The 72,089-nt window shown below is 40.7% G+C and overlaps 1 protein-coding gene across 3 annotated transcripts; it reads right to left on the minus strand.

The window, feature by feature from the left end:
* Nucleotides 1-25,452: 25,452 nt before the first annotated feature.
* Fas (Fas cell surface death receptor) lies at nucleotides 25,453-58,408 on the minus strand. Of its 3 annotated transcripts, none has more exons than XM_027406386.2 (9): nucleotides 58,222-58,408; nucleotides 38,955-39,108; nucleotides 34,100-34,237; nucleotides 32,935-33,043; nucleotides 30,025-30,086; nucleotides 29,812-29,868; nucleotides 29,267-29,352; nucleotides 27,897-27,921; nucleotides 25,453-27,222 (listed from the first exon to the last, which is right to left on the minus strand). In XM_027406386.2, exons 1-9 carry the CDS (start codon nucleotides 58,249-58,251, stop codon nucleotides 26,882-26,884), a joined length of 1,002 nt encoding a protein of 333 aa, XP_027262187.1. In that variant the 5' UTR covers nucleotides 58,252-58,408; the 3' UTR covers nucleotides 25,453-26,881. The 3 variants fall into 3 exon arrangements, with proteins under 3 accessions (XP_027262187.1, XP_027262185.1, XP_027262186.1); XM_027406384.2 differs by lacking the exon at nucleotides 58,222-58,408 and adding an exon at nucleotides 58,015-58,185; XM_027406385.2 differs by lacking the exon at nucleotides 58,222-58,408 and adding an exon at nucleotides 58,015-58,184 and having other exon boundaries at nucleotides 29,267-29,331.
* Nucleotides 58,409-72,089: the final 13,681 nt, after the last annotated feature.

A 72,089-nucleotide genomic window follows, 5' to 3' on the forward strand; every position in this document is an offset into this window, starting at 1 on the left:
TAAATGCCATGGACAAAGGTTTGACTGTGTACTTTACAACAGTCCATGTCTGCCCTAAAAAATGAAGTTAATGACTTTGTTCGTACTCGGGCATCTGTACTGGCCTGTCCTTGGGGTTCTGACAGGATACGTCCTCAGCTGCAGGCATGTGGAGCACCACCTGTGCACATTCACTGTTACCTTTTAAAGGGCCTGCCCACCTCCCATCCTTCTCTTTCTCTTTGTTTCTCTCCCTCTCTCTGTCTGTTCCTCTCTCCATCTCTCTTTTTCTCCCTCCCTTTCTCTCCCTCTCTCTTCCCCTCTTTCTCCTCTCCTGCTGCCCCTGTCTCCAGAGGCTGGTCTCCCCCACTTCCCTTTCCCTTTTTATGATCCCTTTTCCTAATTAAAAAGAAATCCCTCTGCTCGAACCCTGTTGCATGGTGTCTTTCTCTTGCATGCCATGTTTCTTAAATTACAACAGACATAATTTTCATTGTTATTTTTCATATATATATATATATATATATATATAATAAATACATACTTCTCTAGGTCTTGAATTTAGACTGAGCTGTGTAGTTCAAAAAATTCCTCTAATATTTTTGTGCAAGTATGTGTGTGTAAAAGCCAATCTTTTAAAAAAACACTTCCTGGCATTTTGACATTTGAGCTTAAACTTTTTCATTGCTGTTTCTTCTCTGTGGTAGACATAGTTTTTTGTTATTGCTCTGGATATTTTATTAAAGCCAGAATAGAAACAAAAATCCTTGCTGTTTATAAAATAAACCTTCTTTAATATTTTTTGTTACTTTTTTTTCTGTCAGTAATTTGGTTTCATCACCCCAGGCTGGAAACTTATTAGGGATGGCTGGTGTGGACCAAGAACTGAGACCTGGGGGTACAGGATAGTTCTCAAGGGTAGATAGTCCAGGCATCTGGGCTCATACTCTGTGTGTGTGTGTGAGGCAAACTGGAGTCAAGGTGGAAGGTGAAAACTTGGCACCACAATTAGATAGCCACCAAGGTGGACCAGTTCAAGAGATCAGGAATCTCAAATACAAGACATGTTCAACATCTGCATCCCATTAAAGTTTTCAGGCTTCATAAGCAGAAGTTTGAGGCCACATACTGTTTTTAAGACAAACTCATTTACCTCACACTGGAAACAGAAATTTATCACATTCTAATTCACCCTCCTACCAGTTAAGTGTATGTGTACACTCTGATGATTAATTTACCTTTTTCTTAACATAAAAATAATTTAATATATAATACACACAAGTATTTGACTTATTAAGTTGTTTTTTAAATAAGTAAACATGTCATATGTCTGACCCCTAGATACATAACTAAAATATTATTGTTGCATTTATTCCCCTTCCAAGAACTATGAAGGGATATAACAATATTTTAGCTTCATAAAATTGATTAATGCAGCATGTAACAGTTTCTTTATTGAACCCATTCAGGAAAATCATCGCTACATGTTGCATGTAGCTCCTTCTTATAGTTTCTGTATGAAAATGTCTAACTTACGTATTGATTACACTCATGATGGATGTTTGAGTTACTTTCAGTTTGAGGCTATTATAATGTTGAAGAAGCATTCAGTTTGTGCTTTATTCGGATAAGGATTCTTTCTTCAGGGTACATGAAAAATGAAATTGACACCAGATTGGGCAACAAAAGCAGATAGGAGAAGGGGTAAGAAGAAGAGAGGGAGAAAGAAGAGGAGGAGGAGGAGGAGGAGGAGAAGGGAGGGAGGAGGAGGAAGAGGAGGAGGAGGAGGAGGAGGAGGAGGTAACTTATATCACCATGTATTTCCACAAAGAGCATGGAGGAGTTCTGGCTAGTCTGTAAGATCACTAAATCTTGCAGCATTTCATGTTGTCTGTTTACTTGCTTGCTTTTATTTTAGCTGTTTGTGGTTGTAAAATACTTGATTTGTTTCTATTGGCATTTGAACTTGTGAAATTGAATGGTGTCAATTGGTCATTTGATTATTTCCTCACTAAACTTGACTTTCAAGGAGTTTGCTGACTTTTAAATATTGTATTTCCTGATTTGTTTACTTTTATTTCAGACTGTCTTTGGAAGTCTATGTGTTCTAGACTTGAGTTTTTTGGTGCTATCTGTGTAGCAAGCATCTTATTGAATTTTGTGGCTTTCCATATCTCTGCCTTAATGATACCATTTCATAATCTGACCTTTATTATAGTTTAGTTTAGCAACACATTTTTCCTTTATGGTTTGTGCTTTTCAGTGTGTTTTGTTTAGAAAATCTTTATCTCTATTGAGGTCATAAAGACATTCTTCAATGTTTTAACCCCAGAAATTCATAATTACAACTATCGACCTAGATATGTGCTTATTTGGAATTAGTTTGGGGCTACAGTGAGAAGGATGTGAGCATCTGTTGGGAAACATTATTTTAAGGTGTGTGACTTTTATTTCCATTGCATGTGTTTAACACTGTGAAACTGTGTTACTGTGCCTGTCTAAAACACCTGGTGGTCCTAATAAAGAGCTGAATGGCCAATAGTGAGGCAGGAACAAGGGTAGGGAGGGCTGGCAGACAGAGAGAATAGAAGGAGAACCAAGGAAGCAACCAGACAACAAGGAAAGGAGGATGTCAGGGGCCAGCCACCCAGCCATCCAGCTACACAACAATCCATGGAGTAAGACTTAGATTTACAGAAGTAAGAGAACAGTTAAAGCCCAGAGGCAGAAGGTAAACAGGTTAATTTAAGAAAAGCTTACTAGAAACAAGCCAAGATAAGGTTGGACATTCATAACTAAGAATAGTGTTGCTTGGGAGACTTACTTGGGAGCTGGGTGGTGGGCCCCTCAAAAAAGTCAAAAGAGGAAAAGATATTTAATGATACAAGCATACAGATGTTTTTCTCACTAATACCACTAAAACCATTTAGCTGCTTTAGAATAATTCTTGACATTTAATAAATTGAGCCACTAGGTTTGTCTTCCACAATGATGGCTTCATGGGTTTCCAACCTTTTATCATCTACAACTGTTTTGGATGGACCTTGTTAGTAATTTTTAGATTATTGCATTTAAAAAATACCCTAATTAAATTTTTATTTTTACATTTACAAACACATATCGGCACAAGTGAGCACTCATGTTAAGGTCATAGGGCAGCTTTTAGAGGTCAGATTCCTCCTCCTAACACATGCCTTGCAGGGATGGAACTCGGGTCTCCAGGCTTGGCAGCAAGCTCCTTTACCCATGAAACCATTAGGTTGGCCTGATATCTGTGCTTCTGACACAAATTATAGAGGTATCTTGTCAACATTTACATATGCACACTTATACACCTGCACATATGCACGGATTTGCTTCGATTTTCGCTGGACTGGATATAAAACTATAGATCAATTTGTAGAGAAGTAATATTTTCTAATATAGAGTATCTTATCTAATAATGTGCTTTCAGTATTTGTTTATTAGGCTTTCAGCCTTCTCCCAAATTCTATTTCTCTAAAGTACTATAGTATCTTCATGAAATTTACGTGTAAGTCCTTAGTATTTATCACCACCTCATTAATATAGTTTTTTCTGACTGTATAAAAACAGTTATTTAAGACACAAAAATTTAATCTGCCAAAAATAAGGAGAAAATCAATAAAAAGTCAACTATGATTTTAAACATATCATCATAATTTTTGGGAAATATCATCTAATTTACTATAAAATATGGGTCATGTGATATGCTTGTATATCTGTCTTTTCCCTTAGTACTACAAAGATTATATTCATCTAAATAAATTTCCATTTAAATATATTTTAAAATGACCAAATGAATTACTTGATAGCATTCTAATATTGGTAATTTAGTTTTTTCATCAGATTTTTTTCTATTCTGAGTAATCCTGTGGCAAATATCCATATAACATGTTTAAAATTATTGGGATAGAGGGTGGGTAGGTTCTTAGATGTCTGATTCATATTTCCAACTCATTCTTGCAAAATATGAAGATAGAATAATGAAAGATGCAGGCAGCATCATAAGATAAATCTGTTTCTCTGTCTTCAGAAACACCACATGTTAGGAGCTCACATTTGGTAGGCTTTCTCAGAGATACAGACGCATGTTTCATTAAGGTTGTGAAAGCACAGGACTGAGTGGCATACACAACAAATCAGTCAGTGATGATACTTTACAGTGGGTGTTACTCCATGTCCTATGTCTCATGACATGGTGGTGGTTTGGACATTTCGATCTTTGCTTTTCAACTTCTAAGCCAAAGAAGAAAAGACAGAGAAGTGAGATTTATAAAGAATAAAAAGATGAATTGTAGTCCATAATGTTTAGGGGTTCTGAATAAAATTCATCGTTGACTCCAACTTTATTTTCCTATCACACTTTAAGGGAACAATTATGCAAGTACCTGTGTGCACCTAAATGTTTAAAGTGCAGACATATTTTTAACAATTTCTTTTTTTTCCTCTGAGGTTATTCAGAAGAGTACATTAGTACTCATGAAGCTATTCAGTGCAATATTGTTGTAACCAGGGATAGAGGGGGAGGAGGAAGGAAGGTTTGGGCCCATAGCACCACAAAGACAATGTGTTTTGTAATTATTTCTTCCCTTAAGCCATAACATTCTCCCAAATCTCAGGAATTATGTGGCCCCTCCCCACAAATAAACAAGGAATGAAGACTTGATAGGGAGAAGAGACTATAATGGATCTGACTGCAAGCTGGGCAAGGAGAGCCAGGGATGCATCTTTCTCAAGTTGTCACTTTAGTTGAGGTTAGTTTTGTGGAGATTCAGCTTTCATTGCATCATCCATGCTCCTATAAGTAACTCTAACTCACTGGCTCATTAAGCTTGATTTGGGTTGAATTATTTCTTTGGTCTGTCACTGATGTCCATCTCTGGTAAACAGAATCATTTTTATTTCACATTTCCTTAGGGAAAGCCATTCAATAAAATGCCATGGTAAGCTCAAGATGGGCAAGTTCTTGACTACTGTTTTGAAGGAGACATTCATGAATGAATGGTCAAGATATTATAGAAAATGCTAAGTGAAGACCAATGGGATGTCAATTAGCATAGATTCTCTGTTATAGAGATATGTGTACAGTGATTTAACTTCTGCCTGACATTATGAGCACATAGAAAATTATATTTCACCTTTATTAAATACTTAAGGAAAAGGCTATTTGTGACTTGAAGCAATTAACCAAGGTCCTCTCTGGCCAGGCTCCCCATACCACCTCTACACTCAACTTAGGGATGAAAGGTCAGTACCTCAACACATCTATCATCCAATGTGACAATGTCTTAACCCGATATTTATATTAGTATATTTTGTTTCCTAAGAAAAGAGGGAGAAATGCAGGGAGCATTTATTGTGGGGTACAGCAGATGTTGTCAGGGCCCTTTACTCTTCTGGGAACTTTCCTGTGGTCCATACAAAGAATCTCTGGCATCAGCATTACCTCATGGGCACAAGTTTCCTGGAATCCACACAGCTCATGAGTGTAATGATAAGTCTTTCTGCCAGCCGCTCAAGTTCTTTTGATCCAGGCAGGAAATGACATAGCAGGCCAACTCAGAATATAAGCAGGGACAAGCAGGAAGTCGTGCTCTTCCTTCTTGTCTCTTTTCTGGAGTCACCATGTGAGCCCAACAAGAGAGGACAAATGCCACTGGCATCCTTGATCAGATAAGTCTTTAAAATATATAGATTATGGCTATGGTTGATACTTAAGACAGAGCAAGCTTATAAGGAATCCTAGTCATTGGCCAGCAGCATTGTACTTAATATAAGTCTTTGTGTATTATTTGGGGCCCTAACATTGAGGCGGAACTCAGGCGGGTGGCGGACTTATTACACATGAGTGATAAATACAAACTTGAGCAGTTTATTTTGTGGGAAAACCAAAGTTCTTAAATGTTCTTATTCAGTGAGCTTTCTGAAACAGAGACAAACTTGCCTAACTGCCCCTGAAGACTATTGTCCTCGGGTAGACAGCCCTCCTGCTTGTTCTTTGTCTGGAAGACTTGATGATAAAGGACTCCTGTAGCCTTTAAAGAGAGTGAGGCCCCAGCGAGAAGTACAAAGTAAGATGCAGTTATCATGTACAAGAGTGATGCTGAGAGTGTTGGTGGAGAATGGAGAACAGGCATTCAAGAGACAGAAGTAGTTGGGACCTAAGGACGTTGGCTTAATCACACTATAAATGGACAAAGGAAGAACTCTCTCTGCTTCAATCTTCTCTATGCCTCTCCTCATTTCATTGATACAGGCCAAGAGGTCAAGGTCGGGGAGCAAGTCAGAGATCAGAGTCTTTGGCTTCCAGGAGCCAGCAAAAACATGGAAGAAGAGAGACTTTCTGTAAAGACAACCTTCCTGGATAGGTCTTGCTTTCAGGTATGCAGTTATTCCTGTGATGTAAGGTGAGATGTAATGTGAGCAATAAATAAAACACAAAGACAAGTACATGTTTATCAAATGCTTACTGTGTACCAAGAACTCTGTCAAGTGAATCTGTACTTTTTATAGAATATGGTGCTGTCTCTATACAAGCTATAGTCTTGATTACAAAAATCATTTGATTACACTTCTTCAAGACCAAGGTGAAGTTTATTTTGTGGTAGACTCATAATCTGTGTGATAAAAAATTATTCTGGAGGGATTTGTTTGAAGTAATATATTGGTTGGTTGCACTGTGGCTTCTTGACTGGTAACTGGTAACTAGAAAATGTGGCTAGTTACAGGTTTTGTTTCATGAGAGGGCAAGTCTAGCTAGCTATAGCACACTAGCAGGAGTTGATATGTGTGTGTACCAGAGATAGCATGTTCCTTATTCTGTACCATAGGTTTTTATTGCTTATGACCAATTAGGAAAGGTATAAGAAACTGATGAGAGTGATAGAAAATAAGTAGGGTAAAATTTGGAAAAGATTAGCAGAAGACTCTTAATCAGACATTGGCTAGTTGTTTCCTGAGACCAACCACTTTTCATCTTCTCAGTAGCCTTTATCCCAACCCTAAGTATGTGCTGTTAAATGGCTCCTGCTATTTCACAAGGTTACCTTCATTTTTAGTCCTAATACTCTTTTCTGCATTTGCTGTCAGCACATGCACTTATAAGGAAGAGCACCCAATCAATTAAGTCAATTATCAATTAAACCAATTCTACATGGCTTATTGGTGCTTGGTTCTATCTCAATCGAATCTTTTTCTGCTTCTGTGCTTTTTTCAGTTTACAAATGTTCACTGACTTATTCAAGATAGAAATATGAGCAAAAGTGATGCAACAATTTTTCTCACTAATACTCACTAAATATATCACTTTGAATTTAGAAACAACCATCTAAGGAAGGTGTTGTAGAGAGGATAATTCTTGGTGGCCGATAATCCTTCCTGAGTTAAGGCCGTGGATCATTTGAGCTATGACTACTAAATGTAATTGGGGGCCACTGCATTAAGCAGATTAAATTCCCTCTAAATGAAGCCAAGGAAATCTGGATTTTTTAAATTTATTTTTATTTAAATTAGAAACAAGCCTGTTTCACATGTCAATTCCAGCTCCCTCTCCCTTCCCCTCCCCTCCTCCTCCACTCATTACCAAACTCCTACCCCACCCCCCTCTGCTACCCAGGGAGGGTGAACCCCCTCCATGGGGGAATCACCAAAGTTTGTCATATTATCCCAGGCAGCACCTAGGCCCTCCCCCATGTGTCCAGGCTGAGAGAGCATCCCTCCTCATGGAATGGGCTACCAAAGTCCATTCATACGCCAGGGATAAATACTGATTTACTACCAAAGGTCCCATCGATTACCAAGACCTCCCCACTGAGGAGGTTCAGGGGGGTCTGGATCAGTCCCATGCTGGCCTCCTAGCCTTTAGTCTGGGGTCCATGAGCTCCCCCTTGTTCAGGTCATCTGTTTCTGTGGGTTTCACCAGCTCAGTCTTGACCCCTTTGCTCATCACTCCCCCCTCTCTGCAACTGGATTCCAGGAGTTAAGTTCAATGTTTAGCTGTGGGTGTCTGCCTCTGCTTCCATCAGCCACCTGATGAAGGCTCTGGGGTGGCATATAAGGTAGTCATTAATCTCATTATCGGGAAATGGTGTTTAAGGAAACCTCTCCACTATTGCTTAGATTGCCAGTTGGTGTCATCCTTGTAGATTTTTGGAATTCTCTCTAGTGCCAGATCTCTCCTCAAATCTACAATGGTTCTCTCTATTATGATATCTCTCATCCTGCTCTTAACATAGTCCTTTCATGGTTTTTATGTACTTGAATGTTGTTGAATATTTAAATATTACGGTTCCCACCTTAAGGAAGAAATCCTTTGGTGTTGAAGGAGTTAATACACATCTGTAAGGAACATCTGTATTTCCCACTCTTTCCATCAGTGGCCTCTAACACCCTTTCAGAGTGAAGGAGAATCTACTCTCTTTATGTCAGTTAGGGATGGGTTGGGAGCAGAAACTGGTTCCTTTTCTCCTGGGTTTGACTCACACAAGTGACCAAGCATAGTAACCTATACTTTCACTGCTGCATCGTGGTAACCATTCTCAGAAGGCCCAAATGGTTAGGCAGGTTCTCTGAAAGATGCACACAGTATGGCTGGATATACAGAAGGACATATTCAATAAAGTGGCAGGCACACCAAGAAATGTGCGTGGGTCACAGTGTGAACAAGGAAGACACACTAGGCTCATTTTATTTCAGAGAGAAACAGAAATGCCTTGAGAATTTCAGCAAAGAAAATGCAGTGAATCTGTAAGAAACCAAAAAGCAAGCAAAATCCCATAGTATGTTCTAAAAATAAATATTTATGAAAGACTATATTATATAAGCATTGGTATAAAATGTTATGCCTTTGATTCTCCTTAATTTTGTAATATTTTTAATCATTCATATTATAGTTTTCATAATTATCCCCACTTAAAAGATTAAGAAACTAAACTGATAGGATTCAAATTATTTATTTACTTTGTAAAAATGTCTTTGTCTCATAGACATCTAGGAAGCACTTAGCAGATCCAGCTTTCCCATGATTCCAGAGCATGCCCCTGACTTCAGGATGTGGATGTTCTGAGATCACTACTGCTAAATTTTATACAATATGGTTTCAAAGCATGCCAGTGTGAAAATGTAACTTGTGTCACATTGCGTAAGACAAGCATGAGCTATTCCACGACACATTTCTGTAGAAAACTCAAGGATTAGACATGTCAATGCCTGTAGCTTGCATGTTTCCGGGGCTTCAAGTAGAAGTATGGACTTGAGTAGAGACTAAGTACTAATTGACTTCAAAGATAGTTTCATAAATACAGTTAAGGCAGAAACTTAAAAATACTATTTACTCATATTAATACTGTGTTTATTGAAAATTTGCAGTATGTAACTATTTAAGTCACCAGATCTTGCTATTCTAAATCAGATTAACACACATGAAGGTCTAAAGAAACCCAGTTGGGGAGAGAAGATATGAAATTGTACAGTGATTAGGGATAAAACCTGGAAGGATTGTGGAGTTGGGTGTTAGGGTATTCAGCTGTGTGAATGGAGGAACGTGACAGCAAATGATAGTGAGAGTTGGTTAGACACTAAGATCAAGGCGTCATAACATTATCAGAAACAAAATAAATTTGAGCTCCTAATGATTTTAGAAGTTCTCGAGGGTAAATAACTCACTGGAGCAATTTTTCACATGTGTATATATGTGTGTATTCTGTGTGTGCTTGTACTTGTATGTGTGCACACACCTGAGCATGTCATGACTGTGTTATTCTAGAAAAGGCTTATGCAAGGTTGTTTGTTCGTCATCCTGTATTCTTTCTTGTTTAAATCATTTCCTAACATCATTACAGGAAACTCATGTGATACCTCCTTTTCCTCTTAAGTGGACAGACTTCCATTAAATCTCTATCGGGGACTGTAATTGTCACTTTGCTTTTCCTGAGACTGTGAATCATAATTTCTTATTTGATTCAAGATAGACTGATAAATTCTTAGGATCGAGTTTTCTGTGTGATTGTTTTTTACAGCTTTTTTCTCATATACGTAAATGCTTTTATTTTAAAAGTTAGATAAATATGCCAAATATGTTCGCTCTACTTGGCTAATGGGCATAAGAATATTTAGTTTTATATACCATGCTATTATATTTTAAGGACCATGTAACTATAAAACATACACACAGTATTCTACTTTAAATTTTCAATGCTGAAGTAAACTTTTTCTGCACTTACCATACTCCCTGAAGCAGGTCAGGACAACATTAGCAGCATGAGCAAATTAGGCAAACCCCAGAGTGACTCAAGTCCACATATCAAAAACGAATGTGAAACAAATTAGCTTGGGCTGAGTGGAACACAAAGGTTTGTTGTTGTTGTTGGTGGTGGTGGTGGTGGTGTGTTGTTTTTTGTCTTTTGGGTTTTCTGGGGGGAGGGTACAAAATAGAAGACAAGGTTGTACATGCAGTTTAGTCAAAACAAGGAAGATAAGTTGCCAGGTTTTGCAACCATATGTGCTGCATGCTGTGGTTAGCGGGCACTTGATAACCACTGCTTTGTTTCACTAACTGACCAGTTTCAACAAATCTATTTAGTTCTGGGTGTATTATCCATATTTCTAAGGGCATTTTGTGGTATCAGTCATTTTCCCCATTTAACTCTATTCATTTCTCCTTTATTTTTTACATTGTAGGAAAATGAAATTTTCTTTCTCACTAGGTTGATTTGTATTTTTCATTGTGATTAAAGTATTTTTCAGCTGAGTGTGCATTACAAACTCCCTTCTTCATCTTCCCCACCCCTGCCCTGTGTATTGTTTTACAAAGCAGCCATTTATCACAATGTCCATTGGGAATTTTTGAAGTTGAATCAGACACCAGAGCACGTGCAAGTGCGCCCCCCCACACACACACACGCTGATGAGCCTCCTTGAGGACATTCTCTCAGGAGACTCATAACACATGACCTAAATCTGACAGTAATTCTGCCTCCTCCAGACAACTTCAGACAAGGCTGTTACTTAGACTGCGGCACATGTCCAGCATGCAGGCTCGAAAAGAGCATGAGCTAATTACTTTAAAATCTCCCCCATACTGCCTTTACACACACACACACACACACACACACACACACACACACTGCTTATTAGCTGTGTTTCTTCTTTGTAGAGAACTCAAATCTAGATGCTAGTTCAGCCTTATTGTAGTCCTTCTGTATTTGGAGTGAGATGCGCTGTAGAAATGGGTCTGAAGGTCATAGAAGGCAACGGGGCTTCTGCATGACTTCCTGGGCAGGGGTTTCATTGTTGAGACCTGTGGCTTTCCTCGCAGTATGAGCATTTACATTATAGTCTTCTGGCCACAGTTCAGTTGAGATTCTGGGTAACAGCAACAGACATATTCGAGCATGAGAGACCTTATTTTGTGGTTCTAGTTCTTAACTATTGCATTGCATTGATACCAACGGGCATCAGAGGGATGCTATCTGCACTCTGCCTGCACCTGAGCACTGCCAGGATTGTACATTTTTAGGCAAACTGAAGAACCATTGCTAGTATAAGCCACTGTTTGGGGGTGGGTTGCAAGCAGTAATAAATCCCTGAGATACGGTGGAAGGGAATGTACAGATGAGCTTAGATCAGGATATAGGGCTGTTATGATAAATCTTTCCGCCAAAAGCCGCCTGAGCCCTACCGCTTCATGTGAGCTTTATGCCAGCTGCCTGCCCGAGTTAGGGCCCAAATGAATACACAGAAACTTGTATTAGGTTCAAATGCTGCTTGGCCAATGACTAGGATTCTCATCTGTTAGCTCAGTCTTAATTATCATAAATCTATATATTTTATAAGACTTATCTTTATAGAGGATGCCTTTCGCTGGCACCCTCTCTTGCCGGTGGCTCACATGGCGCTGCTGGAGGAAGCGAACGGGAAAGGGCGACACTTCTTGTTTCTCCTTGCTAAATATGAACCTCCTCGCTATGTCACTTCCGGCCTGGATCACCACTTATCTACTACATTTCCCAGAATCCTCTTTGGCTCCTAGTCCTGTCTAACTTGGTGTTTCATTGGCCAAACAGAACTTTATTTAACAATCAATAAGATAAACATACACAGAAGTACATTTCCCATCATAGGGCTGCTGTAATAACCAATACTAATATCTCAAAAGACATATAAGAGTAAATGCTAATTTCCCACATGTATTGCTTATCCATCGCAGGTCAGCTAGAGCAGCCAACATATGTGTCTTGATGATCTCAAAGTAAGAAAAGAAGAAAAAAGAGTGAAGGAGGGAGGGGGAGAGGAAGAGCATGAGATATACCATAGAACACAGCTCCTAAGGTTTCTGCTTAGAGCCAGCACACATAATCTAGGCACCTTTGGTGGATAAACCATTCACAGGGCCAAGGTTGACATGAACTTAGTGACACTAAAAACATACAGTCCATCTGCATAGGGTATAGAAAACTACATGACAAGCATATAGGTCATTGTGTGTGCATAACTACCTCAAGGGGGTAAGGAATCCTTGGGATCATGTGAGCAAACAGAGTGAAGTCCTCATATGAGAGAAAGCAGCAAAGGAGTAAATGGCTTGGATATTTGGTAGTTTCAGAGAAAACACGAATCGCCCTAAAATCCGAGTGCCTGCCTGCTTTACATTACTGGGCAGTATTTCTGCTAGAGTGAGGATGACTGCTTCCCAGTTGTCATCACCTTTGCTATGTTCCATTCCACTGTTTGTCATACTATTTATATTTGCTATTCACTGGCATAGGAAAGGCTGGGGGTGGGGGTGGGGTCCCAGAATGAGTTCAGGTTTTCCCTAAAAGGCATGAGGCATTATTAAATAGTTATGAGAACTGAGAAAAATAATCAGCCTTATATTTTAGAAATACAGATCTGGTGATGATTTAGAGAATGGGTTCAAGTGAGACTGGATGCTGTCAAAACAGCAGTTCTGAGGATCTCATCCAAAGGTTGATAATGGGGCAAAGAGCAGGGAAATGCTTAGAAATGTTACATTGACCATCCTGGTGAGAAATGAGGCCCAGAAGATAAGATTTAAAAAATGGAAGTTAAAACACAGAAAGAATAAAGGGCTAATATGCTTCTCGTTGTGTGTTGCTATTTCCAGCCTTTTAGAAAGACCAACCCTGCTAACTAGGCACCCAGGGACATTGGCACATACGCAAACATGAGCTTTTTATTAGTTTGTCATCAATGCTTCTGTCATGAGCCTTGGATTTTCATTTCTTGCCCAACATCTGCGTGAAGCAAAACATCAGACCAAATCGGGAAATGATGTTAAGATTTAGTTAACCTGAAATCTGCCCATGTATCTGAGAATCCTGGCAAACAGCATGATTGATGCTATGATTGGCATGAGATGCCTGCTGTCCCATGAGATGCCAGGAGGACAGAGACAGCTCAGCAGGTGTCTCTTATTGGGTTGCCTACATGTGGGTGACAAGGAAAGACTATGCTTCAAAGAAAGAGCAGAGAGGATGTACCTGCTGAAATTCCTCCTCATAGCTATTTCATACACATTTAGATATTTCAACCTAGCCCCTTCAGTGGCATTTAAAGATACTTGATCACAAACTTTGCTGAGTAGTATTCTACTGACACCAAGAAATGGTGACCCAGAATTTTCAACTCTAACTGCAGGTGGTCAGGTGAAGGCCCAGAACACCAAGGACAAATACCTTGGGCACTTAGGAATGAGAGCAATGTATTTGGGACAGAAAAACTGATGTGGACATGGGTAGAGTTGAAGGAGTCAGAGGGATGCATAAAATTTGTGTGCCATACACAATCCTTCTTTGGCTGCCATTGCTCTAGGTACCACATTAGGGACCTGATTTAAAATGACTCCATATACCATTTTATCTTTGGGGAGGTTAAGTCTCAGAGATGCTATGTACATTGATCAAGGCTACATGGCTAGTAAATGTTGAAGCTAGAATTTAAATTGGGATTTGCTTGACCCCTTCTTAGTCTATTTTTTGTTGTTATCACAGGATGCCTAAGACTAAGCATTTCATAAGAAGCCATGCAAATGCTTTGCATTCAGTAGCTGGAAAGTTTGAAGAGCATGATACCAGTTTCTTATGAGGGCCCATGCTGCCTCACAACATGGAAGACTACCAGGTGGTGCAGAGCAAAAGCAAAGGAAAGAATGCCAGAGAAACCAGATGTGTGTTACAACAACCACTCACAAGTTAATCAGTTCAACCCTCAGAGAACAGTATTACTTCCTGCCAATGACCAAATTATCTCCTTAAGGCACCAAGTGCCAACACCATGGCACTAGGGACCAAACCTCAGTGTGAGAGTTGTTGAGGACCAACCACATTAATTAAACACCAGCTCTAGAACCCAGGAGTTTTCTTTTAGTCTACACTGATCTACTCGAAAACTGTTAATGAAGCTCAACTATTGGTTTTCATTTTTATAGACACACACACACACACACACACACACACACACACACACACACACACACACACAGGAGCTTCCATGCAAGTTTGCAGCCCTGACCAATATCTAGAACATAAGCCATGAAAGATCATCTACTCAAGTAGCTCCGAGCTTCCAGGACCCTCATTGTTTAAGACAACTCATAGTTTAAGGAGAATTTCACTACACAACAATGGGCAACTAACATTCAGGCTAGGTACAGATTATAAAAAGTGATGAACATTATTCCTGTTGTTAAAGGTTTTACACAAAATGAACATGGGAATAAGTACTAACTGAGAGACTGATGGTGCTGGGTGGTTGTTTCCCTTGTGTTAGATATGACTTTTTTCTTGGATCAGAGCAGTTGTGGTCCACATATCCTAAGTTCTCACAAGATTGAGCCTGTTAACATTCCCAAGTAGAGGGTGGGGTGAGGCTGAAGATGTCCCTTCCCTCCTGGAGAACAGTCATTGAGAGGAGGAGGCTTTCAGTGTTACAGCATCCAGGAAGTTGCACAGGGAATTTCTCGGCATTGCAGCTACCTTCAAATGGGCCATACCTCTCATTGTTTTCCCAAGTAGGCTGGATAAATCTTCTCTTTGTTCTGCTACCTTTTCTATCTAGGTTGACTAGACACAGACTTCGTAGGAAGGAAAAAGAATTTGTTCATTGGCTAAATGATGAAAATCTTCAAAGAAAAGATCTCGTTTGAGAAAGAAATTTCATTAATGATGATTTCAATTTACATACCATTGCTCTTGCTACCTGCTTCTCCCAAAATTTTGTCACTTCTGAAGATATTTATCTGCACTTAATCTAGTGTGATGGCTCAGAATGCACTTAATACTGCCCATCTCCTTTTCCACTTCCATGGTCAAGCATTACAAATTATGAATTCAATAGCTTGGTTAAGAACAATTTGTGGTTATAAACAATGCTCTATTTGTTGTGAAGTCACACATTGAATCTCTCTCTCTCTCTCTCTCTCACCCTCCCTTCCTCCCTCTCTGTCTAAGTACATATATATGCATATTTCTCTAAATATGTATATGCAGATAGATAGATAGATAGATAGATAGATAGATAGATAGAGATATTTCCCTTTCTCTCAGTATGTAATTATGCAATTCCTGGCAACTTCTTGGCATTGACAACTTCCTCTCAGACATAAGTCACATTGAGCTGCATGGAGAAGATAAGGAAGAATGTAGGGAGGGAATCTGAAGGAAGGGTAAGAGCTTCTATTTCATGGTTTTCATCTTAACAGAACTGAAATAAAAATCATAGTCACAACAAGCCTGTTCCCTAACTTGAATTAATAAAAATAAATAAATAAATAAATAAATAAACCAAAACCAACTAAACTAAAAAAAAAATCATAGTCACAGAGCTTATGAAAATCAATAGGGGAAAATAGAGTGTTTTCCTGAAACATTTATTTTGATTAAATATTGAGGCTGATATAAAAAGTTAAATAAATAAATCATTTCTTTTATAATGAAATGAACACAGAAGTAATTGTATAAATGAAAGACTGAATTCAACATTTTTTTATGAAAAATACAGACTCACCTACCAGATCTGAGAGATGGACAGCATTTCTGTGCTTTGGATATTCTAGTGGCAATGCTCAATACATAGGTGACCTTTGGCTTCATCATGGCTGGTCAACATGGGCATACAGATGAAGTGTTGCATTTCACTTTCAGAGTTCATTGTTGTTGCTCATGACTTAGAGGTAAGAATGTCATATTAAGGAAAAGTGATACAAAAATGGGTGGGGAAATTGTCACAGCCATTTGAAACCCATTAAAAGTAAAAATGACTCTATCCAGTTTTGATTTCTTTTTTTTTTTTTAGTTTTTTTTTTAAATCTATTTTTTTTATTGAGGATGTGAGGATGATCTGACTGAGACAGCTGTTATCCCATTGCTCCCCAGGGTTGATTCGGCTGATCTGGCTGGCCAGTCAGGCGTCCCCTTTCTCCCTCACCATTCCATGCTCATCCTTCTTGAAGAGGACTACCTTCCCCCAATAAAGGAGACCAGTCTTTGGTCAAGGGTATCCGAGTAGCTGCGGCTCTCTTGCTAGAACCCCCAAACAAGCTCTGAAGGTCCAGTTTTTATTTCTAATTCTTCATTTCAGTTTTGCGGCAAAGAGAAAACCTCATTAAACACTCAATAAACTGCAGGGTTTTTGTCCTAAGTTTGAAGTTGAGGGGGAGACAACAACCAAACAGAGCTTTAGTCAGTGAACATTCTTGGGTGAGAAAAGAAAGGAAAGCAGGAATCTAGGAAATTTCTTCTTTACAGGAGACTAAAGTAGATAGTTCCATGGCTTGTGTGGCCAGCACCATGTCTGTGTAGAGCGCTTTCACGATCTTCTCTGTCTAAGTCTTCACCCTTCACCACATAGACTGCCCTTCCTCTACCCAGCCCCAGCCACTCAATGGAATGGGATCTGCCCATTAACAGAAACAAAGTACTGAAATGCTACAGTTGGGTGAGTCTTGAAAACATTTAAGTGAAACAAAATTGTCACAAAGGACCACAAATAGCATCCATTTCCAGATTGCTGTCTCTGCATTCTCAATACTAAGGGGGCCATGGTGACATATCAGAATGGTTATTTAGTAATGAAAAGATTCTTTTTAAATTTTTGCATGTGTTGCACCATAAATTGAAGAGTAGGACCACGTCCACAGAACACAAGCACAGCAAGCCTCCCGACTCTAGCCTCTGTTGATTTTGACAGGGCCAGAAGTAAGTTACGGGGCTATGAGATGACAGGTTGACGCCATTACCAATGTCATCCATTTTTCTGAATCTTTGTTCAAACATGAATAGAAACCCTAGAAAAATAAGGACTCAGATTACACCCTATTCCCTCCCACACACATCCATGCGCTTGGCATTTGAGAAGCATTGTCAGCATTGTATTTCCATCATGTCATTTTGTAAAGTTGAGGAGAACTGGGAGCTTTGACCTCTGCTGTCACATGATACAACTGATTGCTATTATATTCCTCTTCTGACTGTGGAGCAACCAAAATCTGCATCTTCACTGGACCATTTTTTACTTCTTAGAAAGGCTTTTTTGAAAGATGCCCCACATAAAAGGCTTCTCAGACCACGACTATTCCTAGGAAATGCTCAGCATAGTTGAACCTACAGACACAGAAATCTGAGTACTGACTCCTGATGGGGGGCTGGCGTCAGGGGAGAGCAGGGGAAAGCTGCTTATTGGACACCAGTTTTTCTTCGAAGCAATAAAAGTTTTTGGAACTAGATGGAAGTAAAAGTTGCACAATGTTGTGAAATACCAAATACCACTGAATTGTATACTTTAAGATGGCTAGTTCTTATGTTATGTGATTTTCATCTAGATTCAAAACAAAAGGGATGGGAAGAAGGGACTTTCCGAAATCTAAGTTCTTAAGAAAGTCCTTTCTTAGTGAAAGGGTGAGTAAGGTGTGATGCGTAGGTCAGTGGAGTGCTAGGACTGTGAGAAAGGAATGGAGAAACCCACAGGCAGGATGTGGCATGTACAAAAGAGGAGCAGAGCAGAGAGGAGAAAGTGCTTCAGGGGGACTCTCTCAGCTGCCAACTCAGAGTCCTGCTGATTCAGCCAGTGGTCTCTGCAGACCCCCGCCCCAAGCCACAGTGAGCTCCTGCATCTCAGCCAAAACCACTTCCTACAACCTCTCTTTTCGGAAAAGAACATTCATTTCCTGAGGCCTGTCCTGCAACGCTGTCCTGTCTCTCCCCCTGGATTTAAAAAACAAACAAACAAACAAACAAACATAATAAGGCTTCACAATATAAGTATCTGGTCCCTGAGATTTATTTTTGCATTTGTTGTTGAGAATAGGATGATGCATTGGCAAGGCCTTTGTTCCTCATGGAGATCAGCTCCAGACATCTCGATCCTGTTATCTCTGTTGCCTCATCTTGTGTCCCCCTTCCCCACTTGTACAATGCAGCCACACTGGGATCTTTGCCCTTTCTCACATGTGCCTTGCTTGAGCTGGCTCTGTGAGTTTGCTCAGTCCATCTTGGACCAGCCTCCTGCAGATCTTTGTTCCATCTCAGTGAGGCCTGATCACCCTATCTAGCAACGTACCTTGCTCTTTCTCTCTCACTGCCTTTATAAACCAGAAAGTTTATAATCTTTTAACATAGAGTATTCTATGTAAACATCTCACAGGTTCTTTATCTGTCTCCTGCTGCAAGAATTCTGGCTCCGCATTGACAGTCTTTGGATATTTTATTGGTATTTTAGCCTAGAACAACACATGACTCGAAAAAGTAAGGACTATTCCATAAATGGCTGCAGAAAGTCCAAGAATCCTATAGCTCAAAGTAAATTCCTTTTTTTCTTGATCAGTTTTGAGTACGTTTCCAAATGAAGCCAGTTTCACAGCAACTTCTAAGAGCTTTGCTGCAGATGCTACCTCTGATGGGATTCGAACACCGTATCCAGGTTCTGAGGATAACACATCCAAGTTATTACACACCAACCTCAGTCCTGAAGCTGGACTTGAAATCTTCCCAACTGCATTTTTTTTTCTGGGAAGCAGAGATGGAGGTGGAGGAGGAGGAGGGATTAGGAAAGTTCCATTGACACTAGCCAGCAAACCCTGGCAGTCTGTAGTCATGGTGACACAATTCCAAGTGGGTCACAGAACATCATTGCTCAATCTCACTGTTTGAGCAGGATAGACCACTCCAGCCTTTACTAGAAGACACCAAGTCACTTGTTTATGAATAAATGGGAGTGTATCAGGGTCGCCAGGCAAAGCCAAGGAGGAGTCTACTGATTCTGTCAGGATCCTATATCATGAATATAACTGTGAGTCAGCTGACCTTCATGTGTTCCACAGTTCCGCACCGGGCCCTGTGATCAGATTGTCACCCAGGGAACATTTCTTTCCTAAGTGCTTTCTGTTAACAGAAGAGTGTGGAGACAATATAGATGAATACCTTTGGTTTGTCTAAAAATAGTGGAGAACTTGTTCAACTTTCGGTTGAATAGTGAATTAATCTGTAAGTTGAAAATAAGTTCTTTCTGTGGGTGTGGGCATAGTGAAGCCTCTCAAATTGTGACCCAAGGCCTTGCAGTTGTCATAATTTCAGACTAATATGTAGTGTATGAATATTTCCAGTGTCAAGCCTATGGAAACATGTCTGAACAGAGGAATATGAATGAATTTTAGAGTACTGTGCATCAAACCTGGGGACTCACACATGTGACTTAAATGCTCTACTCCTGAGCTACTTCATCCATGGGAGTACACATCTTCCAAATGACCTCAGTTGATATTTATGAACATTAAGCCTAAGAACCAATATCATAGTACAGTACAATTTATCACATACTCCCATATGTATCTCCTTGTGCCTTAAAGTTGTATGAATGACTGATGGAACATGACTAATTTTAAAGGTAGAGAAACCAAGCTTTTCAAGATGCTAAATCTAAAGTTATATGACTAGGTCATGAAAAGGGGGTAGACTTTGAACCAGAAGTTGCCTTTTTGTAGATACAACTCTTACTTTTACGCTATCCCGTTCTATTCTTTTGTTGGTGGGTTACGTGGGAGAGTCAAGCTGTGAGAAAATTTGGATAAAGGTTCAACCAGGGTCTGTGTCAGCGCTGGAGACGCAGTACCATCTTGTGGCCACATGGAACCACAGCATTGTTTTCTACAACTTGGTCCATTTATTTATTTATTTATTTATTTATTTATTTATTTTTCGAGATAAGGTTTCTCTGTAGGTTTGGAATCTGTCCTGGAACTCACTCTGCCTCCTGATTGCTGGGATTAAAGGAGTGCATCCTTAGGTGATAGATCTGTTTGGAGCCAGCTTCACCCTTCACTGTTGACATTTTATTGTCAGATCCTAGGGCCTTTGCTTTTATAGCTGAGACATTTTTATCCTAGATTACATTAATTTACTCATCCAGAATAAGGACCATATGGTCACTAGAATCATGTGAGACATAAATGTAACTAACGTGTTCCTAACCTAGATCCTCGATTATTAAAATTGCTTCTTGATTAGGGTTCTTCTTATTCTTCACTTTTTTTGTTTGTTGAAGAGTAGGACCATTTTGCCCACTTGTGTGATTCTGGATTTGTGGCTCATGTAGATGCTCCTACCCAGTAATTGGAAGCCCAGTAATTGGAGGTATCTTCCAACAAAACTCCAAGTATCAGAGACCTATGTCCTCTCACTAAAAAGTAATACTCTTTCCCTTCAACGTCATCACAGTAGAAACAAATTTAGAGATTGACCACAATTTTACTGATGGTGAGAGTCTCTGGGACTCTGGGATAGAGATCTCAACTTTCCAACTACACATTAAACCTGTAACAATAACACTGGATATGCTGTTTTTAAATCGGCATGTCTCCTTGGTTACAAAACATCTTCCCTTCTTCTAACTTATGTGTGTGTGTGTGTGTGTGTGTGTGTGTGTGTGTGTGTGTGTGTGTGTGTGTGAAACATTTCACTCTCTGAGCCACCTTTGCCCTATCCCAACTTCTACTTTGAAGTACAGAGTTGTCTGACTCTGATGAAGAAAAAAAAAAAAAAAAACAAATCTTCTGTCCCCAAGCCTATAAGTGAGTGTAGATCTCCACAGTGTTTCAGGTGACTCCACTGTCTCCTTCAGTGTGTTGCTATCTTTGGCTTCTTCTACTGGAGGGTGTCTGGAAGGAATTTGCCACCCACAAAACTACCACACAGGGTCAGTGCTTTGTATAATGCAACAAAACAGCTCTTTAAAATTTCTTTATTGTCTTCTTTCTTCCCAGGACCTAGTTACTAATCCAAGCACTGACCTGCCAAGCACTTTAACTGAACATCTATGCCAACCAAAATTTTAAGCTAACAGATGTGGCACATGGCCAACTACATCTTTCTATGTCTGTGATCTGTCCTCAGGCAGACCACTGGAGACACAAGAACAAACCAGGGGTACTAAGGAGTTAAAGCCTTAGCAGGATCCCTTGGTTACCAAAGGATTAGAGTTTGTGCCAAAAGACAGCATCTGGTGCCCTTTTATGTGAGATCTGGTGCCCTCTTCTGGCCTGAAGGCATACATGCAGGCAGAACACTGTATACACAATAAAGAAAAAAAAAACCTTTGGAAAGTACTTCCAGGAAACCATAGAATCCTTAAAGAAGCAATGGTAGAATAATATCGTGATGATTAATTTTGACTGCAACCTTGGCTGGATTTAAAATCACTTAAGAGACACACCTCTGGATAGGTCTGTGAGGTTTTTCATGACAGGTTTAAGTGAAGGGGGAAGATCCCATGGGCCAGGGTCCTAGAGTAAATGAAATGAAATAGAGAAGGCTAGAGAAAGAACACCAACACTCCTCTGTCTCCACTTCTTGACATCAGTCACAATCTCATCAGCTGTCTCAGTCCCTCAGCCACGCCCTTCTTGCCATAATGGACTGTACACTCAAACCTCAAGCCAAGTTTGCTCACTCTGGTTGCTTCTTACTGGATATTTGTTTACAACAAGAAAAATAACTAACAGAGAAAATCCCCCACATGATGTTAAAATGTCAATGAAAAGTAAGCAGAAACAGATTGTAAGGTAAGCATTTAAATACTCACAAATATTAAGAACATTAAATGAAACAATAAAAATAAATGGTTTATTTTAGTAAAATAATGAAATATCTCCCTAAATGTAATCTGTGTATATATAACCACATTTTCCAAAAAAATTAAGAGGGTAGAGAGAAGCCCAAGAAACTTCACTAGGTAGTAAGTTATGTGCTTTGGAAGGAAAGAATGGAGGGAAGCATACAGGAGCATGTTCAAAGAGAAAACAGTTGAGTTTTCAGAACAGAAACAGAAAAAACCAAAACAAAAGGAAGAAGAAGTTAATTCTGATTGTTTATAAAAGACACAAGAGAGGACCAGAGCATTTTCTGTGAGAAGGTGTCTTCTATGAATGTCAGCACTTACAGCCATGCAACCTCACTGGCATGACTGCCTAAAGATGATCTGAACAAGACTGACATCAGTGGACATGCTATTGTGTTTTAGCGGTAAGCTTACAAAGTCTCAACTCTACACAAAGGACTGCAGACAACTACAGAATGCCAAGAGCAGGAGAAACAGTCTTCCCCAGAGAAGAGCACATAGCTGGTTATCCAATATCAGATGGTCAGCCCTGAAAATTAACATACTAGCAGTGTTAATAGTGACTGAGAAGGAGATATATATATATTAATTTGAGAAAGAGGCCACAGGCTTAAAAGAGGGGGTAAATGGAAGAGTTTGGAGAGAGGGAAGGGAAGGAAGAAAGATATAATTATGTCATAATCTCAAAAAATAAAATAAATAATCTTTTAAAAGATGTACTACTTAGCAAATGAGTTAAAAGTAAGTCCACTGTAATTCCAACAAAGGAGGCAGGAGGATTGCCACAAATTTCAGACTGGCCTAGACCACAGAGAGAGACGTCCAAAAACAAGGAGGATGGGGGGGGAAGCAGGAAAAGAAGCAGGATGACTAGGAGGAGGGAGGAGGAAGAGATAAATATATCCACATTGAAACTTCTAAGTGAAATTGCAGAACACCAAGGAAGTGTAGTAGAGGAAGCTTCAAAATCTACCACAGGAAAAGAAAGTGTTACCTAGAAAAGAATAGTTAGACTAGCAGTGGGCATGTCGTCAGCAACAAACATGAAACAGTATTTATGAACAGGTTTTAAAGTACTGGGAAGACTACAAATACCTGGCATTGTGTAGCTTTTCTCTTTGTTTGTTTGTTTGTTTGTTTTTCTTGAAAATAGGAGTTGATACCAGGGCCTTAGGAATGCTCAAAGTGGTCTACTGAGGAGCTACATCCCAGCCCCTGCTATAAAATTCTGATCTGGATAAATTTACATTCAGAAGAGATCGATGAAAACAACTGTAAATAATGCTGCATTGTGTGCCTCATCCAGATCACTGAACAGAAATTGGCAATTCAGTACTCACAGTGCCTAGCCAAACTAAACACTAGTGAATACTGTGGACTTACTAAAGATGTTTAAGTATGCAACACCCATGGAGGCTCTGAACTTTTTTCGATTATAGCCTTTTTTCTGATGCCCATAAATGACATTTGGGTGGCTCAGGATGTCTACCACAACAAGATGTGGATCACTAAAGAAATGTAACTTTGGACCAAGAAGCCACTTGAAGTCCAGAACACAGCAATGATTATTGATGTGGGAGCATTCATTCATTCCTGGAGTCTCTGGGTGACGCCAGAGGGGAAAGAGTCGCATCCTCAAGAACAAAACCTTTTCAAAGGGACTAAAAGTTCTTGGTTCAAGTTCAACCTCATCAACATAGGCACAGTATGTTCTCACAGCTAATTTCACCTTGAAGAGTGGGAGTTTCACTGCAGACCCAACAACTGTACTGGGCTTGCCCTTCTGCTGTTTCCAACTAGAAAGCTGGGTAGGAGAGCCCAGACCCATCATCTGTCGGTGGAGAAATGGAGGCAGATCCCAATGCCACTCAATATTTCTTCCTAAGGGCTCTTTGAGACCACAGCAATCAGGTTTCCCAAGAAAAGCAGTCATCTGCCAAGCTAAAGAGCAGAGCTGGAGTTCAGGAGGCTGTCACGTTGGCCTGGATAGAATGGATCCTAGAGGGAAGCAGGCTACACAGATGAACAGGTTGTGATTGACTTTCCTCAAGACAGTGAGGCTCCAAGAGTCAGGCAAAGAAAAATTTTAGGTGAAAGAACAGCTACAGATGGATGTAAGCAAAACATTTCCCCAAAGCAACTAACTCATGGATGGGAGATGCTGGACTTCCAACCCACTACAGAAAAGCTGTCTAGGATCACATACCCAGAAAATCCAGACTTAAACTAGTAGAGCTAACTGGTCATAGAGTTACAGTTATTCTAGGACTCTATAACAGAGAGAAAGATGAAAAGTATCTTCTGGGGTAGCCACTGTCCTCATGTGGACACTGGATATATGAACTGTGTGGGTAACCAAAAAGGAGATATGCTTACAGGTGTAATTAAAATACAAGCCATAGTTTAAGACTTTATGGGGGAATGTAAGCTGTCTTATCAACAATGCTTTGTTAGTAGTATTTTTGTTTGTTTGTTTATTTTTTTAGGGAGAGTTGCTTTGTTTAATTGTGTTGCTGGGGACTGAATCCACGGCCTTACTGTGCAAAGCTGCTCTTCCAGTTCTAGTTAATAGTTTTAATACTGACTGCCTGCTAAAATGCATATTCTTGGAAATATTGGGTTAAATAAATGTATTACTGTAATTAAAAAAATTTAAAGACATGAAAGAAAATTTCGTGATAGGAAAAGAGGATTGCTTTGTGCCACTGACTTCAGGGGCAGGGGAGGGTACCTCCCACATGTAGGAGATCCTCAAAGCCTCTTTAGTTGTTTGATAGGGTAATATATGAGCCATAGTCACACTTCCCCTAAATACTACTATGCTTACTTTCTGTGACTGTTAAGTAGCTTCAGCTAAATTTGATTTGAGCATGAAAGCTATTGTTGTATGAATTTCTGTGTTCAGATGATAGTCTCAAAAATAGAAATAAAACCAAGGTAACAAATAGATTTTTAAGGGCTTCTTGGAGAGAAAGAGAGAGAGAAAGAAAGAGGAGAGCCAATGGGCTAGTGGTTACAAGTAGCTAGAGTATTTCCTCCTTGAAGCTCACTTTAAAAACAAAACAAAACAAAACAAAACAAAAACCCCCACCAATTAACATTTGTATTTTCTACCCATATATCGGTGCTCCTGTTTGACAAATGTCTGTGTTCTATTTGGGAATATTCTTGACAGTAACAACCATGGAACAAACCGTTTAACTGTTAAAAGGCTTTACAAAAGGAATTTCCTCCTCAGAAGTCAAAGCAAGTTTTGACGATTCACTGAACAGGTAACACTTAAGTGGTCACTTGGGTGAAGGAAAATAAAACAATGAGCAAGAGAGCTAGAAATGCCAAAATTGTACTTTAATTTAAAAAATCATTTCCTCTATTATACATTTCCATACATAGAGGGAAAGAATCCCCCATCAGTGGAAGATCTTGAGGTAACTGCTAGTATTTGTTTCCCTTTTCACAGTATATGAATATAAACACAAACACTGCAGATTCCAATTCACATTTAATACAACATGGCAGTAGATGGAAGAAACGGTTTCAGAACCAGAAGAGAAGAACAGAAGCAATTCCTGGAATCTTCTGGCCATTTTACCTTTGCTGGGAATCAGCTGTCATTTGCAGGGAAAGAGAACATACCAAGAGTTGCTAAAGGCAACCAAGTGGGCTTTCATTTTGTCCCCACTATTGATGGTAGGCGTGAGTCCATAACATGCCCTACAGCTACCCTCTAGAAAAGCAATGTAGTCCTCCTTCCGAAACAGGTTAGAATTACCAAGGCAGTCCTGGTTTAGGAATGTTTCCAAGTTTAGGAGTGTGTAAGGCTGTATCAGATTGAACAACAAGGAAAAAACAGAGAGGCAGTGTGGCTGGAGTGATTCACTCCTATTCAAAAACACTTTTGACACCTGAGAAACAAGCCAATTATTTTGCAAGAATAAAATGGTATATATAAATAGAGTATATTCAAGCATTCGCATTTATTCTACATTATCCACACAAATTTAAATCTGAAATACTACAACACAAAACACCAATGGTCTGTGCAAAAAAAAAAAAAGTATATTTGAGACAGAACCTTATTTAATTCTCCATTTAAATACATGTGCAAACTTTGCATATGTTCTGAGGAGTGCTAGCCAAGTCTTTTTCTATCTATGTTGCCATTTTGCATCTCTAGGATTATCTTAGAGTTGGGGTTAGGGAAAACAGGCTTTACAGAATGTGCAAGACTTTATAGCCAAAGTCATGCCTTCTGTGACCATGGAATGGTGTGGGCTAGCACACACTAACTATACTCTTGGCTAGAGCATGATATGAAGTTTATACGCGTCTCTGTAAACTTCTATCTGGGTACGTAAATCACTACTGCAGTTACTTTTGCGCCTGTCCGTCCTCCACACACATATTAACATTACTCAAAATAGAATCATGAAATCTTCCGATTTTATAAATATATTGTCTCTGTAAATCTAAGGAAACAGAAAATATACTCAATAAAAAGCCAAATAACATTTATAGACCTCCATTATTTAAAATGTTCTTCCTTGCCTTGTATTTTTTTGTTGTTATTGTTATTTCTGAGACAAGGTCTTACACTATGACCCAGGCTATTCCAGAGCTCACTATGTTGTACTGTCTGGCTTTGAACTCACGGCAATGCTGCTGACTCAGACCTCAGCCACAGTATTGGTTTAAAAGATCTCTCTCTCTCTCTCTCTCTCTCTCTCTCTCTCTCTCTCTCTCTCTCTCTCTCTGTCTAGCTTGAACTGAGGTAGTTTTCACTTTCATTTTCATTTCTGTTGTCTGAAGTTGAGTTTTTAATGTCTTTCATGACTATGTCCTGAATTCTTTCTGCAAGAGCGCAACAGTTGATTTTTTTGAGGCTTTTAATTAAAGTGTGATATGCGTCCTTCTTCCCATGAGATTGATACCACCACTGAAGCATCTGGATTTTCTGCTCAGCTGTGTTTTGGAAATAGTCATTCTTGATCTCATCTATCTTTGTTTCAGAGATCCCATTCTTCCGAACAAATTTTTTAACTTTGTCTAATTCCATGAGTTCAGCAATAGCCAGGATGTATTTACTCAAGTCAACATCTGAAAAACAGAAAATAGTGTCTGAAAATGTCATTCTATCATTCCATTACTGAAGCCATGTTTACTTCTCCCCTTAAAATTTGGAGAATGGGTGGGTCCTATAGATGCAGACAGAATAAGCATCTGTTGTCCTCTCAAGCCTGCTGTGGCTCCTATAGTTTATTCTCTGAGCTGGCCGTGACACTAGATATCTTTATGTCTTCATATCTCATTCGTGACATCAGAAGCTTAAAAAAAGATTGTGCCTAATGCCCCCTAGAGACCTGATGACCAGACCCACAACCTAAAAGGACAGTTCTTCCTGTCTCCAAGTCACAGGTCAAAGGACAGAACCAAACAGAATTGGACATGTTGCAGAGGTGAGAAAATTCTGAGGCTATGGTTCCACTTGACTTGAACATCAGTTTATAAGAAGTTTTGTGATACAACTAACTGGTTGTGAAGAAAATTTTTCTTAAACCTCTCATAATAAATGGTCTTATCACTGCCTGGTTTATTTTTAATTAAGACTATTATAAATTTAAACTATTGATAGAACTGACAGTTTAAGTGACAGCCTAAAATGTCACTGAAATTTGAACATTATTTCACTCAAAAATGTTAGTCTGTTCTGATTTAGGCTTGTTCTGACAAAGAAAGACACTTCTGTGAAATAAGATAATAGAAAGACTTACCTGAGGAAATCATTGGCATGTTTTCCTGGGAAGAATAAAACAGAGGTAGAGTGACAAATACATACTTAAATGTCATTTAATTCTTTCTAAATTCAGAAGCAAATGTTATACAATTGTCTGCTAGATATACATAATTAGAAAATTGGACTTTGTGATTAAGATGATTTCTTTCACTCATTCAATTTTGACTCTAAAGGTTTCATATTCCTGTGTTAAATACTGTCTAGCATTAGTTCCACAGCTAGCTAGAGAGAGCCATACTGTGACTGTTAGGTGGACTTTAAGAGCAAAGTCTTGGCTGGGGTTTGGAATCTGAGTATCGTATTTTGGTTAATGGCATTTCTGCAAGGAAAATAGCAAGGTGAAACATGGCGCTTTACACATCTCTTTTCCAGCTCACACTGGAAGGCTTCCAAGCTCCTTTATTGCTCCTTATAGTATTTGTGTAAAGCCTTGTAAGGATTTATTTTATTCTAGAAAAATACCCCTTGTAAGCCTACCTTCAGAAGTCCAACTTTTTTAGCCCAATTTAGTAATAAGCTTTGAAACTATTTAAAACTATCTATTCAGTCTGTTTCGTTACTGTTTAAATTTGACTCACCCTTGAGAAAATAATACAACCAATCCAAGGCCTTGGACTCCCCCTATAATCAAGTTTTTTATAAGTTAACTTTAATGCATAACTTTAATCTTAAACTATACTCTCTATAGTCATGTCCCTTGACCAGATAAATAATGTATGTGTGCATGAGTGCTGTGACGATTCGGTCTGACATCATTCCCTGGAAACAGCCAGTAGACTGACAGCAACCTTGACCACTATCCACTGTAAATGCTGAAGGCAACATATAAATACAGGTTGACAAAATCTGCTTCTGGTTTTGAGTGCTCTTCTGGGTCAGTAAGGGGTCCAAAATCAACTTCTTCCTTTGGAAAACTCTGGTAAAAGAGTCTTTAACACCAAGTTCCATGCTCCTTTCCAATACCATGCTTCATTGTGCTGCCCAACAGAGAGTATGTAGATCACTACAGGCTCCATCTCCACTCAAATGGCTATAGAGGTAGATGCTTTTAGGTAGCACCCCCCAAAAAAAACTTACTAATAAATTAGCAGCTGCCCTGTTAACTCATTATTAATGTTGCTCTAACCTGTGCATGAACAAACACATTTTTTATTTAATTTTATTTTATGGTTTTAATTGAGTTATACATTTTTTCTAAAGAATGTACTAATTTTGTTTCTTCCTTTCTTCTGTTTTTTTTTTCAAGAAAGCTGATGTGACTTTATGTACCCACATACTTGTTTCAAAGAATGTACTAATTTTCTTTCTTTCTTTCATTTTTTTTCAAGAAAGACTTTGTATACTCACAGAATTTGAGATCCCAGATTCAGGGTCATTGGGACGTCTTTTCCAATACTTTTTATATATAAGCACTGAAAGACCAAAGATAAACACTGAAAGACCAAAGGGATTGCTGTCAGACTCACATTCCGTTCTGATAGGAAATCCTCACACTAAGAAAAGTGAACTAAGGGACAGTTACTTGTTCCAACAAAGAAGGAAAAATGAGAAGATTCTGAGTCACTGGTACTTGGTGGATCTTATCATTGCCAGGCCTCAAGGTGATTTTCCAGAGTAACTATGATGATACACAGCTTTCCCTTAACTACTGGCAAACACATCATAAGTTTTAAGTAAAAACACAAAATAATAGGGTAATTAAAAATAAATAAACATAAAAATTAAATATACATTAAAATAAATGGTTTATTGAGGGAGGGCAGGCCCAGAGAAGTTCATGTTCACCAGGTATCATTGTCACGCTCTGCCTGGCTTTCTGTGACTTCTCATTGGGCATAGTGGCTACTTCTCATGTCATTTGAATGTACACTTCAAAGAAATAGAGGACTTACCAAATACTATTACCCAAACAGGGATGATGAACAACCATAGGAAATGGTGTCTGGAACCTGAAGTGGAGAATATTGAACATTTTATATGCAATTAAGCAGCTTTTAAGATAAAGTAAAGCTCTGCTCTCTCAATCAATAACAAGCCAACAAGCTTTTATTCTGACATGAGGACGGGGATGGGGAAGGGATGTAGTCATAGAAACAAATGATTACTTTCTTGCTTGCATTTGGTATTGCTGGTTCGTGTGCACTCCTCAAGGGTTCCATGTTCACACCTAGAGGGAAAACGCAGAAGAAACTTAGATGACCTGCATAGATTCCTTCGGTCTTTCATTGTACATTACAGATTACGGTTCTTTTTATTTGCCCTTTCATCTCTGGCACTTGTTTCCCCCCTGACATTTCTAGATCACCATCAAAAGCTGTTACAAGCTAAGAACTGTGATTGGGTGTTCGTGTGAACAATGTTACATCTCCTTTAAGATATTGGAGTTAGAGACATGGCTGTGTGGTTAAGAGTCTTGCTGCCTACGAAGGGGATCAGAGTTCAGTTCCCAGAACCCACACGGAGCAGCTCAGGGCCACATCTAACTCCAGCTCTAGCATTTTCTGGCCTCCACACCATTGCAGTCACGTGCTTATCCCTGTGCCATGTATCTAAAAAATAAAACTAAAGATCTGAGTGACATCAAGATTTTTAAAAGGTAATAAAATACTGATATACAAAAGAAAGGGATAGACAAAACTAAACATAAAGTTGGTAATAAATTGAGTTCTTAAGATACAAGAGCTTTTTTTTAAAAAAAGCTATTTTAAAAAATAACTTATCAAGGGCAATTTAAAAAAAACAAGTCTCATAAATCAATAAAACGGCATGAAAGGAGCCACTACCTAGGATGCTGCCCAGGGCCCTAGTGACCAGGACAGTCAAGAGGCACTTGTGGGGTTTTCTTTGGAGAGGGAAACTCTGACAGTCCAAGTTCACAGCCCACCTCTTCCTGCAGCCTATGCAGGTGTGCTGAGAGATCAGGTAACCTCCTGGAGCCTGTGAGTTCACCGGCAGCATGGAGACAATTACACTATAACTCAGAGTGCCAGTGAGAAGAAAACTGAATTGTAATTGTAAAGTATACAGAGCTATTGCCGGGTTATTACTTGGGACCAAGTTAATTAACTTCCCTGCCACCCCCACCTTGTACCTCATCACTCTCAGACACTTGGAGCTAGAGAGAAGAGCAAAGATAACAACACAAATGATTTTTCTAATAAATAAGATAGGAAGCATCGGGTCTCTGACATGCATTTGCAGCTTCAAAAAACTCTGTTGAAACTCTGTTTAAAAAAGTAAACTATCTGAGGCTGGGTCATGGATGCTCAGTCCCAGGGAGATAATTGTTTTCACTAAATGAGGCTGATTATTTAATAGGAAAATGTTGATAGCACAAGGAATTTTAGCAAAATAATCATCTTTTCAGACGTTAATAATAGAATGTTAATATTTCAAAGGAGAAAGCTCTGACATATGTACACTTTATGTTCAATATGAGTTATGGACTGAGATAAATCATCTTTACTGAGAATATGATTCATTCATAAGAAATTCCTAATCACCAGAGCATCAGTTAAGAAACATCTAAGTAATTCATAATTTGAGGAAAAGACAGAGCTAACCCTTGATTTCTCTTAATGTGGTGTCTCTGTCTGAATCATTCATAGACTGTGTTTTTCAGATCACTATGATTATAACAGTTACATATCAAAATTATCAGAAAACCTAAGAATACACTGAATCAAATCAAGACATACATAAAAATTATCTAAAGAAATTTCTGCTTGATCCTAATTGAAATCTGACATTTTAAAAAAGAAACACTTCTTAGCTTGAAAATAAGTGAGCTTATAAAAATTGCCATGTAAAACTAATATCTAAATGTAAAAGTATATGTAAGCTTGATTTCTCTGCACCAAGGTGGTCCCACTTAACTCATACAGTGGGTGGGTTAATGTAATGTATGCATATGTGAATTTTTACATGTGTACATATACACGTATCTATGCGTATGTATATGTGTATGCTTGTGTATATTAATGTGTATATGTAAACATTCAAGGACAATAAAGAAGAGCTGTATTTTCTTTCCTTAACCCTAATGTAATTTGAATACATATATATATATATATATATATATATATATATATATATATATATGCCCATAGGTTCCAAAGGCAAGTTATAGACCTATGGAATGGCACGGAAATAGCAGTTCTAAGCATTTTATAGAAAACCAACATCTTGTAAACCAGTAGCTACTTTTCATTCAGTGCTGGAAATTGAACCCAAGACCTTGCACTTGCTGGGCAAGTGCTCTACCACTAAAGTGTATCCTGAGATGCAAAAGCTGTGCCTGCAACTCGTAGTAGCTAGTGTAATCACCAGAGAAATGTGGCAGGTGGGTAGAGCTAATTAAATATACTGAAGTTCAGATGGGTTAAGTGATCTGCTCAAACTAGCCAAATTCATCAGCAGCCAGGTGAGCAGTGCATCCAGGTTTTCTAGCTTTGAGTCAAAAGCAAGCTCTTTAGTATCATGACAAAGACTTCATGATAATTCCTTTTCAGGCTTTTTTACCCTCCAGCAGATATGAGAGTTACCTATGACTCTTTAGAGCTGTTGTTCCCTGCCTGAACACACTTCCACCTACACGTAATGCTGTTTCTTGCCTCCTTAAGGCTCCCACCTTCCACACAGAGTCAAAAGGTCTTGTGCATAACTTGCACCACTCCAAGCACAAATGTTCTATGCTTGCCATACTCTATAAAATGTTGACATGCAATAAGCATTGGCTTTTTTGCCTTCTTTGCTCTGAGCACCAAAACCTTGATAACAGTCACACATCTCCTTTCACTAACCTAAGCAGCCAGCAGGGTCACTTGAACAGTTTTGGTAATGTTTGGGGGCTGGAAAGTGCTCAGTGATGTCCAGTGCTGATTGATGGTAACTGAGCAAATGGGAAACAAGAACAGAACTCAGTTCCTAACTCCCACTCAGTGTGGCTCTTCTCTAGGAAGGTACGATCTCCTAAGTTATAGCTAGTATTTTAGGCACTTAATATGGAAACTTACACAGTGCAAGGATCACAGTGTTCGCAGACAGAAGCGTTGCAATAGAAGTTGTGTTTGCACCTGCACTTGGTATTCTGGGTCAAGGTGCAGTTTGTTTCCACTTCTAAACCTAGAAAGCCAGTTCATAAATTATTCTTTGTAGCAGCTAGTTAAAAATAAGCTATGAAAATAATGGCCACATCTACTGCTTATTATCAACTGTTACACCATCACACCTTTAATAACAGTGTTTACTAACAAAAACGGCAGTATTGGGTTGAAAGAACCAACAATCAAGTAGAGTTGTTAGTGGGTAGATAGACCAGAGAGTCAGACTCTCCCCAACAGTGCTTAGATGGTCCCTCCAATCCTTTAATTGAGAGCCTTGAGCCTTAAATACATGGCCTGGAAAACCACCACCATCACCACCACCACCATCATGTCTAGCATGTTGGAATGCTGCAAGATAAGCCTAAACTAGGCTTAAACAGACATGTGCTCAGGCTCCACTTGGAAATTCTGATTTATTTGGGAGCTGAGACCTAAGCATTAGTATTTCAATAGCTTCTTAAGCAACTCTAATGTATAAACAGGGTTTGGCATCACTTCTTTACAGTCTGGTGTAAAAGCTTTATGAGAGAGAGAGAGAGAGAGAGAGAGAGAGAGAGAGAGAGAGAGAGAGAGAGCTTTAAAACATGATGCCCAGGGTTTCCTTGATATCAAGCCAAAATATGGCTGTTGCTGTCATTTTGGTTTGTTTTCTTCTTAGATTTGAGAATAAATTGATATAGCTACAAAATTTTAGGTCCCCAAGTAAAATGATGTTGACAGACAGACCAGATCCCCAAAGCTGAGGGGATGTCCTCCCAACACCTTGGGTTTCTTTGTATGGCCATAGAGAAGAGCCATAAGTTTAAATAGACGTGGGGACATTGGCTTCTGTGGGTGGCTTTATTTGCGGCTGGTGTGTCTCCACTCACAGGGTTATTGAGTCCTTTGTCTCCATTTGGGAGACTTGCTGAGAAGACCTTTAAAAGTGATTACTCCCTTAGCTCCATATTCCCCAGCTAGCCTCATTCTGCTCCTTCCTGTATGCCAGCATGGTACCAGAGGAGGTCCCAATCTCAGAGGGTGTCATAGATGATAGCAAGATCAGCCTCTTTCAATTGCTTTCTGAGATACATACCGTGCCCTTCATCACACAGTGCACATCTTCTGCATTTATCAGAATAGTGTTCCTTGTCCATGTATTCCTTCCCTTCCGTGCAGGGAAGGCAGCTTGGTTTACCACCACTGACTGTACAGTCCAAATGTTTTCGTTCACCTATCATGGGATAAAAGGATATCAAATTTTTGAAGCCTGGGCAGTCGCCATGTAACAGCATGGGCAGTATGGAAAGATGATAATAACAAATCTTAAGAATCAGGGAACGACTTGTTAGGCTAATTCTATGTAAATGCATGGGAAAGACAAATAGCTACTGGAGGGGGTGCTGAGGAATCACATTAAGAGCCTTTCAATAGCAAAAGGCAAAAAACATTCCCATAAAAAGTAGATGAGCAACAGAAACACATGGGGAAAGAGTCAATCAGAGTGACCAAGTGTACCTCTTTAAAGAGAAGAAACTGGGTAGATGGTAGAGGTGGCTGCCTTTGGCCTCAGAGATTACCAAACGAAATTGTTGTGATTCTCATTTTATTTTCCCAAGTCCACAAATCCCGGGAAAAAGAACATTGGGAGTGTCTAGAAATTGCCATCAAATCTTTGACAGAGTGCTTACTGTCTGTAAGCCTAACTTTTGTCCTATGAATGATGAAGACTTCTCTGTCATTACCATCTGAACCATGCACGTGCCACCAAGTAGATAGTCACAGTTCCTTCTCCCCCGTTTCTGTTTATTTTCTACCCAGGAAAGCAGTACGTTTTGCAGACAAACACAAACATATTTCTAATAAGATACCATAGGATTTGTTATTATTGTAAACAATTTCAAATAATATTCATCTTTGCTTTGATTTATTAAAGTAAGTCTTCCTATTTCAGTGACTAAGAATTATGGAACAATGCCTTCTGGAAAGATAACATATTTAACAAGTGTTTATTAAGTGCCTATTGTGTGCTAAGGGATCTCTAGGAGCTGAAGGAAGTCCTGCAGGAAGTAAGACAAAACATTAGTTTCCGGGGCCTTCACCTTCTCAGGCAGAGATGCCAAGCGGCAGCAAGTAGTAGTGGGTAGTGAATAAAGAGGAAACTTCTGCAAAATATGCAGGGAAGCACAGCAGAGATGCAGTGCTAGCAACTCTAGTCACTAATGGTGTAAATGATGACAACAGACAAACGCAGTCAACTCTGTTCAACGAGCACAGAGCAGCAAGGGTCATCTATGCTGTGTTTCCTACTCCTTGACTTGGTGAATTTCCTCATAGAACGCTTGTTGTGGAAACAACATTTACTATGTAACGTGAGTCACTAAATGAAAATATAAATGACATCCTGTGATCTTTTAGTAAACACCAACAAGTCTGTTTTAAAAGGTGAACCATGAAAATCTAGAGCTAAAGTCAAATGGCACATCAGAGCTACACAAGCCTTTATAGCAGTATTCTACTGGGGACAGAGGAGAGGAGGCATTGTGTTCCATGCAGGTGGTATGACACTGCTGTCTAAGTGAACTGAAATATCTAATAAGCTAACTTATAGATGCTGTCTAGCATTTTTTTGATTTTTAAAATATAATTGTTTATTTTATATACTGACCACAGTTTCTACTACCTCCTCTCCCCCATTTCCTCCCACACCTGCCCTTTGTATTTATTTAGGTTGGGCAAGGCAACACAGTTTGTGGAATAGGTTCCCAAGAGCCAGCCAAAGTGTTAAGGACAACACCTGAAACCATTGTTTGCTTTATATGAATACAATTTGATGGGGGATGTCATTCTGTATGCTGTGAATATATGTTTCTCTTATTGGTTAATGAATAAATGTTGATTGGCCAGTATTTCAGCCAGGCAGAAAGTATAAGCAGGGCTACTAGACTAGGAGAATTCTGGGAGAGGACACAGAGAGTGAGTTGCCAGAGAGATGTCCCATAGCCACCAAAGGAGTAACATGCAGGAACATTACTGGTAAGCCATAGCCTCGTGGCAATAAATAGTACAATAGAAATGGGTTAATAACTAAGAGAGAGCTAGCCAGTAAGAAGTCTGAGCATTGGCCAAACAGTTTATAATTAATATAAGTCTCTGTGTGTTTATTTGGAACTGAAGGGCAGTGGAACCAGGCAGACAGAAACTCCATCTTCAACAATTAAGATTGGGGGAGGGGGTGGTAGGGGAAGAGGAGAGGGAGAGGGTACTGGGATTGACATGTAAAACAATCTTGTTTCTAATTCAAATTTAAAAAAAAGAGGAATAAAGAAAAGGGAATTTGCCCTCCTCTTTCTCAATATGGTTAAAAAAATAAAATAAAATTTATCATTTTAATCCTAAAAAAAGATTATTTCCCCTAAAGTACACAATCTAAATTTCCTAAACTACAAAAAAGTTACCAAAAAAGAACAACAAAAAAACAGGATTTCAAAACATGTAATTTTCTGATAGCCACACACTTGCTTATTGCAGAAATTTTGGAAGAAATGGGAAATTATTAAAAACACCTACATACCAACTACCTTGAGATATGAATTTTCTTATTTTGTTGCATTCTTATGCATGCAAATACACTATGTCTACACATATATGTATATATAGTAGTATAGAGGCAGTGGATATGTGTATATATGTAAATATAATAAATAAGAAATACACTTTTGGATTTCTCCTATTGGATATCAAGATGTGATGAAAACTTCTCAAGTATTTGATTTTTATTTTTTAAATTTCTGTAAATGTACACAGTGTATTATAATCAACCAAAAATATCAATTCACATGTGTGATCACTGAAAAATATATTTTATTTCTATTTTAAAGAGACTATAAAAGTATGCTAATCATTTGACATAGAGAGAAGTTGTAGACTTTTTCACTTAAGTCATATCCACAATGCATCGCCTGTGGTTTCTGTTCATCTTCCCTCCACCCCCTTCTCCCACTCCCCTTCCTTTTGATGAAAAAGAAAGCTTTATCACACCAACAGTTTGTATGTCTCCAAAATATTCAGCCTAGTTTCCTTAAAAATAAAACACCATTTTCCAATATCTGATATTCACTGATTTATATCATCATTACTATATCTTACTATCAGATCACCAACACTGTAAATGGATTTGAACCTAACTTGAATGTTGGTAAGCCTAAAATTCAACCAGAGAGAATAATAGTGATGCAAGTGTTCTATGTGTGTTGGATACCACGGGGGATATATTAGTGAAGGGGCAGACAGAGAAAAACCTTTAGTACAACCAGAATGCCAGTTATCAACTGCTAAAAAAAAATCAGTACAACTGAGGATTAGATTAAGCATATATCAGAAATGTGGTTGCACTTAGACTTTGATTGATAGAAACTATCCCAGGCTTTGATTACTGCAGAATTTACATGCACAATCCTACATTGTTGGTTATCAAAATGAAATGCCACACACACAAAACTTTCAAGTTTTAATGCATTCTGCTATAAATAACCCATCATTGTGTCACTGGGCAATGACATTGTCCAGTTTTCTACACATGGCCCATTTTCCTTCTTAAAGTTTGTAGCAGACATGAGATTTCTCTAAGACAAAAGCACAGTAAACGCACACAGCAGAATTCTTTGAAAGCTACAAAACACATCATCTTTGTTTTAGCTTGCACTTTAAATTTTAAACATAAAACTCCAAATTTTCAAACTATAAATATAGACATCAAATTCACAGGCTAACCAGGGCAGTGATGGCACACACCTTTGATCCCAGCACTTGGGAGGCAGAGGCAGGTGGATCTCTGTGAGTTCAAGGCCAGCTTGGTCTACAGAGAGAGTTCTAGGACAGGTTTCAAAGAAACCCTGACTCAAAAAAAAAAAAAAATTCATAGGATAAATTGATTGTCTTCAGCAACTTAAGAAAAAAAAAACCCAATAAGTGATTCCCAATTGCAGTTTGGAAAACAGTAACTGTGTAGGAACTTAGGTATGAGGAGGTTGTATCATAGGAGAAACTTCCTTGCTAGGCTTAGTAAACCCTGGACAGGAGGGTGCCCGAAGGTCTTTGTAGGAGCATGACTTGGGCCTGATTTGTACTTCTGGTACTGCAAGCCTGAGAGGCCAACGATGAAACCTACAGAAGCCTTTTGGAGGTCTATGACTATTGCCTGAAACCTGTCAAACAAACCTAAATACCACTGGGTCACCTTTTTATCTTCTAAATGCACTGGAGACAGATCTGTGTTTGTAAGTGACTGTGGACAACCCCAAAGTGGAAACTAAGTTTACAAAATTACATTTTCCTTAGCCTCTCATTTGCTGGTGCTTGAAAGAGTTCCAGCATGAAAGTGATTTGCATTTCAAAACACTGATTTTTGAAAAACTGTTGGTTGCTGTTCATTGCTTTTCTAGCTCATCTGGTTATTCAGCTGCAAAATGCAAATGTATTTTGCAGGCTTCTGTGCCAGGGCAGAGAGAGAGCCTTAGCGATAGGCTGAGGAGAGGGGTTGAGATATACCACTGAGAGTGGAAGGTCTTGGCTGAAGGAGCCACAGAAGTAGTCAGAAAACACTCTGGTCAGCTTTGAGATGACAGGTTTTTAACCCTCACAAATGGGTTTTCCTTAGTTCATGAGAAACAGCTAAATAGATGATTCTTTTCATTTTAGACATGTATGACAGTTGTAAACTCTGTTTCTTCATAAGCACCCCAGAGAAACATAATAAAGATGAAAAAAAAAAAAAACGGTTTGTGTTTGGAAGATAATTTTATAGTTCCGCCTCCCCTGTGTGACTCTATCTACTAATAGGACAGCCCAATAGCTGTATACCTAACTGTTCAACACATTCTTACCCCTAGGGCATCTCAATCCCTCCCCCTGATTCTCCCACTCATCTCTGGATGCTCCGTGTGACCTACCAGGCTGGCATGGTTGACAGCAAAATTTACCCCCAAGATATAATCCTTTTGGGCAGCTAGTCTCAGTCTCCCGAACATTCCTTCCCAACTTGGTCTTCTCGGTGATGCTTTCAGCCTCTTGGGTACCAACACTTAACTGTGATCCCGAAAACACCTGTGGAAGAAAAACATACTTAGTGATTTCTGAATCAAGCCATGTGGGAAATATGCGGCACCCACCCGAAGTGACTGGATCTGTGTACAGGCTAAGCAAGGTCATGCTGATGATAGCCAGAGGAGCGGCACTCTGTGGCCCTGCAGGTCCAACCACAGTTTTTTCTAGCCTACACTAGAAACACAGAGAAGCCCTTCTCCATTTACTGTCCCATGCCTGGGGATGGGGGAGGAGGGCGGGAAATCCCATATGGTCTATCAGTCTCGGGCTCTTCATCTCAACAGTGGAAACAGCCCCTACCTCACAGGTCTGTTGTGATAATTAAATGGAACCAAGCATGCCTTTAAAGCTCTTAGCACAATGCCTAGTCCTTAATAAAAAAGTTCCCTGAAAGTGGCAGTATTACTATTGTTTCTGTTAACATGAAGTTCCACTAACAAAATACAGGGAAAACTCAAAGCAAATCTAGTTTGAAATCTAGTTTCGGCCACCAATGGTGATTAACTTTTCTGTGCCTTAATTTCCTCATGTGTTAATGAGATTAGTATTTTGTCTTTAAATATTAATCATGAAGTAAGAGTGATCATTTCTATCAGACTTACTCAGAGCGTAACTATGATTTCTTCTTGCTACCCAGTACCAGAATCAAAGCTCTGATCAACACTTCACTGTTGTCCAAGTATACAATAATCTTTCCACTAAATCCATACAGGTCTCTTCACCTTGTTCAGGAAATATCTATACATGAATATATATTTCTTTATGGAGAATGAATCTTTAAATCTAATTTTAATTATTTTCTCCTGAAGACATAAATCCACAATTCCAAGTGAAGTTATTTCCAATTTTTCTTTGCTAGCTATAGAGTTGGAGTTCCTTGGGAAAATAAGTAAAAATGTGTATTTAAGCAACTTAGAGGTAACACCTGCATGATTCCTTTCTTGGAATTTCTAAGTACATTTTAACCTACTGAGGGATTGAACCCACAACCTCAAGAATGTCAAGCCAGTTATCTAAACAACCACCTGGAGGAGGGAGGGACGATTCCTATCTATCATGTTGGTTGCTGTAAAGAGTAAAGTTAGTGTTGAGTCAAACTTGCTTTTGTTACCTGTCAGTTCTGGTTTTTTTTTTTTTTTTTTTTTTTTTTTTCAGTAGAAACAAGAAAATGACACAGATTGAAACTCAAAAAGAGGGCATTTACAGGGTTGGGGCTAGCCCAAACTGACAAATCTAAAGCAATCAAGCTTCATGCCCAAGTGTTCATAAATGTGTGTGTGTACATGTGTGTGTGTGTGTGCCCTGTGGATGTACAGCCTGTCCTTGGTATGAAAATTTTAACCAACATCTAAGAGAAACTACATGTGCAGTCCTTGATTCCTACCATAAATGGTTAAGCAGCCAAAGCAGAAGGACAGAAATCAATACATTTACAGATTTGCTGCTAGTAGTACCTTTCCAGAAAAGGACATATATGTTATGCCATTTGGAGCTTTCTCAAAGAAATGTACCCCTCTCCTACTTCACCCTAGCTACTTGCGATTCTGAGGCCTCAAATTCAAGGTCTACTGGACTACTAAGTGAAGTCAATGCCAGCTTGGCAACTTAAGGAGACCCTCTCAAAATATAAAGGTTGCCTTTGTTGTTGTTTATAAAGGAGGCCCGGGCAAGTAGCCCAAAGGTAGCAAACTTGCCTAGTATGCCTGAGTACTTTAAGTGTACTCGAGACAGGGAATCATTATCCAAAACCCATTCAGAATCTGAGAATGTGAAATCCACAATCAAGATGAGTAGAGTCACAAGACTCTAGCGCTATCCCGGCAGCAACCTCCTTTCTGACATAGTCACATGTACTCCACAGAGTTGATTTCTTCAGGAAAAGGTCCTTGCTTACTACCACATCAACGAATTATGTCAGGTGCCAAAAGAAATATGCTCTGAAGTGCATGTCCTGACTATTTGCAGAGGTAAGGCAAGCCGCACTGCACACAGTTTGCATTTTAAAAAGTTTGCATGTACTCATCTTTGTAGAGTGCAATGGTCTAACTGAAACTATTTAGGCAGAGACTGGGGCATTTCAATTATGATGGGCAGGAAGCCCACACAAATCCAAATGTTCTGAGCACTTTTTGTTTTGTTTTGTTTTCTGAGAAGCAGAAAAAAAAAAGCATAAAGGGAGTTAAGGATCAGAAAAGTAGGTAAACTATGGCAAATGACAAGAGGGGAAAGAGGGAAATACAAGTTATCTAAATACCCACCTTGCTAAGAAAGACATTTTAAAGCAAGAGAAACCTTGGTATTACAGTCTGCTGGAAGAAGTATAGGTAAGCAAATGCACTGCTGAGTACCTACTGTGGGTCACACATTGTCTGGTAGATGCTTGATGACAAGCCAATGGAAAGATAGATTCTTCCTACTATTGTTTATATATAAGGGAGTGCATTTGACACCCAGGAAATAGAAAATTATCACCAGGGAAGTGTATGTGTGTGGTGTGTGTGTGTGTGTGTGTGTGTGTGAGAGAGAAGAGAGAGAGAGAGAGAGAGAGAGAGAGAGAGAGAGAGAGAGAGAGAGAGAGAGAGAGGAGAGAGAGAGAGAGAGAGAAAGAGAGAGAGAGAGAGAGAGAGAGAGAGAGAGAGATTGATTTCGGGAGACGGATATTTAAAGAATGGGCTGTGTCAGCCCTCAGATCAGATGGTATAAGTCACCAACCAGAAAAACTGCATCTCGAGTCCTAAGGCAGTCTGGGGACAGAAACCTTTCTTACTGAGAAGATGAGCAGGCTGCCGTTTGTTTAGTAAAGCATTCAACAGACTGGATGAGGTCCACCTCTAATACTGAGGATTAGCTGCTTTGTTCACAGCACATCAATCTGAATATTCATCTCAGGACACATGCAGAGTGCCTGACCAAAACTCTGGGTGCAAGCTGACATAAGATATTAACCAGGGAAGAAATGCTGAATAAAGAAAGAAATGTAATAGGTCTGTCAGGGAGAAATCATACCATACACAAAAGTAAAGGAAGCTGGGAGGCATAAGGAATTTAAGGCCTGGAGGCATATTCATTAAGAAATAGTGGTCTCTGCTAGGGGAAACCCTACTAGTAAGATTCCGATAAAAGCAAATAGCAATCAAATGACTCGTAATGATGTGTTGCGATACCCATTGGTCAGTGTCTCCCTCAACCCTCATTAGAGAAGCTTCTTCTTGCAATAGATGGGAATTAACACAGACACACAACTGGACAATGTGCAGAGTGAGAGACTTCAGAACACTCAGTCCTAATTAGGATGTCTTCATCAAACCCTGTCCCTCAAGGCTCAGGGACCTATACGGAAGAGGAGGCTGAAAGATTGTAGGAGTCAGAGGGGTGGATGACTTCAAGGAATCGGTGAGTTCATGAGCTCACAGAGACCAAGGTAGCACACACAGGTTCAAGACAGATGGGGTCTCAGCACTGAGAGGGAGAAGTGGACACTGGCTCCCACCCTTAACCAAGAAGCTGCTTGCAATTGATACCACTAGCAAAGGGAAAATCTCTTTTCTAAGATAGAGTGTCATTGACTATAATAACCACATTCCAGGGCAGGTCCTATGCTCTGGAGTAGTTCACCAGCACAGAATGAACTCTAAGCATTTTGGGGTTTTATGTTTGTTTGTTTTTTGTTTGATTGTTTTGGGTTTTTTTGGGGGGGGTGGCCTCCTTTTTAATTTGGGCATTTTTTGTCTTGTTAGTTCTTTTGCTTATTTGCTTTGATTTTCTTTTTTGTGTTTCTATGGGAGGTTCCTTTTGTTTGTTTTGAGAGAGAAATTGTAGAGTTGGATGTGCAGGCAGGTGGGCAAATCTGATCGAGGAAAATATGATGAAAATATGTCATATGAAAGAGAAAATTTTACTAAAAAAGAAAAAGAACGTTGCGGAGAAGTTACAGACCTGTTGATGTATAAGGGACAGCCATATTTGGGACTGGCTTATCCAGGGCTCCTGAGGTGATATAGGGAAGAATCCCATTGGTGCTCACAGCCATAGGGGGACCCTATATCTTTAATGCTGCATTCACAAACAAGCTGGGATGTCAACTTAGAAAGACATCATGGTATCTACTCAGCTTCAGATCTTAAAAATGGATCTCCTTCTGACTAGAGCTGGCTCAGCAGTCAGATACATAAACTTACTCGAAGAGGACCATAGTTTGGGTCCCAGCACCTACATCAGGGAGCTCACAGGCCCTTTAAACTTCAGTCCCAGGAAGTCTGTTGCTCTCTTCTGGCCTCCATGGGCCACCTCAGCACTCATGACCCCATGTCCCCTCACATACACACAATTCAAAGTAAAATAAATCTTCTTAAAGTAGTGACTGCTTGAATATTTCATTACCTACAGATTTTCATATTTCCCCCACATCAGAAATGTGTTTTTCTCTCCACCTTTCTGAATCCCTTGTGACCATGGGATGTGAGAGCACCCACCCTTATTTCCATTCCGCCATGGCACTTGGCTGGCCCTTTACAACGGTCATTAGCATATGCTACCTCTTCAGTTACAGTAAAATATTCACCAAGACTCATTGCTGTAGCTATAGTTGAAGATGAACACGGCTTGAAATGACGTTGCCAAAGCCCATGTTTAGGAGTGGTTGACAAAGGACTCCAACTCAGCACTTCTGTCCAAATTTGGGCTGGGCTCAGACACTTGTTTATAAGGATTTCCTTAATTGCTTTTGCTTTATTTAGGCACAAGAATTGTTTTCAGACAATGCTGAACAGAAATCAGCAAGTTAGTTTTATGAGGAGCCTTCAAAACACATGCTAGGAGGAAGGAAGGGCTTTGAAAGGGTTTCTGCTCAGACCCAAAAGTCAACCTCAAGCATCTAGCCTGGGGCAGGAGAAGGGGTCATGTAGGAGGACCATTTAAGCCATGGCTGGGGTTCAGGGAAGGTGAAGCTTGCCAGTCCCTCTCAGTCTGTCAGTCTTCCCTCCAGGTGGGGCAGCATTTGTACGAACAGCCATGGCTATGATGTAGTGTCTGGCAGAGGTATGGATCTGGAACATAGACGCCTGGATCTTCACATTTGTCCCCTTGGGATCCCAGAAGAAAGAATTTTGAGCACCTGTCCCTGCTACCAGATCATGAGAAACAGAACAGTTGGCGTTTTCTTGGCCTGCAGCATCAGAAATTACTGGTTTTCAGAGGCACTCAAGTTCCCAAACAGAAGACATGGTACAGGAATGAGTGCACCCGGTGCCTGCCCCATGTCACACACGCTGGGGCAGGCTCACCACACCTTCCTAGGAAAGGTCAGCACTTAACAAGTAACAGGGCAATGACAAGCAGAGTGACACCCCAGTGACTGAAATAAACTACCTACTTAAAGAACTTGGGTCTCCCGGAAAAGCTGGTTCCCAAACCAAGTGTGAAGACTCATCTTGGGGGCTGAAGTAGATTTTAAAAAGACAGAAAGAAGAAAGAAAGAAAAACCACTTTTTTTCTGTTCTCAGGCTCAAAATAAACAGGAAAAGGCTGTTTTTAAAGTGGAAGGGGGAAAAAAAAAAGGTGTTAGGTGATGAAAATGTCAGCCCTCCAATGGCAAGAATGACTTGATCAGCACGACTGTTCAGTACTGACACAGAGGCCGCCATCAGACTGAATAGAGTTTGTAGTAACACAGGGAAGCCTCAGCTCCATGGGAGGTAATAAGTGAAATGAAAAGTGATTTGATTCTAACCAAAGCCACAGGGTGTCTTCTTCAGTGAGACTGTAGTGCACAGTTACTACAGGAAAATGCTCCCTTGATGAGAGCCTAGAAGCTAGAAGCTGAGGAATTGGAAAAGTAGGGGGAAGAGAAACAAAACGGTATTTCTGAGCCAGCCAAAGCTCAGACATATAATCCCAGCTCCTGGGAAAGTTGAGGCAGAGGGATCACAAGTTTGAGGCTAGCCTGGCCCTTACATGCAGAGACACTGCCCAAAGAGAAGGGAGAAAGGGGAAAAAAAACAAAGCAAGAACAACAACGACAACAAACAAAAACACGGACAAGAAATGCTCTTTTAAGACACATCAAACTTTGAATAATGTTGGCTGCTGAGAGTATGGGCTCATAGCATAATAGCAAACCAGCAGCTCTGGTGGTAGCAATGATTTCTGGTTTGTGTTCTCTGATAAGATTAGAAACCTGAATGATGACAGCAGTGAATCTATAACAGGAATCACCTAATATATCAAAGATGAGAGAGGTTTGTGTTTGAGTGAGCAGCACTTTATCCGTCATAAAAATGTAGCATTTTGTCTTCTGGTTTTGATGGCACTCCTTTCGGTGTACTGAATCGAGCATCAGAAATACAACCTTTGTTTAGCTGATCCTGTCTCCTCAGCTTGGTGTGTTCATTGGGGACTGTTTCATTCCCCCTGGTCATCTGAAACCCGCTATGTCATCCCTTGACCAGTCACCTTTGCTTCATCACGAGGAAACGTCTGTCTTATTTAAACAGACTGTACAAAAAGAAAGGAGGCTATTTGAAGTTACACTAAGAACTGTTGAGGAAACTGAAAGTTATGTCCCATAAATCATCACAAACTTGTAACTTCAGTTCCCATGTGTCCCTGGTATCTTTCTTACAGAATACTTACTGTAAAAGTATGCCTTCCGAACCATGTCTTAACAGGTCCTGTGGAAAATGCACCACAGTCACCGAGACAGTAATGAGATAGCAAGGAAAAGGTGACTTAGAACTGAATACTCAGTGCTTCTCTAGAACTGGGAATAAGTAAATATATTTCTTAAAAATTGGACTGGCTGTCTTCTGTGAATTACGGTATTTGTGGGGGCCGGGGAGAAAGAAAGAAAATCTAACAATGTGATAAATGTGATGTCCAAGTTGTCCATAGAGACTACTCTAGGAAAAGTCCCAGAAATGATTCTTTTTTTCCCCATACACAATTTAGAAAGCTGCTTTTAAATTGTCTGTGATACTGTTTTATATTTACACCATACTTTGGAAAATTCACCTTATTATATAAGTATTCTTGTAGCCCTAATATGTGAATGTAATAACATAAAAGAATTCTTCTAAAATTGTTTAAATGCATGTTAATGGATTTATCTGAAAGACAGACAACTCAATTCGAAAGTGGGTATTTTAATTCCAAAGTTCAAATAGATGGGTGAAAACATGGTCTCTAGGATAGTATCCTTTTATATACTATGAAATTTGTCTTTCAGAATTTAGTCAAGAGGTTACAGGAAGTGGAAATTGGATTAATTTGGGTGAATGGCAGAAACAGAAAATGAGAAAATACGTTAAAGTTGTCTATATCAGCAAAACTTTGAGATAATTCTTAAGCTCTCTGATACTGATCCACAGTTTGGTATCTCATTAGATTTACAATTTTCCTTCTTTTCTCTCTCCTTTTAGCAATTTAGAGAAGAAAGGGCCTGAAAGGTGATTTGACCAAGCCCCTTCTCTGGTAGGTAGAGCAATGTTTAAAAATCTTACAGTTGCTGGTCCAACCTCATGCTAGTGTTGAACCAAGATTGATGTAGCTACATTGTTCGCCCACCCCAAATTCTCCTAGTAATGTCCTAACCCCCACAGGTCTTTAAAATGTGATCACGTTTTGAGATAAGGCCATTTCAGAGATGTTTTGGCTGAGTTCAGTAGGGTCAGTCCTAATCCAATTTGGCAGGTGTTGTGTTTTGAATAAGAATGGCCACCATAGGCTCATATATTTGTATGCTTAGTCACAAGGGAGTGGCACTATTTGAGAAGGATATAGAGGCGTGGCCTTGTTGGAGTAGGTATGGTTCTGTTGGAGGAACTGTGTCACTGGGGATGGGCTTGGAGGTTTCAAAAGTATACACCAGGCCCAGGGTCTCTCCTCTTGCTGCCTGTGGATCAAGATATAGAACTCTAGGGAAATGTCTGGAGATCTACAAAGATGACACCAGCTAACAATCTAAACAACAGAGGAGAGGCTACCTTAAATGCCCTCCCCTGATAATGAGATTGATGACTGACTTATATGCCATCCTATAGCCTTCATTCAACAGCTGGTGGAAGTAGAAGCAGACACCCAAAACTAACCACCGAGCTGAACTGGAACCTAGATGCAGAGAAGGACGACTGAAGAGCAAAGGGGTCCAGATCAGGCTGGTGAAACCCACAGAAACAGCTGACCTGAAGAAGGGGGAACTCTTGCTCCCCAGACTGATAGCTGGAATATCAGCATGGGACTGATATAGACCCCAGGAACATGGGTTTCAGTGAGGAAACCTCGGACATCTACAGGACTTCCTGTAGAAGTTCAGTACTTATCCCTAGCATAGGTATGGACTTTGGGAGCCCATTCCATATAGAGGGATACTCCCTGGGCCAAGACACATGGGGGGGGGGGTAGGCCCTATCCCAAAGGATATGATAGACTCTGATAACACCCTATGGAAGGCCTCACCATCCAGGGGGAGCAGAAAGGATATGTGATAGGTAGGGTTTTAGTTGGGGGGTGGTAGGGGAGGATGGGAGAAAGAAGGGAACTGGGATTGACATGTAAAACAATCCTGTTTCTAATTCAAATTTTAAAAAAAGTTGAAAAAAAAAGGTGTAGAACTCTCAGCTACTTCTCCAGCACCATGTCTGTCTGCCTGCCACCATGCTCCTTACTATGTTGACAATGGACTAAACCTTTGAAACTGTAAGCCAGCTCCAACTGTTGTGGGATATTTGATTGCACTGTGTGAAGATGAGTCTTTGTCCTTCCTTGCCTGCCTAAGGTGCCTTCTGATTGGTTTAATAAAGAGCTGAATGGTAAATAGCTAGGCAGGAGAGGATAGGCCAGATTTCTGAGAAGATATAGGAACTCTGAGAAGAATCTGGAGGAGGAGATTTGCCAACCAGATGTGGAGGAAGTCCGATGTTAAGTACTGAGGAAAGATTATAAGCCACATGGCAGAATGCAGATGAATATAAAATGGGATAGTTTAAGTTTTAAGAGCCAGGTGGGTACAAGCCTAAGCTAAAAGGCCATAAGTTCATACTGAAGAAGTCTCTGTGTCATTATTCGGGAGCTGGCAGTACAAAGAAAGTCCGACTACACCCAATTAAAGCCTTTCTTTTATGAAAGTTGCCTTTGTCGTGGTGTGTCTTTCCAACAGCAGAACAGTGACTAGGAAAGCTGTGTAGATGCACAGATTAAGATACACAGGACTTGGTCAAATAGGTTAAATGTATTTGGGGAGAAGCCACTTATATAAGTCACAGGTGCAGCTGGGTGCATCTCCCACTACACAGCTGGTATTCTTTTATGAGGGAACGTGGGTGCTCACAGATAGAGGAAGATGTGGTGAAGACACAAAGAGATGAAGGCCATTTGTAACTGAAAAACAGGGGCCCCAAAAGACTCTTCACAGCCCTCAGAAGCAGACGACTCTGTCACTTTCATCTTCGATGTCCTGAGATGAGAACTGTAAGAATTGTTCAAGCTACCCTGCATGCAAGACCTGGTCATAACAGCCCTAGCACGCTAATATAAATGCAAAAGTACGGCCTCTTCCTCCCCTCACACTCCTGAGTTGAAGAACAGCAGTGGCACATATAAACCTGGGAACAAATCATAGCTGAAGGGATATTCATCATGAATGATCACAGAGGTAAATGGATAAGAGAATTTCCATGAAATTTATAGTGGAAATCACCCAAAGGCCGACACAAGCCAGACTTCTTCCTGGATTCATTGGCCATGCAAGGCTCACTGCCCTACACTGCTAAAGAAAACCACAAAACAACAAATGAAGAGGTGCCAATCACTTCCACCAGCTTGCTTCCTAGACTCACCAGTACTTATTAATACTTGACTGAAAAGAAATTCTTTAAAAAGGCAATCAGCAAATAGTTTGTTGTTTTAGCAGTTTACCAAGGAATAATTCTCAAATCTACCAGGGACTTAATGCATCTAAAGTTGTGTAAACCAGTTAAGTAGTATTGCCATTTTGTATCACTGCTTTGTTCAAAAAATGAAATAAAGATTTAAAAATATACATGAAAGAGATAAGTGAAAGTTCTATGTGCTTTTACTTATTTCAGAATGTATAAGTGTGCAAAGTAACCCCATCCCAGATGTGTCATCTTTCTTTCTTCAAGCCAGTCTCTGGAAAGCTCAGGGGAGAAACAGTGCAATAGCAGGACTTGGTTATGTCCGTAACTGACCAACCAGCAAGTAAGACAAACAGAAGGAACCCAGGAAATCCCACCTGGATTCTATTTTAAGTTTAATGCTTAAAGCTTAAATTTTAGAGATTAAGTTTAATTTTTTAAAGTTAGAAAAGCAATTCTATGAGATGAAGGGTGGGTATAACTCAGTGATGGAGTACTTGCCTAAAATGTGCAAGTCCCTAGGTTCAATTCCCAACACCAGAAAAAGGAAGAAAAGAAGGGAAGAAGGAAGGAAGAAAGGAAGGAAGGAAGGAAGAAAGGAAGAAAGGAAGGAAGGAAAAGAAAACTGGTTCTCAGAAACCCTGACATACATAAAAATCACCATTAAGTAATACATAAAAACGCTAACAAATACCAGAATCATATATGGCACGTTTTGATAAAATGCTCAGGGCTTAGCAGCAACCTTGAGAATCAAGATATCTGCATGGGAGAGGACTACTGGGCTGCAGTGCTGTACCCGGACCCAGGGGCCAACTGGCACTAAACTTGGGAGAACAGAATTGCTACACTCACCCAGATCTGTTTTCCAACAGACATTAAAAATATCTAATATTTAAATGGTTCCAAAAAGCAACACAAATAAATGTATAAATTCATGTATATGTATTTTATACATCAGCACTACACGTGCTAAACAAAGCATAGTCTAGAACAATGTGTAGACTATTTTTTATTGCATTGTTTTGACAAAAAGCAGAGAGCTGACAAGTTGTATTTGACCACCACAAGCTTCATCTCTCTCTCTCTCTCTCTCTCTCTCTCTCTCTCTCTCTCTCTCTCTCTCTCTCTCTCACACACACACACACACACACACACACACACACACACACCTCCATTACCTCAATGCTTTGTTCTGTGTGGTCAAGCCCACACCTGATCTTCCCCAGACTCTTACTCTGAGCTAGTCAATCTTTAGAACCTATCTTTATGAAAGGTGTCACATGTACTTTACAAAGAAGTTTCAATGTAGTCATATCTTAAGCTTTATTGTACACACGGAGTCTAGTTATCACCAGGAGAGTTTTCATCAAAGTTTTGCTATCCTTAAATGTGCCTAAAATAAACTACTCAGAGTCAGGTTCCCAAAGTTGGATCCAACACCAACTACTTAGCTGTGCTGAACTGAACTGCCTTCTTGACATCCGTGGATCATTACTATGATGGCCGTTGTGGTCACAGAATCCTCAGCAATTCCTCTCCATTCAGTGGGCCTTGGACAATTGCTTGAACCAACCGTAACTGCTGCTTCTAAATTCCCATGATGAGGGGGTGGCTGGGCTGTGTGATAGTACAAGGAGTGGTAATTAGGATGGCCAGTTCATTTCTCTCTTAAAAAGGAAAATTTGCTCAATCTCATGATAGCAATTTCTTGTTTGCATAGCAAGCTGTTTTCCTGATGAAGCCAGCTTCCAAGCCCCTTTCTTCTATTTGAGAGCAAGGATTTCGAGGGGAAAAAGAATGGCAGGTAACTGAGTGAATGTACTTTCTGCTTTTTTGAATTATATAAACACACCCATGTGGGCCCCAAAAGCAAAAATAATACAAAACTAGAGACTATGGCACTTCCATGAGTGTGCGTGTACACTGTGTGTGTGTGTGTGTGTGTGTGTGTGTGTGTGTGTGTGTGTGTGTGTGTGTATGTGTGTGTGTGTATGTACAATTGGAGTTCAGAGAGCAACCTGCAAGACTGTTCTCTTTCACATCATGTGGGGTCCATGGACCCAAATCAGGTTGTAAAGCTTGGCAGCAAGCGCTTCTATCCACATATTTTCCTTTTGTGGATTTTATTTATTTGTTTATTTGTTTTAGGGTGATGAGATCAACCTCAGGGCCTGACACATGCTAAGCAAACACTATCACTGAGCTACTTCTCAGATCCAAGAAACAATTATTTATAAATTATAAAATTAATAAACAAAATTATTGTAATGCAAGCTCCTTTAATAAATACCCTCTCTATAAAATATTGAAATTATAAAATAATAATTACACAAAAACATACCCAGGTTAGTATACCCAGAAAGTGTCAAGGGGAAGACCATACATTGCACTGATTAAATAGTATGATGTACATGTGTGGATAAGACTCAGGAGCCGTAAGTAAAATTTTAAAATGTTCCCATAATGCTGATTTTTTTCAAATAATGAATTACTTTATTTTCCAGTATTTATGCTTAATTTCATTCTGTTTGACAACTTTTAAATATTTATCTACTCAAAAAGAAGAGAGGGATTAATTATCCTAAACTTGGCTTCAAGTTGCTTTTTAATGCATTATTTTATTGCAATTTTAAATTGCATGCTTTTTGTTACTTCTCAGTAAGTGGTCTTTGGCACATAGTATAAAACATGTGCTTGGTAAGGGACTTTTGGAACTAAGAGAATTCACCCAAAGCACAAGTTATCAGGGGCTTTTGCAGGGGGATTTCCTTATTCAAGTTTCTAATTCTCTCAGAAAAACTGTGATTCTCTCCAACTGGCAATTGGATTGTGGTGGTCCACCTCCCCACTGAGCATGCCCGAGCAGTCAGAAAGTTGTCTTGATACACTGACACTCCCACCCTAAGACTTCAGTCTCAAAGAGACAGCATCAAACCCTGGTTCGTCAGCTCTTTTCTGGTAATCTCAGGGTCAGAATAAAATCTTTTCCTACATTAAAGTCTCCATCTACTCTATAGGCGACAAGGACGGTAGAATACTTTCTGTTTGTTAGCTGTAACTGGTGGCCTTCAGCTTAATTGTTGCTTTTCAGTCTTTCCACAATTTAAAAACTTGTGTTTTGGGGTGAGAGGGCCACTTAGTTGGGAAATTCTTGCCCTGCAAGCACACGAACTTGAATTCAATGTGCCAGAACCCACAAAACTTGAATTTTTCCACCCTTGTTATTGCTTTTGATTTATACTTAGTCTTGTTATTGCATTCATAAAACTTTCAAGTCCCTTGTGGGATAAAGAAAGCCCTTCCAAAAAAATATGGGAAAAACATTTTTTATATTTCTAGGGTTGTTTTAAAGAAAATGATTAAATTATAAATGAAGCAGCTGTCTTTGTCCACGCCTTCAAAACAAACCAAAAAACCCACAGTTTATGATTCTGCTGTAGGATTGCTTATAAATGTGCTGTTCTTTCCAAATCACCTCTCATTTTCTTCAACCATCATTTTTAACAACTGCTCTAAGAAATATCAGGAAAGTGGCTGTCCATAGTGAGTGATTGGTCACATCCCTAAATAATGTGGCATGAAACCTTTAAGGACCTTGTAGTGCTTTATCACACACACACACACACACACACACACACACACACACGCACGCACATGGGACTCATAACTCTTACACATGGAGTAAAGTAAAAGTAAATTAGACTGCTTTTCTATCGCCTTTAAAAATTTGTGAAGGTTCGCAAACTTCAGACTTATTTATTGAACAAAAAAATTTCCAGAAACTAGGAGAGGAAAAAGAATCTCTAAGAAGCAAAGAGAAGAAAGAGAGGCAAAGAAAGGGCCAGTTGCTGTGTCTATAAATGGCATTGGAGACAGGGGAACCCGGGGAAGGCAGTAAAAGAAAACCTATCCCCAAATCTACTCCCTGGAAATTACCAGTATTTAACAAAACTCGCAGGTGTGTTCCAATTCACAATGCCTCTATTTCACTTATGCTACTACTGAAGAATCCCTACTATACAGAGACGCATATTTTAGGAGATGCACAAGGTGATACAATGTTAGAATAATGGGGGCTTCATGTTGGACAAGGCCAGGTTCTGACTGAGTAGGGGTACTTCAGAGTCTCGTGTGGTGGATGGAAGGTACTATGAGATGCAGCAATGATTATGTAGGTGAAAGGGTTATCATTACAACTTTACTCCTCTGTCTTTATAACATTATTTAGTAAGCATTAATTTCCCAGGCTTAAATCATAATTTTAATATTTATGTACTAATGCGTGTGTAAAACTTCACATGTGCATACACGTATTGTGTGCATTCCTTTAGGAAGACTGTTTCTTGGGTTCTTGCGGCACACATCCTATGATAAAGACACAGCTGGGCCTGAGCTGAGCATAGCTCCAGCCTTCGGCATACTTCTCAGAGCTGAGAGTGTTTCCAAGCCACCCACACTGCAGTGACGCAATGATGACAAGCCAGTTTACACCAAGGAGGATCTTAGAACACCCTAAAGGCATTTCTAAAGGCCAAACATTGTACAGTATGTCTTAAAGAACCAAAGGGACATTTTTACTCCTTCATGAGGTGCCAAGTATAAGAGCCTCTGTCATTTTACTCCTGTTATACTCCGGGTATCAGATGCAACGAGCAAACTGTCTAGTCCAAAAGAAACTCCAGTTCCTCAAACTCCAAAAGGCAGTACAGATATCCAGAAATGAGTTCAGCCTGGACTGTAGAAGGATTTCTGGCAGTTAGATAAAAAGGCAGCCAAGGAGTCAATTTCCCTTGCTGCTGGCAGAAGGCCTATCAGGCTATCACAGTGCATGCTGGTACCACAAGTACTACTGTAGCATCCCAGCCCTTCTCACCTCCTCCCCTAACCTAAACTCCCTCCAGCTCATGGGCTTCCCTCCCCACAGCTACTCATTCTCCTTATAGCCCCGCTATTCTCGCTATGTACTGCCCCACCTCTGCTCCTGCTTCTGTCGTTGGATTGTCTCTGTTCCCCATCCCTGCTACCCTCCCCTTTCTCCCAATTAGCTCTGGCCATATCCAGTTTGCTTCATTCTCTCTGCTCTGGCTGTTCTTTCTCTCGTATCTACAACAAAAACCTTCCCCTTAACCATACTGTGCATCTGTCATGGCGTCACTTTATATACCTGCTGCTTCTGTGTACCCTGGAGTGGTACACAGAGACCCCTTTCCAAGGTGCCTAGCCTCTCCAAACCAAACCAAGCTACTGACTTGACGCTCCTAAGGTATGGGATATTTGTTTCTTCTGGCTCCTGATGCCCACCATGCCCTACTCCAAGTTTCAGAGTCCTCATCTTCAGCTGCTTCTTCCCTCCACCTGTTCTCTCCTGGAAGCTACTTGCTCTTTCTCTGTCAGCCGCTAGATAGAGCCTACTACTGTTATGAAAGTCATGCTGATGTGTTCTCTCTCCCTATTCGGAACCCATTGCCCGGAAAGGGATGCTTCTCCTTTGTGATTTCAGACTTTTCTTCCTGACAAGGCTCTCAGTCCACTTGGGATGCCCTGGATTGGAATTTTGTCACTTATCCGTCTCTCTTCCATCCTTGCTTTCCTTTCCCAATGTGGTCTCAGCTTCCCTCTGGAGCTTGCTCTGTCTCTCTTGTCCATCTCCTCACTCTAATCCTCCTTGCTAGCTCTGTCTCTCAGCTGCCTTCTGGAGCTAACTCTGTCTCTAACCATGGCTAACTATTTGTCTCCCCTCATCTCTCCATGGAGCTTCCTACCCTGTCTCTATCCTTCTCATTGGCTCACTGGAGCCTGACATTGGAGACCTGCAGGTACATCAGGCATTTTTTATGTTCTCCTGAGCCTATTGGGATACATATTCTCTCTCTCTCTCTCTCTCTCTCTCTCTCTCTCTCTCTCTCTCTCTCTCTCTTCCATTCAGAATACTCCACTCACACCTTCTCTAATCTCTTTTCTTCCTCAGACTCAGAGATCCCATTAAGCCTCACTGTCTTACTACAAATGGCTTGGCCTCAGTATAGCTCAACAACCAAAGGTGGCACACTAGATTTCCAAATTCTCACACATAGTAACAACTTCTGCCACTGTGCAAACAATTGATCCCCAAATCTCTTATCTCTAAGCCTTCTCTGCCCCTTGCTCTTATCTCTGAGTCTTCTTTGCTCTGTCTGCTCAAGTCTCTCCCCTGATCACTAAATTCAGTTTTACAGAGATTCAAATGTCTTCTGTGTGTGGATAATATTTAAATATTGTCCCATGATATTCCGCTTTATTTTTAAATAATCTGGCTCTTGAGTTGGGTTATGGCCTCCTTCTCCAGGTCTAAAACTGATTGTTTAAAAGTTTCCTACAAAATCTCTGTCCTGGGTCAGGCAGGGACACTTGTCTTTCTGACTAGGAGGACAGCAAACCGAAGAACACAGGAAAAAACACTTTATGTTTTAAAACAGCTAAAAAGTAAACTGTTTCCTTTGGTGATATATTGTTTATGATCTAATAAACGTTGCCTGTATATCAGAATGCAAAGCTAGCCACAGCCGTAGAAGCCAGGCAATGGTGGCATATGCCTTTAATCCCAGGACTCAGGAGACAGAGGCAGATGGATCTCTGTGAGTTCAAGGCCACCCATGGCTACATAGAAAAGAATCAGTCTAAAAGACAAGCAGAGCTCACGCCTTTCATCCCAGTACTAGAGAGGTATGTAAGATAGGATTAGGGTCTCATGCTTGGCAATTATCCTCCATCCACCTTGAGGACAGGAGGCATTCTGTCTCCAGCCATGCTGAGGATTCATAGAGCAAGGATCATCCTTTCAGTCTGAGGTAGAGGTAAGAGCTAGTGACTTGGCTACTTTGCTTTTTTGATCTTCAGCTTGAACCCCAGTATCTATCTCTGGGTTTTGTTTTGTTTTGTTTTGTTTTATTGTCTGTGCTACAGTTTCCAATATGAATCATGGCTCCTTATCTCATACTACTCTTCTTGGTTTTACTTAACTCTCTTATAATTCTAAAAGGTTTGCTGAAGTATAAACTTTAGCTCAAGATTTGTAAGACTATTGTGCAAACTTCCTGTATCTAAGGATTTGTAACTTCACTGGGTGTGGTTAAAAAAAAACAACAACTTGTAAAATCTGTAACAAAAAGTTAGCTTAAAATTTGTAGCAGAAAGGGTTCATAGTTTAAAAATCTATACCATGTTTATAGCACAGGATGCTTACCAAGCCTTTGATCAGTATTGACCTATGAACCCACCCACCAGTTCCAGAAGACTTGGTTTGGATACTTAAGATCTTTGCCCAGACCCTGGAGTCTGTCTGGAAGGGACTCTACCCAGTCATCTTCAAAGTACTCGGTGTCATCCCTGAACAAGGCCACTGTGGATGATGTCTTGGACCTTGGGCCCCTTAAAGATAAGACTGAGCAGAGTTTACTAATCTGGGATACATGAATCCCATGAGCCCCAAACCTGGACTTGGGAATTCAGAAAAAAAAGGGGGCGGTTTGAGAAACTCTTTGAATGCAGACCTCTGTTCTCTTATGTCCCTTCCAGGGGAGAGACAGGAGTCAGTAAGTCAGGTTGAAAAGGGGCTAGAAAAGGGCCTTCAGGGATTATAATTTTATGCATGCCCTGGCAAGGCCAAAGTATCTGCATCATGTCCTCAAATTGTCTGGCTTGCTTGTACCAATGGTTTGACTATATGTGCCTCCTCGGGGCCCCCTGGAAAGTCATTTCCCTTACCTCTGGCAAGAGGGACATGGCACCTATGGACGTATGGCACCTATCAGAATATCAAAGCAAGTATCTGTTATGCATTTCAAAGTCCATGCTAGCATCCTAGCTCCTCTCACCTTCTCCCTACTCCAACTCTTGAGCTCACCAGCTTCCCACCCCCTAGCTACTCATCCTCCTTATTCTCACTATGTTCTGTGTTTTGCTCCCGAGTCTCTCACTGTGTGTTCTCTATTCTTTATCCCCTGCTATTCTCCCGTCTGTCACAGGTAGCCCTCGCCATGTCCAGTCTACTGGCTATCATGTTCAGTTCATGTTCTTTCTTTATATACTCTGGACTCTTCCGAATGCCTCTGGCTGTTCTGTCACATCTATAGAGAAAAAAAACAAAACAAAAAAACAAAAAAACAAAAAAACAAAAAAAACAAAAACAAAAAAACTTCCCCTTAACCATGCCACGGAGCAGTCACTCATCAGCTTATACACAAGCTGCTTGTGCCTGGGTGTTAGAGCTGAGTTCAAGTCCAGCACTGCCACAAGTTAGATGTGTTATCGCTGCAGTTCTTAAGCTCTCTGAACTTCATTTTGATTTCTAAAAGCCAGCAGAGGCTGTCTTCCTCTCTTCGCTGCTGTGAAAATCGATGTTATAACATCATACTCAGGAGTTTTTAGGGGTCCAATAAAACAATCAGTCTAAACTTAGGGGCCAAATAAAACAATCTGTTTAAAATCGAATAATCAAGGCAGCATTCCTGAGCAGGGAACTTTCCTGTAGAGGCCAAGTGCTGGGCGGGCTTTTACTCCTGTGCCTGCAGCAGGCACCAGGCTGAGACCCACAGCCCAAGGGTTACCGGACAAACTTGCTGGAGAGCGCCAGCAGAGAAAGAATCAGAGAAGAAACAGGACAGACAACAACACAAAAATATCCACCAGTCCAGCCACTCACAGTCCAGCTGAATTCCCGGAAGGGGAGAAATTGGTTTATTTTTCCGCGTTGTCACAAGAACATAAACAAATCTTCAGAGGCTTATTAATACGAAGTAACTTTCTTAAAGTTACTTTGAGAAATGCTACCTTCGGACTCCTGGGTTGTAACCACAGCCCAGAGAAGACTTACTTCCCCAGCTGAACGAACTGTCAAAAGTGCCAAGTGCCAAGTCCATCCATGCCACACACTCAGAGGGAACCCCTCTCCTGCCACAAAGTGGATCTTTGTCTGGGCATGTCTCTTGCCCTCTCCAGCCAAGACAAAGCCAATCAAGACTCGGCCAGCACCAAGCGCTGGCCGTTCCCCACTCACACTTTTCTCAGAAAAGTGCCAGAGCTGCAGGGTCTGAGTCTGGAGATCAACCCTAAGCACCGAGCCAGGAAAGAAAGCAGCTTCCCCCGCCCTTCTGGACATCCGGACGGAAAGGGGTGGCCGTCATGCAATGCCAGCCGCATCTGGGTTCCCGCGCGGTGGTCCCCAATGCTCATCGTCCCATATCCCAGGCGTCTCAAAGCTTACCAGAGGGAGGGCAGCCCAAATCCACAGCATGTCTGTGCCTCAAGGGAAAGCCAGCCCAAGTCTCCACCTCTCAGCCGGGTGAGTCACCTACACTGGCAGTCTGCTTGTCCCACCCCTTTGCTCTAGATGGCCTCTGAGTGTGTACTTTGCCTGTGCCCGCCCCTGGCATGTTAGCAACGTGGTTCTCAAACCGCTTCCCTCCGGTGTCCCCAGAAATCGCTTTGAACACCTGTATGTCACTTTTCTGAGGGACCAGACACACACAACCTATGTAAAGCCCCAGTCAGGGTTTGGGAGGAAGTTCTGCTGGGCTCAGGGGAAAACCACTGACTCATCAACTCCCTGGTGGGGGGCTGGGGAGAGGAAAGCCAGAGTAGGGCTTGATTGCACAACTGGGCATTCCCCATCCTGGGTGCTTCCACAGTTACACCCCCAGTTCAAAGGAGAGCCTTTTCTTCCTTTTGCTCTTGCACCCTGGAAAGAAATCTGAACTCCTGAGTGAACTGGCCCTTGACTAATTGCTGGAGACAAAGACCATCCTGCTTTCGCTCAGCCTTCAGTATTTTGTCAGTGACTGGACTGCTGAGGCTCCTGGAACACCTGAATAGGGTACAGAATGGTAACTACCATAGAGGCCATACAGACCCTGGGATCCTGATGAGGGAGGGTCCCTCCATGGAGTCCATGAATAGTATATGGAGTGACAGTCACCATATAGGAGGTAGAGATACTGGGCTGTGTGATCCTGAGGGAAAGCCCATCCTGGCTGCATTCCCCAGGTGGAGAACAAAGCTAAATGGCCTATGACAAATCACAGAGCTGTTGTTAAGTCAGTGGTAACAGAGCTAGAATCCACAGAACCACAGAGGTTAGCTATAGAGCAAGGGACTTGGGCGGTGGCAGAGGATGGGGGCGGGGAGATAGATCTTGTTAGGAAAGAGAAATAGAAGAGATAGTTATGGCCGGAGGGAGGTGGCTGGGATGGGAGGATCAGGTTGGAAGGGGAGAGGAGTAGGAAAGAGAGGGAGAGATAGCTAAAATTCATTGCCATTTGGGAAGTAAAATGGAGACCTGATACATTCACAATGTGTTCTGCCTGTGAGATATGCTAGTGCAATAGTGTCACAAAGTTTGTGAGATCAACCAACCAGTATCTGATTTGACTTTCGGCCCACTCCGAAAGATGGAACACATGCCTGACATTGATTGGGTGATCAAGAGCCAGACACTAGATAGTCCAGGGACCAAGGGTGAACCAAATCCCATTGTTCTAAAAGAAGAGAAACATTGCAAAAAAGAAAGAAAGAAAGAAAGAAAAAGGTCCTAATTATATTCTGCTATACACTGGATCAGTGCCTTGCTCAGCCATCATCAGAGAAGCTTCCTCCTAGAGCAGATGAGAACACATACAGAGACCCAAAGCAGACATTATGAAGAGAGTCAGAGACCAATGAATACACAGCTCTAAATGGGATGTCTCCATCAACTCCCTCCCTCCAGGGTTCAAGGGAACAGCAGGAAGAACGTGAGAACCAGAAGGGATGGGGGACACAAAGAAAATAAGATTCTCTAAGTCACCATGATCCAAGCTCATATGAACTCAGAGACTGAGGCAGCACACACAGGGCCTGCTCAGGTCTGCTCCAGGCCCGTTGCAGATATGTTATGACTTCCAGTTTAGTGTCTATGTGGGATGCCTGAGTATGTGAATGAGTGAGTGTCCGTTTCTTGTGCCTTCTCTTGGCCCTTTCCCTTCTGTTTGCTCATTCTGTCCAATTTCAGTGAGTTAAATTTTGTTATCTTACTTTTTCTTCTCCTTATCATCCCTTAGAAGCCTGTTTGTTTTCTAATGACAGAAAGGGAGTGCCTGGATGGGAGGAGGAGTGAGAGGTTAGATGTGGGGGATAGAGGGGTGGGAAGGACACTGTAATCAGGATATATTATATGAGAAAAAATTCAATTTTCAATAAAAGGGGAAAAACCCTCACCCAGCTGTATTAAACATTGCTATTACTTCCTCCTTTTGTCTTGATTATTTCCTGACCAATTTTCTTTGAAAAAAAAACAAAACGATTTTTGTCACTCTCTATTGCTCTAGTTAATTAACATAGCTCAAAGTCACTATTATTTTAGAAAAGTAGATAGCACTTTAGTGTTGTGTGCAGGTTCTACAACCTTCCTAATGCTTTGACCCTTTGATACAGTTTCTCATGTTGTGGTGACCCCCCAACCATAAAGTTATTTTGCTGCTACTTCATAGCTATAATTTTGCTACTGTTAAGAATTGTGATATAAATATCTAATATGCAGATCCAGAGTACTCACCTGGTATTTTCACCTCTTTTCTTCCCTGGAGAATTCATCTATTCATCTAATTAAGAACACACACACACACACACACACACACACACTCACACGAGAGAGAGAGAGAGAGAGAGAGAGAGAGAGAGAGAGAGAGAGAGAGAGAGAGGAGAGAACCTCCTGCAGCATTTTCTTCTGAATTCACTTTAGTGCTCTGAATCTGGGTTGTTGCCCTCCTTCCTGTCTGTATTTTTCTGTTTGGCAGGTGTCTCAGCATTTATACCCAGGCACCACCCCTCACACATCTCTTGCCTCTTACCACTCCCTCACTATGTCATCTTCCTGTAGATTGTCAGTGCCGTGAGGAAGCCTCAGCCTACAATTATTCTAAAATGGAAGAAAGGAAAGGACATTTGAAATAAAACCTTCCCTGCAAAGAGAAAAGGAAGGAAAAGAGAAAAGAAGGGGGAGGAGAAAGAAAGGAGGAGAAGCAGAGGGGGAAGCAGGCTTGGGGACAGGCAGCACAGGCACTCTTGATAAAATGGCACTTGGTAAAAATCAACATTCCTTGAGTATAAACTATGAGTTAGCGACTTTCACTTTCCATACGTTCTCTTAATACTTTTCAACTTTGTGGGGTGAGCAATTATAGAATTCCTTTAAAAGTGCTGGCCAGGAAGGACAGACAACTTGATTTCTATCAACAGAGCTCACACCAGAATGTGAAAACTAGTTTGCAAAGGGTGTTCTCTGACCTCCATACGTGTGAACCATGGCACATATACCATGAATACACAAACAATAAGAACAAAGCAATCAGCAAAGGGGTCAAGACCATGCTGGGAAAATCCACAGAAACAGCTGACCTGAACAAGTAGGAACTCATGGACCCCAGTCAGACAGCTGGGGAACCAGCATAGGACTGAGGACTGATCCAGACTCCCTGAACATGGGTGTCAGTTAGGAGGCTTGGGCAGTCTATGGGGCCTCTGGCTATGGAACCAGTATTTATCTCTAATGCATGAATGGACTTTGGGAGCCCATTCCCCCATGGAGGGATGCTCTCTTAGTCTAGATACATGGGGGATGGCCTAGGTCCTGCCCCAAATGATGAGATAGACTTTGATGATTCCCCCATGGGAGGCCTCACTCTCCCTTGGGAGTGGATGCAGGGGTGGGATGGGGGCCAGTGGGGGGAAAGAGGATGGGAAGGAGAGGGAACTGGGATTGATATGTAAAATAAGATTGTTTCTAATTTAATTTTTTTAAAGGGGGGAGTGCACTGGGGGAGGGGGAAGAACAAAGCAAAAAAGTGTTTAGAGTTTCTTAGTCTGTGACTTCTCATAGTCTTTAGTATGCTAATATATATTGATAATATAATATGTAAGGAGTGATCATACCTCCTCTACCCCCAAATTCTTTCTTATAGAATCTTTGAGGAATATAGGTTATATAAATTGAATGAGTAAATCTTAAATGTTTATAGTCTGGGTTGAGCACTTTGGATATTTGCAGTGATTAGTCTTTGTCAGTTAGACACAAATAGAGTAACCTGGCAAGAGAGACTTTCCATTGAGAAACTGTTTTCATCATATACCCTGTAGGAACATTTTCTTGATTGCTGGTTGACGTGGGAGGGCCCAGCCCACTGTAGACAGTGCCACACCTAGGCAGATGGCTCTGAGTTGTGTAAGAAAGAAAGCTAAGTGAGCCAGTAAGCAGTGCTCTTTCCTGGCCTCTGCTCCAGGTTCCTGTGCTGGCTTTCCCCAGTGATGGACTGTGATCTGGGAGCTGTGATACGTAAGATGAATAAACCCTCTTCTGCCTAAATTGCTTTTGATCAATGTTTTATCACAGTAACAGAAAGCAAACTAAGACAGTATTTCTAAAGGTTATTTCTGTTCTACTTGTACATTTTGAAGAGCCCTCATGCCTTCAAGTGAAAAAAAAGGAATAAATAATTTGTGCGTGTATGCAAATGTGTGTCCATGCATGTCACAGAGTGTCTTTTATTACTCTCTGCCTTATTCCCCTGAGACAGGTTGTCTCATTGAACCTAGAGCTTGATGTTCTGTGTCACCTAAACTGGCCAGAGGCCCAGAAAGCCAGAGAGATCCTCTTATCTCTGTCTCCACCTTGCCATATCTGAAGTTATAGGAAGACGGCCATACTTGGCTTGTTTGGTGGGTACTGGTGATCTAAACTCAGGGGTTCGTGCTTGCACAGCAAGCAAGCAGTCCCTACCCACTGAACTTTCTCCACAGCTTTAACACATGCATTCCTTAATAGCGTTCAGGCACTCACTGGATGTGGGGAATGTTTTAGACAGTCATATTGTTGTACTCAATCCATACCATGTAAATTAAAGTACATGTCTCCTGTAAAGAGAACTACTTCTAAACATTTTGCATATCATTCGCACACATATCTGCCTTCATAAAAACAATAGGTAAAAAACACATCAGCTTTTACTGCCAGCAATACCTTTGCTCTTTCCGCAATGGAGAATGTTCTAAGACATCGTTGTCAGTCAGACTGCTTTGACTAAATAGCATTAAGTTGATTTAATAGTTTCCAACTGTAGTGAACATCCATGACTTTTTTAAACCCCAAGTCTTCTCTTTCCTAGTAACAGGACTTTCAAGATGGTTCTAGAAAAACTGCCCATCTCCTCTCTCCTTGACTATCTGATATGAGTGGTTCTTTTAATCAGTGCTTTCTAGGGAGTAAGAAACAGAATCAATAGAATAAAGAATGGATGGGTGGATAGATGGATGGAGAGGTGATAAGAGAGATTATAGATCTTAAGGAATTAGTTCACATGTTTACAGAATCTGTTATGTATAGAGTCTATAGTGTATGTCAGCCAAATGGAGCTGTAGTTGTAGTTCAAATCCGAAGGCAGCCTGCTGGCGGGATTTCCACTTTCTCAAGGGAGATCAATCCTTTTCATAAAGCCTTGAGATTCTTGGATGAGGCCTCGTCGCATTGTGAAGGCTATCACTTTACAAACAGTCTATGGATTAAGATACGAATTTCATCCAAAATAGAGTGTCTCAAAAATATGAATAATGTTTGACTAAATATATGGGTACAACAAGCTACTCTGCATGACAGTTAATACTAACCATCACGGTAGAGTTAACACCAACCCCTAGTACCAGGGTAGGTAGATATGTGGGTTAGGAACTCCACTTGCCAAGGAAAGCAACATATCATATCTAGTTGTAGTAAACCTTGGGGTCATTTGCAGCAAGCAACTGAGACGCAAACGCTTTCTACTGGCTGTGAAATAGGAACAAATCTATCTGTGAGATGTGCTGTTGGTGTGGTTGGTTGTGGAAAAGGGTTCATGGTTTCACAGAGCTAGAAGCAGAGTGTTCACACTGAAAGGAAATCATGTGGAGAGATGGGGCCTGGGCTTCCACCTGACTCCTGGACGACCTTCCCTTAGGATTGAAACTCGGGCTCCCCACACTGCCTCACACAGTCAATTCTCAGCCTCTATGTAAGCCAAATGCTTACACCTCTCAGGTTCTTTGGGTACCATTAAAGCTTATGGTCAGTGTAAGAAATCCTTTGTTACCAATAATAATTGCTTAAACATTAGCTATTCTGTTTTCACACTTAAATAAGAAAGATACCTCCACACTCCCTTAGAGACTGCATGAAGTCCAGGGAGATAGTTCCTCTACAAAACAAAGCTTCTGGCACTAGAGGGCATCAGAGCTTACACTGACCAAATGACAGATCAAATTTTCTAGCAACCAATAAAAGTGTATTTAGGTTCATAGAAAGGGAAAAGGAAGAACTTTAAGTTCACAAGTAACCTGCAGTACTGGTCATTCAGGTATTTTCACCCCCAAAGACTGTATTTCTCACAGGGTAGAGACTATGTTTACAAAAGGCTAGCACTCCAGGAGGCCAGCTACAAAGTACACATGGCTAGTCCTAGGTGGTTTGACAACTTTTACAACTACTTACTTGTAGCCACAGATATGAGGAAAAGGGAGATAAATTAGCTGCTTTCTAGTGTCCTTCCCCAGGATGCTTCCTGTAGAAGCACGTTAGATTCATGTGCCTGAAGGAAGAGCACTGCCCACAGAAAAGACTCCCAGAGCCTAACAGGGGAGAGCTGAATGCCTGGCTCCTGAGATGTGGAAGAAGCTATTTAGTCTTCCAAATTCTCCCCAGATGAAAACTGGCACACCAATATCCCTCTTGACCAATCATATGGAGATGACAATGTGTTGATAAACATTCAGAAACTGAGATATAGATATGAAGGGAGCAAGGCTGGCAGCAGGTAGGTGGGAAAAATAGCTGATCTGCAGGCCCAGACTTCAATACCCAAGTGAGCATCATTGTCCTGCTATTTCTGCATGCAGGGCTGCACTAAACAGAGACATTCCAGGACTCCAGGCATGACAAGTGCACTAATCGCCAGGTGCTCAGAACTGACACACTGAGGGAACTTGTCTTCAGAAGTGCTGACCTGGTGTTGATGGGGTTTAGCCTCAAGTAGGCTCCACTTAAGACAGTGTTAGACATGATGATCTCTGCACTGGGAAAGATTGGCTGATGGGCTGTAAATTACTCAGCATAACTCATCCCACTTCTGGGTAAGTACTTAAAGCACGTGTCCAAATGATAAGTGTATCATCTTTCCATAATCAACAGGACACCTAGCTAAAACAGACATTTGGCCAACTGATGACAAATAAAAATTCGCTATCACTTAGTTAATTATTATCAGTGTATTAGCCATTTCTTTCCTTTTTCTCTTTTGGATTCACTTATTTTATGTGTATGAGAGTTTTGCCTGCATGTATATGCACCACATGAGTGCCTATAGCATGTATTATATACATGTTTAAGTAAAATGTATTTTGAAAAATCAACTTACTTTGTTTCTTCAATCATTTTATTTTTAAAACAAGACATGGCATGATAGTCAAAAATGGAAAATCAACATTCCTTGCCAGAAATAGAAAAAATCTACAAAAATAAATATGAAGTAAAATATTTTCCTGCATACCACAAAAACTGTTTCCCAAGTCATTACCAGTAAGATCCCTGTAGCTCTGGAAGGGTTGGGATCAGACAGGGTAGGGCCTACTCTCAACCTTAGCCTGTGAGCTGCCCCCAGTTGACAAACCAAGGCTCTTAAATGTGGCCTTGAGCCCTGGCAGAGAGCTGATGGGAAAGAAAACGCTGGGCCAGGGAGGTGCAAGCGGGTTGGGGTGGGTGAAGGCGTTCATCTCTGAAGGCCCATCGGTTCCCGTGGAGGGAGATCAGTAGTCTGCCTGCTCAGCCTTTCCTGGTCAGCGGAAGCTGAGGGACAGCTAGAGGGAGACAACGGACAGCAAGCTGGGAAGACCATATCGAGCCCTAGGCAGCTAGAGAGACATCTTGAAATTGAAGCTGGGAGAGAGAGGACAAGAAAGCCAAGCCCCAATTTAGAGTCTAGGGTACTCAAGTCAAAGCAGAGATAAGCGTAAAAATGAGTTTCTGCAGGAGGGAGCTTTAGTCATTTATATAGGTCGTGAGATTGCTGGCTGATACACTGGGAGCAGGGGAAAGAATCTGGAAGGTTTGGTTTGTTTCTCTGAGAACACACCACACAAGCCATTTATTTTGTGAAGGGTGGACTCCAGGGACTTATGCTCTAATTCAACTCTTCACTAGCTAAGCATAATTTTAACCTCTCTCAGCTTCAGTTTTCTCACTCAGTAAATAGAAGCCTATTAAATAATAATGACTTGCATGAGAATTTCTCTTGTGTTCTGCAGTTTTATTATCATTCAACAAATGACTTTCTCCAGACCATGGGGTTCACCAACACCCTTTCTAGGTTACCTATCGGTACCAACATTGGGACAGTATGTTCACCTGTATCATCTCCCTGTCTAGCTCAGGGAGCATATGATTACTTATAGCCTTGGCTCTTCTACTATGATCTTATGCACTGATTTTATTTTACTTTTCTATTCTTTTTTTAAAGCATCAGAAAACAGCTGCCTCTATATCTTCTATGTTGCCATTACGGCATACAACAAACTAATCCATTCACAAAAAAAGGAAATTTATTTTGTACTGTTCTGAAAGCTGGAAGTTGATTGTCAGGGGCCTCATCCCGTTGCTTCCTATCACTCAGGGAAATCCTACAGTGAAAGAGGAGAGACATTCTGAGGTGAGAGAAGAAAGACATCCTGCAGAGAGTGAGGACAGACACCCTGAGGTGAGAGAGGACAGACAACCTGAGGTGAGAGAGGAGAGATACCCTGAAGTGAGAGAGGAGAGACACCCTGAGGAGAGAGGGGAGAGACATTCTGAGGTGAGAGAGGAGAGACAACCTGAGGTGAGAGAGGAGAGACATCCTGAGGTGAGAGAGGAGAGACAACCTGAGGTGAGAGAGGAGAGACACCCTGAGGTGAGAGAGGAGAGACATCCTGAGGTGAGAGAGGACAGACAACCTGAGGTGAGAGAGGAGAGATACCCTGAGGTGAGAGAGGAGAGACACCCTGAGGTGAGAGAGGACAGACAACCTGAGGTGAGAGAGGAGAGACACCCTGAGGTGAGAGAGGAGAGACACCCTGAGGTGAGAGAGGAGAGACACCCTGAGGTGAGAGAGGAGAGACACCCTGAGGTGAGAGAGGAGAGACACCCTGAGGTGAGAGAGGAGAGACACCCTGAGGTGAGAGAGGAGAGACATCCTGAGGTGAGAGAGGAGAGACACCCTGCAGTGAGAAGAGTATGTAGGCTTAGGTCTCTCTTCTCATAAAGCCACCGCCCAGTCCCTGAGGCTTCACTCCCCCCACCTTGATCACATCTGACTCTAAATATTTCCAAATACCCCAACTCCAAACAATACCAATATTTAAGTTTGTAGTTTAACTGTTTTTTTTTTTTCAATGCACAATCTTTGGGGACACATTCAAAACCATATCAAGTAGTGAAAAGTCAGGATTTGCATTCCCATGAGAATCTGTTGTTGCCTCTCAGCAAATCTCAAGATGAAATTAGTTTCTCTCTCTCTCTCTCTCTCTCTCTCTCTCTCTCTCTCTCTCTCTCATGACTTTGGCATTTAGACAAGCAAGAACAATTGAACACAAGAACAAGATTTTCTGAGGCTGAGAGAGCTGCATCAGTGGGCTTAGGCCACGTGGACTTTTAAAGTTCTTAGTATATTAAAGCAAAAAATGCCAATGAAATTATTGAAATGGGATAGCATTAGTGCTTCCCTTTGGCTCACTCTGACGTTTTCAATACTTAAACCTTAAATTCAGAATTACATCTGTGTCACAATGCCTTGTCTTTGTATCATCTAAGACTTTCTGACCTATGGAGTCAGAAAGTTGGGGAGAGTTGGTGGGTGGAGGAGCTTGGAATCATGAAATTAATATCCACCATTTCAAACCTGATTCTCCTTCCTCTACTACTGGGAACTGAACACCACTCTTGGTTTAAATGCTTCCACAACTGGCTTCTACCATTTCCTAAGGCAGTTTACTCCTGAATTGTGGTGATATATTATTTACGATTTATTAAAGCTTGCCTGAAAATTCAGAAAGCAAAGTTAGCCCCAAGGTATAGAGATCAGACAGTGGTGAAACATACCTTTAATCCTAGAAGCTATCGAGCTAGTGGTGGAGGCACACACCTTTAATCCCAGGACTCAGGATTAAGAGGCAGACAGATCTCTGTTAGTTCAGGGCCACACTGACTTCATGAGATTGGATCAGTCTAAAAGACTAACAGAGCTCACACCTTTAAGGCCAGGACTCATGAGAGGTATATAAGACAGGAACAGGGTTTCACAACTGGCGTTCATTCTCTAGCCACATTGAGGATAGGAAGACATTGTGCCGCAGGAGTCTCCAGCCACATTGATGAGAGCATAGCAGTCTGGGATTTCAGTCTGAGGTTTGCTGGAGCTAGGATAGTCTTAAAGTAAGGAAGTGGTAAGAACTAGGGGCCGGCTGCTTTGCTTTTGTGATTTTCAGCTTGCAGTTTGAACCCCAATATCTGTCTCTGGGTCATTTATTTTTCATGCTACAATTAGCTCCCAACATGGGTGGATTGTAGTGTTGTCTCCCTAAACAGAAGCCGGTGCTGCCTTGGGACTCCTGATACGGCAACTTGTCTGGGTTCCAACACCTACATCAGGCAGGACTGGGATGATGTGGACTTCCCATACTGAGTCAAATGAAAAATGGCCAAAGAAAAACATGGAAAAGAATGCAAAATGTGTGCCAGACCATTCACAGGGTTTTGTTGGTGCCCTGGGGTCTGCAGGCGCTTCAAGAAGACTGAAGTGTGCCAAACCTGCAGTAAATTGAAGAATGTTTGTCAGACCTGCCTGCTAAACCTAGACTCTGGCCTACCTATCCAAGTTTGTGATACAGGATTGTCATTTAAAGATGACATGCCCAAATCAGATGTTAACAAAGAATATTACACAAAAAACATGGAAAGGGAAATTTCTAACTGTGATGGAACAGGACCAGTTGGGTCATTTATTTTTCATGTTACATGTAACAGAGGACATTACTTACTGTAGTTTCACAAACTTTTGTTTAACAATCGCAGTGCAAAGAGCAATAATTACAAGCAAAACTAAAATTGTTCCATAAAAAAAAATGTGGTTATAGGGCAATGGCAATGTGGCTCAGCAGATAAAGGCACGAGCCTGACAACCTCAGCTCAAGCCACAGGATCCAAGTGGTAGGAGAGAACTGTATGTCTGACATCCCCCTATACCCTGTGCATAACACTGCACCTTGAGGATTGTTCATCTAGGCAACAAGAACAATGGGGCAGCCTGACTTTCTAATTATAGTAAACTGGGGGCTGGAGGCGCAATGGATATTTTTATAGCAGCACCCACACTGAGTAAAGACACAGAGACAACAGTGCTCTACCTGGCAAGTCAACCAACGGATTTGTGGAGTTTTTGATTGTTTTGTTGAGAAAAGGTAGTGTAAGGTGTTACAATTTTCCATGGCATATAAGCACTCACGCTGGCTTGGCTGTGTGTGGATGCTTTCCATAATATCACCTAAGTTTCTCATTCCTCTGGGATGTACATCCTTGCCGAAGGTAATTTGATCTCTATTTGGGCTTTAGAAGTGGACTCATAAAAGCCAATGCCTTTCAACCCCACTGTGTCAGTGACCTTATGACCACGAAAATGCAAAACCTAGATGTTTTGTTGTTCAATCAAATACTTGGCTTCCTGCTGATTCATAACACCATTGCTATATTCTTTTCTTAAATCTTCAGCTTTCTTGGGCTGGAAAGATGGCTCAGTGGTTAAGAGCATTGACAGCTCTTTCTGAGGTCCTGAGCTCAATTCCCAGCACCCACATGGTGGCTCACAACCATCCATAACTGTAGTCTCATGGGATCAGATGTCCTCATCTGCTATGCAGATAGATGTACATGCAAACAAAACCATCCATATGTGTAAAATAATCAAATCTTTAAAACAAAATTCTTGGCTTGACCAACAGTGAACGAGGAACCTCTTCATTGCATCCAGTACTTAGAGAAGGAAATCAACTATTTGTACCTATTCTCTTTTGTAAGAATGATAGCCAACAAAGCCACACCAACTAGATGGAAATACAGAATAATTAAGATGGTATGACCATAACTTCACACTGTAGCTTCCTGACTTTCAAATCTCAGGATAGAATAAATCATAGATAGCTGTGAACTGCAACCATGTTTGGTGGTGCATGCCTGGAATCCCAGCTACATCGGAAATTGAGGCAGAAGGAACACACTGAGCTTCTTAAGAGGCTGAGGCAGGGGGATCACATTGAGTTTCTTAGGAGGCTGAGGTAGGGGGATTACAAGTTAAAGGCTGTTGTGAGAATTTGATGAGATGCCATCTCAAATCCAAAAGGGTAGGGGATAAAGAGGGCAGGCTCAGTGGTAGAGTGTGTGTTTAGCATGTGCTGTGAGACCCTAGATTCCAGCCCTGATACCACAAATATTTCTGTTAAGTTTGGAATCTAATCCATTCAAGTCTTCAGAGGATAAATGGCTGTAGTTGACCACGCAAAAGTGTTATCATGACCTGAACAAATGAGGGCAGGGCAAGAGTGTAGCCAATTCCTGAAAATTATCCATCAGTACACGAAAACAAAACTGCCTTTTTTTTCTGCCTTAACAGTTTCATCAGTTGTATTATTATGTGAGCATCTTTGCAGTTGTGTAGGGGAGGAATGCCAGACAGTGAGTTCGATAGCCTACTAAAAGGCATATTACCTAGTTCTTATTTATGATAGCTTCATGTTATAAATGTGTTTTTGGGAGCCACACTTCACTGCTCCAGAGACCAGTTTGCCTTGAATGCATAAACACATATTTTTCCTATCAAGAAAAAAAAAAAAAGCCTAGTTTCTTTTCAAGCACACTTGGCTTTTCTGTGAACTGAAGGAAAATTGGCTGGATGTCTGCTGTGTCCCTCGGCCAATCAGGAGAATGTGACCATAAATGTCCATGAATTGCCCCTTCTGGGAATCTCTGACTTTTTTATTTCTGTCCTAGGGACTTGTATCTTACAGTTCTGTGCCACACCCTCTGCCTTTTGGTTCTGACTTTTCCCACTTCTGAAAAGACATTTGAATTCAGTATGATTGCTCATCTAAAAATCCACTACTTCTTACATGAAAAGCTCTTAGCTAACTCCTACACTGGTGTTGGTTCTTCTAATAATCATAATTAACCCATCTAGAGCACTCACTCAGTATGAGTCAGGCATAATTGTAAGGGTTTTATAAATATGGTTGTATTTCATGCTCACAGAAGTTCCCAGGATGCCCTGCTTCACAGGCAAGGTAGCAAAAGGAACCCAGTAGGAAGGATCCTGCATCTGTCACCCAGTGAGTAAGTTACAGAGATGGGATTTGAACCAAGGCAATCGTTCCCCTAATTCTTCAATTGCTGACTTTATACATCTTAATTAATTGAGAATTCAAAATATTCCAGACCCTTTGGGATATATTATCTTATTTAATTCTCAGACTTCTCTGATTCATATAAATAGAAGAAATCTACATTGCAAGCCAGGCATTAAGGTACATCTGAGTAAACTCTGTGGTTCATACAATAGCATGATACTGCTTGCCTTTTTGTGAATGAGACCATTTGCTTTGTTTTAAATAAAAAAGCTGATCTTAAACCTCTCAATAGCCCACGTTCAGGCTGAAATACATAGTATTGGGGAATCATCATTACCCAACATCTTCTCCACATTTTCCTCATCTCTACTTCGCTATTTTCCCACCCTTCTCAAGGTCTCTTTCTGGGACATCACCTGGCTATCTAGCTCTTTATAACACCATTAACAAAGTGGATATTGGAGGGCTGGGGGAAGGCCTGTATCCAACCTGAACTTGGCTCTTCCTATTGTCTTAGGATCAGATTTCTTCATTTTGTATTCCTTTCCTTAAATACTAACATAGGTCTCACTCAAAATGGACATTATAGGCTGATTCTCACATAGTAAATTCAACTAAGGCACCAAACACCATAGTCCACCAATGTGGAAGTAT

This window comes from Cricetulus griseus, chromosome 3, assembly GCF_003668045.3.
Source record: "Cricetulus griseus strain 17A/GY chromosome 3, alternate assembly CriGri-PICRH-1.0, whole genome shotgun sequence".
NCBI classification, from domain to species: Eukaryota; Metazoa; Chordata; class Mammalia; order Rodentia; family Cricetidae; genus Cricetulus; species Cricetulus griseus.

Excerpts from the sequence above, each read along its gene's own strand:
- Fas (XM_027406384.2), bottom strand. The coding sequence starts at position 58,116 with ATGTCCAGAAGGGCGGGGGAAGCTGCTTTCTTTCCTGGCTCGGTGCTT. Across the intron at positions 33,044-34,099 it reads ACTGTGTGATGAAGGGCACG|GTTTAGAAGTGGAAACAAAC; the intron begins GTATGTATCTCA and ends CTGGCTTTCTAG. Across the intron at positions 30,087-32,934 it reads CACTGTGATCCTTGCACTGT|GTGTGAACATGGAACCCTTG; the intron begins GTAAGTTTCCAT and ends TTTTCCCTCTAG.